The 72,089-nt window shown below is 43.1% G+C and overlaps 2 long non-coding RNA genes across 2 annotated transcripts; one reads left to right on the top strand and one right to left on the bottom strand.

Annotated features, from left to right (window-relative positions):
• Positions 1-32,262: 32,262 nt before the first annotated feature.
• On the bottom strand, positions 32,263-65,872 carry LOC133511935 (uncharacterized). The gene is made up of 3 exons (XR_009798078.1): positions 65,755-65,872; positions 65,104-65,172; positions 32,263-33,075 (listed from the first exon to the last, which is right to left on the bottom strand). It is a non-coding gene; the product is annotated as an uncharacterized LOC133511935 (long non-coding RNA).
• LOC133511936 (uncharacterized) lies at positions 54,345-64,420 on the top strand. The gene is made up of 4 exons (XR_009798079.1): positions 54,345-54,567; positions 54,687-54,869; positions 63,548-63,606; positions 63,712-64,420. It is a non-coding gene; the product is annotated as an uncharacterized LOC133511936 (long non-coding RNA).
• Positions 65,873-72,089: the final 6,217 nt, after the last annotated feature.

Raw genomic sequence — 72,089 nt, 5'->3', positions numbered from 1 at the left:
AGGCAGTGGCTCTGAAGAAACAATTGAATTGGAGGTAGCAGAAATGAAGATGCTGAGGTTCTCGCTTGGTGTGAACAGGCTGGATAGGATTAGAGATGAGGTCATTAGAGGGACAGCCTAGAAAAGGTTAGAGAGTACAGATTTCGATGGTTTGGACATGTTCAGAGGCAAGAGAATGAGTATATTGGTAGAAGGGTGCTGAGGATGGAGCTGCCAGGCAAAAGAGTGAGAGGAAGACCAGAAAAAAGGTTGATGGATGTTATGAGGGAGGACATGAGGACAGTGGGTGTTAGAGAGGAAGATGTACCAGATAGACTTAAATGGAAAAAGACGACACGCTATAATGACCCCTAACAGGACAAGCCAAAGAAAAAGAAAAAGAATGCGCTGTTCATTGAGCGTCTTGTAACTTTGCTTAATAAAACTATAGACTGTCGCTTGAGTTTTAAACAGAGGCTGTCTAGTATTGGTTTTTGGTATCTGCAAGGAATTTCGTCTATTATCAAATGTATGAGTTGAGATTTCTCAAGGTTTCTTTTTCTTCTAAGAAAAAGATCTCATGTGAGTCACTGCTGCCACATTAAAATTCAAGTCGCCAATAATGAGTACTTCATCAGAGATGCACTTGTCAGTAAAATGCACTAAACTGACAAAAAAAATCTGATGCACTCAATCTGCAATAAAACAGCGATATAACAGAGGTTTACTTTATAACAGGGTAAATGTATTTAGTGTATTGTAATGTTTGATTTTGTAGGGGTTTTTTTTGTTCAGAGGTTTTAAGGAAAACTGTGTCCCTGTGACAGATAATGTTGTTGGTTTTTCCTCCAACTGTTGAACTCTTGCAGTTGGCCACAGCTTATAGGAACTTCCTGAGCTTTTAAAACATTTTTGTGAACACCAGGGAACAATTGAGTGGGAGGTTTAGCAGCATAGACAGGACAATGTTTAAACATTCTTTAAACCTTTCAATTCATATATTGTCAAGTAGTTGTAATTTGTGGCCTATTTACACTGACCTGTTCAGACAATGAAAAATGCAAAACATACTACAATCAAAAACCTATGGACCAAAAATAATCTTAATTACACAGTGACATATCTTACAAACCATAGGCACACACCTACACAAAGACACACATATTTTGATATCTGGACTAAGGCTTGGCATGGTTTCGGCATGTTGTTCTGTGGTCATCAATGTGAGGGTTTAAAGGAATTTCATGGTGCTGACTTTTCCATGAACGATCCATCAGAGCCTCTGGACTAACCGCTACCTCCTTAATCATTTGCGAAGAGCCTACAATCTCTGTGGAAATCAGGGCTGAGAAAGACATTGATTATTATTCATCTTCTTTTCCATGCCTCTTGTAGTCTACATACAAACCAAATTCCAATAAAGTCAGGATGTTCTGTTAAAATAAAAACAATGGTTTACAAATCCTGTTCAACCTATATTTAAGTGAATACACTACAAAGACATATTTAATGTTCAAACTTAGTTTTTAGCAAAAAAATCATTAACTTTGAACTTATGTTTGCAATCATAAGTGCTCACATACACACACTCACAAGAGTGGGAACCGAATCCACACTATGTGCAACAAGTCAAGCAACCGTAGCACGACACCAGGTGTGCCCAAACGTTTTGTCCCAAGGTCTACTTTTCAAGCTGCCAACCTCCCGCGGTCTATGTCCAGTGAGTGGAGGGGGGATTATTTCTCCTGTACACTTTTTATTGCTCAGTAGTGCCCAGCTGTTGCTTACACGGTAATATGAATGCCAAGCAGAGATCAGAATTCAATCGTTTTAAGTCATACGTTTCCAAAAAGCCTGTAATGAGCCAATCTTCTAATAAAATGTAATTAGTATTTAAAAGACTGAAATATGTCCTCTCATGGGTTCACTGTGTTGTTTAACAGTAGTTTTTGTTAGCTGTTTTAGTACATTTTAGTCTTTTTACTTCGTCCGACTCACCCATGCGTTATTTTTTTTAATTGGAGTCCATCTCACCAGCTTTCTCACAGTTATGTGCACGCGTGTAGTGACACATCAGAAAATCCCAGGAATGTCAGAAAATGCCAGTCAAACCAACTGTTAATAAACGCGACACAATCATCGTATTGGGCACAACTGAATCAAGATGGATGATTCACTGATGTTTATCTATTTGTTTGTTTGTTTATTGTCACACAATCGACCGACAACACCTTCTAATGCAATGCCACAATTGTGTTCCTCTAGTTATCTGTGAAAATAGAAATCACAATGTCGGTGATTTGTTCGAGAAATTAAGATTTTTTTTGAGCTCTCATTAAAAATAGTTAATATGTTATATTAAGGAACCTTAAAATTGCCATCAACAAATACATTCATCTAGTATGTTTTTGGTAGGAGTGAAAAACGGTGTTGCAAAGTCTGGGAAGTTTATGTTTCTACATAATTGTACTTCCATTAATAGTATTGCATCACTTTGATCAAGATATTTTTAGTATAAGAGGTGGATCTGGGCTTATGAAGTCACTTATGAGATTGAGAAATACCAACACGTCGGAAGATGGATAAATTTAACCACGTGACACTCACACATAATGTGCATTCATAATGAAAAACAGAATATGTCACAGTCGGTAGTAGAGATTGTGTTACGATCCTGAAAAATGATGATGCAGCTTAATGTATGAATGGGGATAGCCATTGAAAACAAATGCCACTGACATTCAATTGGAGCTGTTCATTGAATCAAAATCTTTCATGTCTTGTGTCTTATTTGTACAGCTGAAAATATACATACAGTAATCCCTCGTTTTTCACTGTAAATTGGGTCCAAATCCACTCACGAAAAGTAAAAAACCGCAAAGTAGCGGGGGAAGTATATTCTTGTGGGGACCAGAACGTTTAAAATATGTAAAAAGTATTTGTACTTTACATATTTGAGACAAAAATGGGTAATTAAATGTTACCTAACCTTATAAATGTAATATACAGTAATGAATATTTTTTTCAGGAAAAGACCAGTCTTTTTTTTTTTTTTTTTTTTTTAGAATTTGAGGTAGCGACACAGCAAATGCCACCTTACGGGGGCACAAGCCAGTGCAATCTATAGGCTGGTCCCAAGCCCGGATAAATGCAAAGGGTTGCATCAGTAAGGGCATCCGGCGTAAAACTGTGCCAAATAAATATGTCATGAGCAAGGCTGGACCACTGCCTAGATGGGCGTGGCCTGGCCACTGCTCTGGGCGGTGCCACCTCTGGCACTCATCACAGCTGTTGCATATTCAGCACTCTAATTGACCATGTATTTCAGTTTGGAGTATTGTCACTGGCAGTTGCCAGTTCGTTGCCTTGTGTCAGTGTGTTACGTTCAGTGCCAGTTGGATTCTCCACCACTAAGAGTAAGTGTATTGTTGAGCTATCCTCGTCACAGTGATTCTGTGCCCTTTGGTTAATCCCGTCCTGTTGTGATCATTAGTTTGCCCCATAGTAATCGGACGTTGCTTTATGTCTTTTGAATCCTGCCTAGCCTAGCGTATGTGTACCTCTGCCTTGCTTTGGACTTTGGAATCGACCTGTTTCTGAAATAAAGCCACATCATATATTATGCCTCTGCCTGAGAGTCCTGCATCTGGGTCCAGCCCCGTGCCTCGTGCTCCTGACAAAATATGAGGGTTCATCTAAAGAATATCATACCAGATCGGTCATGGCCTGGGTTAACAACACCCTCCCCCGACACCTCTATCCTGCACGGCATCGGTGGAAATTCAGCTACTGTGGGTCGAAGACAAAGAAGAGGAGGAAACCAGATTCATTGGCAGAAGAAGAAGAGGAATGTGGAGAGCCTACAAGTGAGTGTTGGGAAATTGACTGTTGAGACTATGAAAGGAAAAGATCAGGAAATGGTTGACATGATGATGAGGAAAAAGGTTGACATGCTGTACATCCAAGAGAGCAGGTGGAAAGGTAGAAAGTCGAGAAGTTTAGGAGCAGGGTTTACATTATTTTACCATGGAATAGATGGGAAGAGAAATGGAGTAGAGGTTATTTTAAAGGAAGAGCTGTCTCAGAATGTCTTGGAGGTGAAAAGGGTATCAGATCGAGTGATGAAGCATAAACTTGAAATTGAGGGTGTTATGTAAAATGTGAAGGCTAAACAAGAGGCACATGATGACATGTATACCAGTTTGGACACTAAAGAAGGAGAAAAGGATCTTGACAGATTGGCCAGACAGAGGGATAGAGATGGGAAGGATGTGCAGCAGGGGAGGGTGATTAAGGATAAAGATAGAAATGTGTTGAATCATGCCAGAAGTGTGCTAAATAGATGGAAAGAATACGTTGAGAAGTTGATGAATGAAGAAAATGAGAGAGAAGGAAGATGGGGCAAGTGTGAAGGACCAGGAAGTGGCAATGATTAGTAAGGGAGAAGTTACAAAGGCACTACAAAGGATGAAAAATGGAAAGGTAGTTGGTCCTGATGACATACCGGTGGAGGTATGGAAATAATTTGGAGAGGTGGCTGTGGAGTTTTTGACCAACTTATTCAACAGAATACTAGCGGGCGAAAAGATGCCTGAAGAATGGAGGAAAAGTGTGCTAGTTCCCATTTTTAAGAACAAAGGCAATGTTCAGAGCTGTGGAAATTATCGAGGAAAAAAGTTGATGAGCCACACAATGAAGTTATGGGAAAGAGTAGTGGAGGCTGGACTCAGGACAGAAGTAAGTACCTGCGAGCAAGTGTGGTTTCATGCCGAGAAAGAGTTGCATTATTTGCCTAGAGGACACTAGTGGAAAAATACAGAGACGGTCAGAAGGAGCTACATTGTGTCTTTGTGGATCTAGAGAGAGCCTATGACAAAGTTTCAAGAGAGGGACTTTGGGACCGTATGCGTAAGTCTGGTGTAGCGGAGAAATATGGTAGAATAGTACAGGCCATGTATGACAGCAGCAGAAAAATGGTGATGTGTGCCATAGGTGTGACAGAAGAATTTAAGGTGGAGGTGGGACTTCAAGAGGGATCAGCTCTGAGCTCCTTCCTTTTTCCCGTGGTAGGAGATAGGCTCACAGTTGAGGTTAGATTGGAATCCCCTTGGACTGTGAGACTATGACTATCGTGAGATGCTGTGAAAGCAGGGAGTTTGTGGAGCAACCATTAGCCAGATGGAGGCATGCACTTGAAAGAAGAGGAATGAAGAATAGCCAAAGTAAAACAGAATATGTGCGTGAGTGAGCGGGGTGGAGGGAGAAGAGTGAGGCTCCAGGGAGAAGAGATAGCAAGGGTGGACGACTTCAAATACTTGGGGTCAACAATCCAGAGCAATGGTGAGTATGGAAAGGAAATGAAGAAATGGGTCCAATCAGGTTGGAACAGCTGGCAGAAGGTTTCTGGTGTGTTATGTGACATAAGAGTGTCTGCAAGGATGAAGGGCAACGTTTTTAAAACAGTGGTGTGGCCAGTTATGATGTACAGATTAGAGACGGTGGCACTGAAGAGACAATAGGAAGTAGAACTGGAGATGGCAGAAATGAAGATGTTGAGGTTGGAGTGAACAGGTTGGATAGGATTAGAAATTAGCTCATTAGAGGGACAGCCAAAGTCAGATGTTTTGGAGACAAGGTTCGAGAGAGCAGACTTCAATGGTTTGGACATGTCCAGAGGTGGGAGAGTTAGTATATTGGTTCAAGGGTGCTCGGGATGGAGGTGCCAGGTAAAAGAGTAAGAGGAAGACCAAAGAGAAAGTTGATGGATGTTGTGAGGGAAGACATGAGGGCAGCTGGTGTTAGAGAGGACTATGCAGGAGATAGGATTAGATGGAAAAAGATGACACGCAGCGGCGACCCCCAATGGGACAAGCCGAAAGGAAAAGAAGAAGCAGCACAGCTTAGAGGCCGAACAGTTCTGAGGACCAAGGTTCTCTTTGGAGTTTGCATGTTCTGTATGTTGCCTGCGTAGATTTTCTCTGGTCACTCTGGTTTCCTCATATATCCCAAAAACATGCATTAATTGGAGACGCTAAATTGCCCAAAGGTGTGATTGTGAGTGCAACTGTTGTCTGTCCCTATGTGGCCTGCGATTGGCTGGTAACCAGTTCAGGGTGTATCCTGCCACTTGCCAAATGACAGCTGGGAACTACACAAAGTAGAAATAAAATAAAACCCTACAAACAAAAATAAATCCACAACTGGAAACAATACATGGGAGCTGATTTGTCAACACAAGGTAGGAAATTCATCAAAATAGGTGGAAAGAGTATCACGGGCAAGAGACAAGGGGTAGGAAAGCACAAAAACGCGTGGCAAGAAGTTAAGTTCCAAAAATCATAAAACAAGATCAGATAACTACAAGGCTTGGAAAAAACTTGGAACATGAAAAAATAGAAAGACTTGACTATGTTGGCACAGGAAGGTTGGGACATGGCGATGAGGCAAATCACTCACAAGAAGTTTCTTGTCAAGACTTCGAGGCAGTGACATGGTTTTTGAGGATGGTTTAATTCCAGGCAGAGCTCATACACGGGTAAGCAAGGAAAAAACACTAAATTGAGTGGCAAGAAGGCAAGGTCCAAAAATCATGAAAAAACGTCAGATAACTACAATGCAAAAACATGGAACATGAAAAAAACAAGACTTAACTTCACTATGGTGCCACAGGAATGCTGAGATATGGCAACGAGGCATATCGCTCACAAGAAGCTCGTAAACTTACACGAGACTCACACAACATTTGGCATCTGGCATTGTCTTAGCTGCTTATCTTCACAAGGCTCGCAGGAGTGCTGAAACCGATGCCAGCTATCAACAGGCAGGAGTCAGGGTTCCCCCTGAACTGGTTGACACCAAATCGCAGGGCACATGGAAACAGATAACCGTTCGCCCTCACAATCGCGCCTATGGGCAATTTAGAATGTCCAATTCATCTTGCATGTTTTCGATTCGATAATACTTTTCCAATTTAGAGATGTTTCTCGGTGAAATCTGCAGATAACTCTGGTATTAAAAGAAACACTGAACCCTCATCTCCTAACTTTCAATGTGTGCTCCCATTCCTATTAGTTTCGACAAAGTCTTCCTTTAAGTGCTTGCCCATATATAGGTATTAAAGAGATTGTAATGTGTAATTTCTAATGCAAATTCTTATCTAGATGAAAATACATGTTCAACTGTACCATGAAATACATATCCTGGTAGATGTTTTTTTCCCAAAAATGTGTTTTTGAATTAAAGTTAGCGAACTTTGACCTAATTTTCATCACCTGAAAAAACGACTCATTTCTGGGGAAAAGCCTCTGATGTACTCAAGGTGGACCAGTGATGCAACTTACATGAGCACGGAGACTCGATAGTGTCGAGAATTCCTCAGTGATTGTAAGTGTAGAGATTTGTGAGTTTGGACCCTACGCGTGTTCGCTGATCGAGGAAGAGATGACCAATAATTAGACAAAGTTAACAGCAAATGGATTTATTACAAAGGAATGTGCAATACAGACGTCCGGGTCTTATCTAGGTATCTGCCGCACACGAGGCATGTGTCTTCTGGCAGGATAAGACAAGAGCTGCCCGGGTTCACAAGGTTTTTATATGTGTGGGTCCATGGTAAAAGTGACTGCCCCTCACCGCAGTCTTGTCCTGGGCCGGGATGGTAACTTTCCGCTCCTTATTTGGTGTTGTTCGTCTCCACGGCAACGCCTGGAAGTGGGGGATGCCACCAGCCGGTTTTCTGCATACAAAGATCAACAGCCACCGCGCTCCACAACACATCCGTGTCTGATTAGCAAATTGACAACACTATTTGTTGATTAAATGTATATTCAAGCAAATAATGGAAGTGCAATAAAAGTAAAATAGTTTTCATAAGCTGAAACCAATCCATAACAATGGTGAACATGTGTGGTTAAGTTTTGTAGCAATTCGAATAATTCTGGTCACAGTGTGCCTTATTTTCTCAAAGACCCAAGCCTCAGAAGACAGTGGGTAAGCTTTGTGCAAACAAAGAAGGCGAACTTTTCCAAACCCGGTCAACACTGTCACATGAAGTGAACATTTCACCTGAACCTGGACACGCTTTGACAAGCTTAACCCCCCACACACAAAGGACCAAAACTGCAAAGAGCTTTTGTTAAAAGACAAATTGTGGAGGTATGTTGATAATCTTTTATTTCCTGAAAATGTTGAACACTGTTTACTTGATTGAATGATAGAAGCCCACGTCATACTTAGCGAAAAATATTTTATTACTGCAGATATTTTGACCATTTGCAACGAGAAAAAATGTGAAAAATAATGTGTATGAATGGCGGCACAGGGGAGCAGCTGGAAAGCGTTTCTCTCACAGTACGGAGAACCTGTGTTCATACCCAGCCCTCCATATGTGAAGATTATATGTTCTCTCCGAGCCTGAGTGAGGATCCTCCAACGTCCCCAAAACATTAATTGGAGACTCTCAATTGCCCCGATACAATGAAGAAAATAAGTATTTGAACACCCTGCTATACTGCAAGTTCTACCACTTAGAAATCATGGAGGGGTCTGGAATTTTCATCGTAGGTCCATGTCCACTGTGAGAGAGATAATCTAAAAAGGAAAATCCAGAAATCACAATGTATGATTTTTTTAAAATAATTTATTTGTGTGATACAGCTGCAAATAAGTATTTGAACACCCGTCTATCATATGGAATTCTGACCCTCAAACACATAGAGTATTAGTCCACCTTTAAAAGTCCACCTCCACTCCATGTATTATTCTGAATCAGATGCACCTGTGTGAGGTCATTAGCTGCATAAAGATACCAATCCACCCCATACAATCAGTAAGACTCAAACTTGTAACACGGTCAAGACCAACGAGCTGTCCAAAGACACCAGAGACAAAATTTTATAACTTCACACAGCTGGAAAGGCCTACGGAGAAATTGCCAAGCAGCTTGGTGAAAAAAGGTCCACTGTTGGAGCAATCATTATAAAACGGAAGAAGCTAAACATGACGGTCAATCTCAATTGGAGTGGAGCCCCATGCAAGATATCACTTCATGGGGTCTCAATGATTCTTAGGAAGGTGAGGAATCAGCTCAGGACTACACAACAGGATTTGGTCAATGACCTGAAAAGAGCACGGACCACCGTTTCCAAGGTGACTGTTGGTAATACACTAAGACGTCATGTTTTGAAATCATGAATGGCACGGAAGGTTCCCCTGCTTAAACCAGCACATGTCAAGGCCCGTCTTAAGTTTGCCAATGACCATTTAGATGATAGAGAGGAGTCATGGGAGAAAGTTTTATGGTCAGATGAGATCAAAATGGAACTTTTTGGTCATAATTCCACGAACAGTGTTTGCGGAAAGACGAATGACGAGTTCCATCACAAGTATACCATCCCTACTGTGAAGCATGGGGGTGGTAGCATCATGGTTTGGAGGTGTTTTTCTGCACATGGGACAGGACGACTGCACTGTATTGATTGAGGATGATCGTGTCCATGTATTGTGGGATTTTGGGGAACAACCTCTTTCCCTCAGTCAGAGCATTGAAGATGGGTCGTGGCTGGGTCTTTCAACATGACAATGACCCGAAGCACACAGCCAGGAAACCCTAGGAGTGGCTCCGTAAGAAGCATATCAAGGTTTTGGCCTTGCCAGTCTCCGGAACTAAACCTAATAGAAAATCTTTGGAGGGAGTTGAAACTCCGTGTTTCTCAGCAACAGCCCAGAAACCTGTCTGATCTAGAGAAGATCTGTGTGGAGGAGTGGTCCAAAATCCCTCCTGCAGTGAGTGCAAACCTGGTGAACAACTACAGGAAACATTTGACCTTTGTAATTGCAAACAAAGGCTACTGTAGCAAATATTACCATGGGTTTTCTCAGGTGTTCAAATACTTATTTGCAGCTCTATCACACAAATAAATCATTAAAAAAATCATACATTCTGATTTCTGGATTTTTCTTTTTTGGTTATCTCTCTCACAGTGGACTTGCACCTACGATGAAAATTTCAGAGCCCTCCATGATTTCTAAATGGGAGAACTTGCAAAATAGCACAGTTTTCAAATACTTATTTTCTTCACTGTAACACCTGATCTTTTCCTGTCATAGTCCCAACACTCAGTTGTAAGCTCTGCGCATTCCTCTTCTTCTTCTGCTGACGAATCTGCTTTCCTCCTCTTCTTTGGCTTCGACCCACAGTCGCTGAATTTCCACCGACACTCTGCAGGGTAACGGTGCCGGGGGCGGGCGTTGCTAACCCGGGCCACAACCGATCCGGTATGGTATTCTTTAGATGAACGCTTTTATATGTTTGACACAGTTTTACACCGGATGCCCTTCCTGACGCAAGCCTCTGCATTTATCCAGGCTTGAGACAGGCCTAAAAGATTGCACTGGCTTATGCCCCCATTGGGCTGCTTTTCATAATATCCCTTTAAGGTAAAAATAAATAAATATATAAAATCAAGGCGTTCTTGAATCGCATTAGACTTCTGTCGTTATAAAGTTTAGATGCACATCTACCTGATTGGATTTACCCCCTTTTTCATTATACTTAACTCATCTGCAGTCTTGACGGTATGATCAACATATGTGATAGACTGTTGATTTGATGTCAGTTTGGAAAGACAAGTTTATCCAGGATGCACATGAATCTATCTTACAATTTAATGCAATTTATTAGCTTGTGACCCAGCAGTAAATGTGTTTATTGCGATAAGTGAGACAAGAAGTGGTGATGTTAAGTCCATTAAGTACAAAATCCTCAGAGAGGAAGGGCATTATTATTGAAAGGCTGACACAGGAAACAAGTGAATGGCTGGCAAAATAGATCAGGACCATGGCTGTCATCTTTTCAACACGTCTTGACATGCAAAATAGTCTGTATCCGTATGGATCACACCGCTATGAAACGCTGGTTACACAATAACAGGTCGCCTATGTGTGACGTCAGAGGTAAGCCATCACGAAAGGCAGCGTTTGTTAGGTATGGGAAACTAGGTCAAAGTTTGCGGACTTCAATACATAAATACTTATATTTCTCGGTAAAACATCCAACAAGATATGCATTTTATGGTACAGTTGAACATATATTTTTCTCTACCTCAGATAACTTGCACTCAAAAGTTGTGGTTACATACACAAAAAAAAAAGTAGCCTCACCAGCCAAGCCAAAATCAATTTGAAACTACAAACTGTGTTTCCAGTCACGTTTTATATTTACGGTGCAATGACCTTTGCCTAACCTTCTAATTAATTATTTATTAATTTTTCAATCATTTCTATGCACGTTTCATGTAGTAACTTCAACTAATATGAAAAAAGAATGTTACAACAATGTGGGGATCATTTTCGGGGAGATGATCAGGCTGCTGTGATTATGTCAAAACCCGACATTACAGCTGCTATTTTCTTTTAATCCAAGATTTGTTTTGCCACGATAAAACGTGAGTATGAGGAAACATTCACAATCCAGTGAATGTTTTTTGTTAAATCTGATGTTTTTATGGTGTGATGTCTGTGAGGTGACACGCATTTGCACATAACGTGCTGTCAAGTGGTGTAGTGTTTATGATACGAAAATACGACCCCTCGTGTAGGTCTCAGTTCCGATGCATTATTGGCAGTTTAAAATTTATGTTAAAAAGGGGGCCAACATAACCTGGCATTTCGCAAATCAAAATAACATTGGCAATCCTAATTTCAGTTCTGCATGATTACATGTCAGTGAGGAAAAAAACACATTTGTCCCTGTAAATTGTCTTTGGAATGATCAGGTTTCAAATGTGTGTTGGAAATACACTGCACTTACAATGTATTGTGTTGTGTCTACAGTAGCACAGTGCCAAAGAACTTCAAGCCTCAAATTTACTCATTCATACACCAAAGGGCAGTTGCTGCCTTACAAAGGTGCTGCCAGACCCACTGGGAGGAAATAAGGGTTCAGTGTCTGGGCCAACGACACTTCGACATGCGGACATTCAGACCAGCTAGCCCTCAGACACTAGATGACACGGTCAACCCCATGATCCAGAGCCACCCCTATAACAATTCACAACAATACGACTGTTACACACAAGATGGCGTCTACCAGTGTGGCAGCTTCCGGTACATGTTCCCTGGTACCGTTTATGTTTGTATGTTTTTCAGTTGTCACTGGACTCAAGTACACAAAAAATTACCTGCTAACCATGAGAGTCTTCTCCGGACTTTTTTTTGACAACTCTCGCCAATTCGCTGAATCCTTTTCCAGAGTTACTCTTCGGCGCTCTCTACAAACCTTTCCTTCAAAGGCGAAGTGCAAAAACTGCCACTGCATAAGAGGGGGACACCGACTGGCGCTTCCGTCGATTCATCTCACAAATCTACACCCCCTAGCCAACAAAGTGGATGAACTTCAGCGTCTGATCAAGACCTGCAAAGACTTTGAATGTTCTGCCGCCCTGTACTTCTTGGCTGACTTGGCTTTGTGGAGGCGTTCCTGACAGTGCCGTTACGCTATCTGGCTTTCATCTTTATCGGGTGGACTGCATCGTAAAGCTAACACAGAAATCGAAAGGCGGTTAAATATGCGTTAATATCAATGAGAAATGGTGCAATTACACCATTACACAGCTCAGCACACACTGCAGCCCGCTTTTGGAGTCATTGTTCTTGAACTGTAAGCCGTTTTACTAGCTGCGGAAATTCACCTCTTTCATTCTCACAAGTGTTTACATTCCACTTAGCTAGCATGACCGCAGCACTGCTAACGCTCACTGAGCAACAAAGTGAGATTGAGAAAAAAACATCCAGATTCACCGCTCATTATCCGAGGAGATTTTAACACAGCTAAACTTAATCACGAACTTCCTAAAGATAAGGAGCACGTGAAATGTCCAACGAGGGCAAATAACACTCAAGACCACTGTTACACTAACATTAAAAAGGCATATCGTGCAATCCCTCATGGACCCATTGGCTCCTCTGATCACTGCTCACTGTGCTTAAAGTGGGACTGTCATCCCTATAAACATTCTAAAATAGATATTGTAATGAAAAATACATATAACAGTATTCACTTCAATGTCTATACGAAAAAATAAATGTGAGTGGATCGTGCGCCATCCATGCGCAAAGTTGCGCAATTGAGTGTCCCTCGACATCCAAGTGGTCACCAAATTGGTTGCGTCCTCTGTCCTTGACGTCATCATCACTTCCGCCGTTGAAAACTCGCAGTGCCTGCTACTATGGAAGCTGAACAACAGAGATATTCAGATTTTTCCGATGCCCCTTCTGACACAGAGGTTCTTTTCAAAAAAAACGAGTAAAGTTACCGGGGCAAGATTACACTATTTTTTTAGAGCCCTCAGGGTAGTATTGCACTATTGTTTCGAGCCATATTCAGATGATATGCGATGACGGTCAAACCGCATCCCCATCCGATCCACTTCCGCGGCGGAGATGAGCCATCGCGGCTCATCGCAGCCGGCCGGTGTGGCTTATGACAGAGCCGAGCGGTGCTGATTTAGGGGGGTGTAGAAATAATTGTGATCATAATTATCATACATTTGCTTCCAATAAAGAAATGCTTTGCTCTGCCTTAGATAACGTGGCAGCCTCCTAGCAGGAGATAGCAAGAACAAAAACATCTAATCATCAGAACTGTTAAAACTGCTGCCTTTTAAAGAAATGATGACCACACATGTATTCAGCAATCTTCCACACATGCACACGCACATGAACAAACATGTACACCTTATTTCAAACTTGTCTCCATTTTGTAACATCCATGTAAATACGGGGCGCCTTAAAACTAAATAAATAGAGGTGCTGAGGAGAGGATAATCAGAGAGTGCAGTGGTGAATTGTACAAGACAGTTCCTCTCCTCTCTCCTCGCGAGACTTGAACTGGTGTCTTTGCTTCCTTTTTTGTCCTGTTTAATGAATGTCTGATTGGTGAACCTGACAGGGGGTGTTCACATACGCCGCAGTACTGAGCAACACAGTGGAGCCGGGGCGCTTTATGCGCGCACGCGACTAAGTAACGCATTCTTGGCTTTGTTCTTCAGAGCCGCCCCCATCGCAAAGCCCGACGCGCAGCTTTCGCAGAAGCTGTGACCGCCGAACGCGGCACTTCAGCCGGTGTGGCTGATTTTCAGCGCCGTGGTGGCATATAATGGAGCCAAGGCGTGCTGCTTTTAGAGGGTTGTTCACAGCCACCGCAGTACGCGATGAACACTATCGAGACGAGGCTGAGTGAGACAATTTTAGCTGGGCGACGCGCACATCGAAATATTTCATACGCGGATCTTTTGTTACGTTATAAGAGAGACCGATTAGGTGGTCCACCCCAAACTATTATTTTTTTTAGTAGCCATATACACACCTACCTGTTATTTGGAACCCACAAAGCTCTCACCCTCTGCACCCGTGCAATCCATTTTTTACAACGAACAGGGTCTCTTTCAAACTTATGAAGGGTAATTCCATTCTCCCGAGTGTTCAAGCAATGTCCAGCAATGCAATGAGCCGGCATTTTGGCTAACACGAAGGAAAAATGAGCTTCCTTCCCGGAGGTAAAACTAATGGAAACAAACGAGTCCTTTACGTCACTTCCTGCTTCTTCTCGAAAACAAATCCCTTGAGAGGATTTTTATGGCGGGAGTTACAAAAAGCTGTATACGTCAAAATCATGTTTTGTGGTGAAAAAACACATGGGACCATATCGGCTCTGGGTTTTTTGATTAATAAGATACCAAAAATCATCCATTTCATGACAGTCACACTTTATGTCAGCACTTAATGCACCTTTTTGCTAATATTATACAGTTTTTATTCAGAATTTGAATCTGAAATCCGTTATGAAGGAAACTATTTTATTTTTCTATTATCGGCAACAAACGATTGCACATTGCTTGATCCACTGGAATAAGACGACAGCACAGCGGAATTCGGCAACTAGAAGCGATACGTCACTAAAGGTGAGGACAACATGGCGACCATTGGAGTACATTGTGAGAACGACGATTAATTTTCCGACATTTTGAGCGATGAACACTATTCTGAAGGGTCCCAAGAAGACGGTGAAGAATACGAGCTTCATAAACGCATTAAAGGTTATTAATTTGAGCCAGTTAGACAGCACACACGTTCGAATTGAGACGAAATGGCTGGACATGAAGTAGCAGTCAGACACGGGGTGCGCCATATGGCTTGTTTCGGAAACAACAACTGGTAAGCATTTGTGAAGTTCTTGTTTGGTTTAGTTAGTCATAAACTAGTGAGTTTCTTTCGGCTTGTCCCGTTAGGGGTCGCCACAGCGTAACATCTCAGATGAATGCTCATATTAGTTTGACAGAGTTTTTACGCCGGATGCCCTTCCTGACGCAACCCCTGGTTTACCAAACCAACACTCTAACCACTGAGCTACGGGGCCTCCAGTTTTCCAGTTCAAGTTTTCGGTCTTGTTTTAAAAATATGCAAACACCGTATATTTAGCAAATAGTGACGTGACTGGCCAGCCGTTCATTGTCCAGCGCGATGGATCTGCCTGTGCTTGTATGAGAAACTATCAGCAGTACGATGTGAGTCACTATTTTGCGTGTACAAGTGTCGTTTATTATCGCACCAAAACAAACAGAAGATGATAACGTAGTCCACAGTCTAAGTTGGTATATTTTCAATGAACGAAATACGTTTAAAAGGTGTCAGGTTAATTTGAGCGCAATAGCTGGTGTAGATTATTGGTTGTCTCACCTCTCCTAGGTGTTATGGGTTGATCCCTTATCTATGTTATCTCAGGGTTCGCAAAGTCCCTAAAAACCCCAGAATTTCCGAAGGTGCATTTAGGGGCTCCTAAAAGTCCTTAAAAATCAGTGAAAACCGGTCAAGCCCCTAAAAAGGCCTAAATTTAAAAAAAAAAAAAAATCAAAGGGAGGACCTCTACCGCCAATATTCTCCCTAAAAAAATATATCTTTTATTTAAAAAAAAATAGCGATCCGTCTGGGGTCCAAAACAGCCAGAAATTGTCAACGGAAGTCACCGTGTTGACAACTAGTCGCCATCTTGTCGATAGTCCATTGTTTGTTTCCGTGAGTAGGCATTTCACTTCGTCTTCGTTATGACGTAGTGTAGTTCTTTCATCGATCCAACTTGTATCACGGGGAAGTGCATTTTTCAAGAAGCTTGGGTTGAAAGTAAGAAGTTTGGGAACTGGGTTCGTCGAGATCCAAAAGATCGGCACGTTTTACTGCCATCTGTGCAAGCAGAGGTACCAGCTTGAAAAGATGGGCGTCAAAGCGCTGGAGTCGCACCGGAAAAAGAGGAGACACGCTGATTTGGCGAATACTCTCTCATCTTCCGTTGTTATAAATCTGTTTCTAAAATATCAAGATAGGGAAGCATCAACTTCAGGCAGTGGTACTAGCAGTGCATGCGCACCTACAGTTGTCCAGCCATCGACTTCAACCAGCCAGAAGTCAGGCTTTATGAACGTAGTTCGATACACGAAGATGGACTCGTTAAAGGCAGAGATCGTGTGGACTTTAAAAGTGATCTGCAGCCATTACAGTTACAAATCTTGTGAAAATAATTCGAAAGTGTTTGCAGTCATGTTCCCAGAGAGTGAAGGAAGACTTCGTACCTGCCCACTTTTCATCTCTACTGCCTCAAAGCCAAAAAAAGCCAGAAAAGAGACATATCTACGCTTATTGAGAAGGCTGACAGGCTGTGTGAGGAGACTTAAGAAAAGAGGAATCATAGGTTTATCACCGAGGCCAATGCACTCAAGAGGCAGAGCAAAGGACAAGAGAGCCACTTTGGCACCTCTGCAGCAACAAATAGAGGAGGCACTGGGTAGGCTCAAGGAGCTGGAGTAGGGGTGCTGAAACAGACATCAGTAGAAGACATTTGTGTATATAGTTGCAATTGTAGTTAGAATCTGTTTTTCTGTATACTGTTATGTGAAGACGTTGACAATGGTCATATCAATGAGAACTACCACAAGGGGCGACAGGTGATCACTGTCACAGGTACTGAGGTACTGGAACATTTGATGAACCAAGAACGCCTTCCTCTTGATTTCCCACGATGGCCCTAAATTTTTCGTGTTGGCCCTAAATTTTTCGTGTCAGCCCCTAAGAATGTCCCTAAAAAGCCCTTAAATTTTTTTTGGTCAGACTGAGTATGAACCCTGTATCTATTGGGGGTTGTTCTATGTTTTTACCTGGGCAGTCCATGATACCCTCTACCTGGTTACATGTCCTCGGACTCCAATAAATGTTCATTTCTGCAGAAACTTGTGTGATCTCTTATGCACATGCATGAAGCCAGTAGCATTTACATGTTGTCAGAAGACAGCAGATACGAACTATTGCCTGTGAGTAACTTTTTTTTTCCTGGGCCGCTTGTTTTCATTGATTTGTGGACCCGATGCTATGCTAACTAGCTAGCCGAGCGGAGGACATCGATTTTTGCCGAGTCATGGCGGAGGGTTTTTGCAGGCCGGACCTCGTCGTTTTTGACGAAAATGTTGCCGAAAGCTGGCGTGTTTTGAACGGGAGTACGACATTTTTATTGCTGCAGCGCACCTGGAGACGCCTGCAAAGACAACAGCGTACATTCTCCTTAACCTGGCCGGCTCTGAAGCCATCCACCACGAACGCTCATTCGTGTATGCGGCTGAAGTGTGGGAGCCCGGGAATAATGGAGCGATTATCACCCCGGCAGAGTCCAGAGAGGATCCAGAGTGCTTGAAGAGGAAATTCAGGGAAATGTGAAAACCTCAAAGCAACAGGACAATGGACAGGCACAGATTTCATTCATGGAATCAAAGACAAGGTGAGAGCATTGAATCCAACATAAGTGACTTGAAAATTAAAGCTAAAACTTGACACTTTGGAGATTTGAATGACAAAACTTATATCTGATCGCATTGTGTGTGGCATTATCAATGACTCTTTGAGAAAATCTCTGCTGAGAGATATTGAACTGACCCTGGCAAGAGCCATCTCAGTCTGTCGCATCTATGAAATGACTGAGGAAAACAGTAAAACACTATCCACCCACGTAGATGCAGTAAAGCCATCTTACCTCAGAAAGCAGCAGTCTAGGCCCCAGACACCCAGTCAGACCATAACCAAATGCAACAATTGCAGGGTGAGCCACACTGCTAAAACTGAGAAACGGCACAGGAAAGGCCTTAAACAGGCAGTGCATGAAGTGTCAGCGGAACAGACATTAGCACAGTAAGATGACACGTTCTATTTGGATGGTGGTGAACACACACAGTTCTGGGGACTCGGGTTCAATCAAACATTATTTGGACACTCTCAATTGCCCCTACGTGTGATTGTGAGTGCAGCTATTTGTCTCTATTTGCCCTGCGATTGTCTGGCAACCAATTCAGGGTGTACCTTGCCTCCTGCCCGTTGACAGCTGGGATAGGCTCCAGCACTCACGCGGCCCTTGTGAGGATAAACAGCTAAGAAAATGGATGGATGTATACAAACCTTTTATTTGTTTCTTTATTTATTTGTGCAGGGTTTTTAATTTTAATAAAATACTATGTAGTATTATAACGAGCAGTATTACATAGTAGTTACTCACAGAATAGGAGACCTGTTTTCATCTTATCAAAAATAATTTGTGCACTATGAAATGGATTTAAATAAACCCGTGCTTTATCTATATATGTTTTATTATTTTATCTGCAGGAAGCATCTTCTCCACAAGAGGTTGACATCAAACCAGCAGATGCTGAATCTCCATGTGTGGTACATTCCAAAAGTTGCCAGATTGAAGAAGTGCTTGTTCATGAGAAAGGAACACAGATATATTTCCTGGCTCAGAGAGCCCATGTGCGCTTCAAAATTCCATCTCAGAGCTCAGAGAGCACTGGGGGGAGGATTTGTTCATCCTGACAAAGCCCAAGCTTTAGAGCAAGATATTTCAAGATTTGTCGATAGCAGATAGGATATTGTAATATGTATTTCAACCTCAGGTGTTCTCAAAGTACTCATATTGAAATAGCAAATAATAATTAATGTCCAAATGTTATGAAACATTTATACAAAAAGTAAGTTTAATAAAAATGCTGATTTTAGTTCTGTGGTGTATGTTTACTTCATATACAAACATACATTAACATTTACACAAAGACAAAACAAAACAAAAAAAAAATCAAAATGTAGACCAATTAAATCCAGTGTACTCTTGGCCATCTGAATTAGGAAAGGTATCACAAATATTAGACACACAGAAGGATGGAAGTGGTACGTGGTTATTTTTCAGAATGGGACTTTGTTTGAACCAGAATTGATTGGACAAATGCTGCTTTCACCAGGAAGAATAATAATAGAAATATTTTTTTATTTTGAAAAATCTGAATCTAAATGGCAAAAAGCTGTGCTGATTAGGAGAAATATTAATATTGATAATTTTTAAAATAGCTCTTACTCGTGTTGTGGAAAATCCATTTGCTGCTGATACTGTTGCTTGAATTGGAGATAAGCAACCAAAAGTACCCATAGATTCAGATAGCTGGCAATCAATCGTGGGTGCTCCATCATGCACTGCAGCAGATGGTCTGGATAATCTGCCATTTTCTGGAGAATATGTTCACTCTCATAGCAAGAACAAATTTGATCTGTTGTTTCCATGGGTATGCAGCATTTTCATGCACACTAGTGGATATAATAAAAAACATTTAAAAATCAGTTCACATTTACAAACTTCTCCAGCTCAAAGACCAATATCAGTCCAATACACAGAACCATACACCCCCTTTCTACTTCTATTTTAACCATCGAGTGCTCAAACAAAACCGCAAGATACCGTTTCGCAGCTTTGGGTTCTTTTTGGTTATGGCATCAGTTTCCATCCCTCCATCCATTTTTTTAGCCGCTTATTCTCACGAGGGTCGCATGAGTGCTGGAGCCTATCGCAGCTTCAACGGGCAGGAGGCATGGTACACCCTGAACGAGTTGCCAGCCAATTGCAGGGCACATTGAGACAAACAGCCGTACTCACAATCATACCTATATGCAATTTAAAATTAATTAATGTTGTATGTTTTGGGGATGTGGGAGGAAACCGGAGTGCCCCGAAAAAAACCACACCAGGCACGGGGAGAACACGCAAACTCTACACAGGCAGGTCTGGGATTGAACCTGAGACCTCAGAACTGTGAGGCCAACGCTTTCCAGCTGACCCACCATGCCGCCAGTGTGGGTTCAGTTACCATTTATTGAGAGTTTGAATGTGGGTACAAATGTTTGTCGATGTCCTGCAACTGGTCTGCCTTTTGCCTGAAGTCAGCTGGGATCGGGTCCAGCAAGATGTGCTGAGAATGGATGGATGTATTTTATAAGAGTAGTCATTTTTTTTATTTGAAATGTCCATTACACACAGTGATTTAGCAGTGACTATATAGTAGCATTATTTTATATGAAATACCTACAGTATTGAACTTTTAGATGCACAAGTGGGTCAAAATTGACCTAGTCATTTTCTTGCAATATCTTTGTAAATAAAAAGAAATAGTCTTAAGTTAACATCCCAAGTACGCCTCAAAAAAAATATTTACATCTTGCCGTTTGGATTTTTGATTTACCTTTTGTACATTTTACAATATTTAGTTTTGTAGTACCATAGCAAAGGAAAGCAAATTTATCTATATAGACAATTTAATACATAAGGTAACTCAACGTACTTTACATTATTAAAATCCAAACAAAGAAATCAAACAAAAAAAATACAATTAAAACAGTGTACAGTGCAGCCACCTCTCCATTTTCTGAGCTGCTTATCCTCATGAGGATCGCAGGACTGCTGGAGCTTATCAAAGCTTTCATCAGGCAGGAAGCAGGGTACACCCTGAACTGGATCCCAGCCAATCGGAGGGCACAAGGAGACAGAGAACAGTCACATTCACAATCACACCTAGGAACAATTTAGAGTCTCCAATTAATGCATGTTTTGGGGATGTGGGAGAAAATAAGAGTGTCTGGAGAAAACCCACACAGGTACGGAAAGAACATGCGAACGCCACACAAACTGGGGCGGGATTTGAACCCTGGTCCGCAGAACTGTGAGGCCAATGGTCCACAACTGCGCCAGAGTGCTGCTAGCATGTAGTGCAAGAAATTAAATATCAAGATGGAAATATTGTAAAAAGCATGAGAAAATTAAAGCTCTGAAGAATTTGATCCAAGGAATGACATATATTGACATATATGTTGCCCCAAACTTTCCCAAGTGGGCCTAAAATGACCCTCATTCATGTCCTATGGAATCTTATGAGAAACTTTAATTTGCATCAACTGTGAATGTCAAGAATATGTATTTAGTTGATCACACAGAATGTTTCAGAATGGTGCATTTCAAGTTCGATATTGTACTCACCAATTTACTTGGTGTGCAGGTGTTTTCCAGTATTAAGAATCAACTAATTAGCCAGCTAACGTTCTCGCTTGGAGTGAACAGGTTGGATAAGATTAGAAATGAGCTCATTCGAGGGACAGCTAAAGTTGGATGTTTTGGAAACAAGGTTAGAGAGAGCAGACTTCGATGGTTTGGACATGTTTACAGACGAGAGAGTGAGTATATTGGTAGAAGGGAGCTGAGGATGGAGCTGCCAGGCAAAAGAGCGAAAGGAAGACCAAAGAAAAGGTTGATGGATGTTGTGAGGGAGGACATAAGGACAGTGGATGTTAAAGAAGAAGATGCACGAGATAGCCTTAGATGGAAAAAGATGACACGCGTAGATGGAAAAAGATGACACACTATGGCGACCCCTAACGGGACAAGGCGAAAAGAAGAAGAAAATTAGCCAACTGTGTCTCATTGTCTCTTATTCATGACTATGGTCAAAAAGAGTTTGTCTATGTATATATGCCTATTTAACAAGTTGTTGCAAGAAGTGTGACAAAGCTTCTGCATGTGCTGGACAGATGTATGTATGTTTATGTGTCCACCTCTCTAGCTCTAGCTAGATATGTATCAACAGGTTGGCTTGGCACTCAAATAATTTTTTCCCGATTGCCTATCTTTTCTTATCAAAAGCACCACGGCTGATAGGTATACAACAGAAATGGTCCGATCTATGCTATTTAAAGCCCAAGTGTTATCCCTATAAACATTCTAAAATAAACTGAAATAAAAAACACATATAACATTATTTACTTCAATGTCTATACGAAAAAATAAATATGAGCGGAGAGCGCATCATCCATGCGCACAGTTGCGGAAGTGTCATTTGACATCCAAGTGGTCGCCATATTGGCTGCATCTCCTGTGCGGTCACCCTGGACATTTGCCATTGAAAACATGTTCTGGCCCCTACTGTGGGAGACGAACACACCCCTTCTGACACAGAAGCTCTTTTTGAAGAAGAGAACATCTCACAACCGAGTGAAGTTACCGGGGCAATATTACCCTATTGTTTCAAGCCATATTTAGATGGTATGCGGATCATGGCCAAACCACCTCCCCGCCCGATCCACCTCCGCGCAGCGGTGATAAAAACAAAGCTGACCGCGAGCGACGACGTTGCCACGGCCAAGCCGCCTCTCCGTCCGAGTGTTTGAGCAATATCCAGCAGTACAACAAGCCGGCATTTTGGCTAACACGAAGGAACAACGAGCTACCTTCCAGCAGGTAAAACTAGTATAAACAGACGAGACCGGTTGAGTGCGCTACTGCCCTGTACGTCACTTCCTCTTTCTTCTCAAAAACAAATCCCTCGAGAGGATTTTCATGGCGTGAGTTACAAAAAGTCATATACGTCAAAATCATGTTTTGTGGTGAAAAAAATGTCTGGTCCGTGCCAGCTGTTGTTTTTTCCATTAATAAAATCCTGCATTTCATGACAGTGGACCTTTAAAGTGTCAATAAGGTGATTTGACCGAATCAGAAATATCGGACGATGAGGACCAGGACTATAGTGCGGGTTGAGGTGTTGGCCATCCCCCTGAAAATCAAATTCAACACAATCACATGGTGCATGTTGAAAAAGTTAAAAAAAATACTTCAAATATGAAAAAGGTCTCTTTAAATGGTTATGACAAATGATTACTGAAATTGATTAATAGAAATAACTATTCTGAGGCAAAATCGCATGAACACATTGATTCCTATATGGGTCTATTTTTTTCTTTTTTTTGTGGGGCGGCATGGTGGAACAACTGGTTAGAATATCTGCCTCACAGTTCTGATGACCAGTGTTAAAATCCTGGCCCCATCTGTGTCAAGTTTGGATGTTCTCCCCATCAAAACTACAAATAATCCTGTATTAATCACTTGGATATTAATAGCAGTAGGAAAATGTGAGCTGGGAGCATTTTATAAAAGTGCAAAGTTGGGTAAGTCTAACGCGACACAATGCGCATCCCAGTGGCAGCACATTTGTCTGTGATGTCATGTGCAGGCATCACATCGAAAACACACTGTGCCGAATGAAATGGCAGATGAACGAGAGCGATTTTCGGATTTTTTTTTTTTTTTTTGATGACCCTTCTGAGACTGAAGCTCTTTTTGATGAAGAAAATATCTCAGAAGTGAGTGAAGCAAAGTGAAATGACCAGGGACAATTTACCTTTTTGTTTTGACCCATATGTAGACAATATGCGGATCACTTCTTCACTGACAACAGACTCCCCTACAGACACAGATGAGTGGGGAGACGAGGAGGACGAGGGACCCGATTAAATATTCTAAATGACAGGCCCATAATTGACCCCTCCGTAGAAATTGCGTCATGTGCGTCGCTGACCAATCAGAGGCCAGAGATCTGCATAAACCACGCCCCTTGTTGGCGTCCGCTATTACCTCAGACAACGTTGCATGGTCCAGTATAGCTTTTGTTAGCATTTTATCGCGTATTTGGGTTCTTTAACAATAGATATGGTTAAGAGGTGTAGTCACTGACTTTGTAATAGTGACGACAGGTATCCTGAAAGGCTAGTTGGTGGAGTTCGATTTGTACCCTTTCCAAAACCGAAGACCCAGTACGAAAAATGTCTTCGATGGATCAAACTTTGTGGAAGACGGCATGATCAACTGAATCCATCTAAAATCAACCGGAACAGAAGACCCAGTATGAAAAATGTCTTCGATGGATCAAACTTTGTGGAAGATCGTATGAACAACTGAATCCATCTAAAATCAACCGGAACAGATATGTTTGCACGAATGTAAGCCCATGTCTCATCTAAATGAATTAGCAGTTCTTCGCTTGCATAACATAGCTACGCATGAATGATTGACACACTTGATCTGTGTTGAGCAATATTTTGCGATGATCTTACTGCACAAACGTGTCTCTGTTTGGCAGCTACCCAGCTAAGCTAAACTGGACTATGTTTGCACGAAGGTATGCCCTATATTTGATTTTCAATACATGTCTCATCTAAATGAATTAGCAGTTCTTCGCTTGCATAACATAGCTACGTGTGAATGATTGACACACTTGATCTGTGTTGAGCGATATTTTGCGATGATCTGACTGCACAAACGTGTCTCTGTTCGGCGGCTACTGAGATAAGCTAAAGCGGACTAGCGAGTCCTAAAAGCCTTCGATGTGCACTGAGACACCAAGACTGAAGGAACGATGTTTGAGGACACTATAAAGTAGTCGGTCGGGACTTACGTAGGTTCGGCACTAATTCAAGAATTATTATTATTATTATTATTATTACAACCACAAAAATTGAACAGAGCCACTGACCCACAACAACTAAGCATTTTTTTATACTGATGCAACTATTTCCCCCAAGTATTTGGCCTTATTTTAGTACCTGTTAAAATTGTTTCGTGAAAAATAGCAGAACATTTTCAGAACATTTACATGGTCCACCACATGTATTGAACCAGACGGCCAAGTCCTTTTTATTATTATTATTATTATCTGAGTTTGTCATCAAGTAAGTATCAGACAAGAACTCAACATTTTAACTGTTATGTCAATTAGTGCAGTGTCGGGGATCAGGCAGGCAGTCGACGGGAGCAGCAGTAACAAGAACGTCAGGAAGCAGGTCAGTGGGCTGGCAGGAGTTGGTACACAGGAGATCAGGAACGGGATTACGAGAGTGCGGGAATGAGGCATGAATCAACAATCTGGCAACTGGTAATTACGAGAGACAAGGTGTAGGTGTGTGCCTCCGCCAATTGCTGCAGGTGCGTGCCGCCTCGGGAAACAGTAAGGCCAGGACAGGGACCGGCAGGGCCAGGACAGTACCCTTCCCTTAACGGCCGGCCCTGGACGGCCCAGGCGCCTTGGGTTGAGAGGCATGAAAGTCTCTGATGAGGGAGGGATCAACCACGAACCGGGATGGGATCCATGATCATTCTTCGGGACCATAGCCCTCCCAGTCCACCAGGTACTGGACACTCCTTCCCCGACGGCGAGAGGACAGGAGCCGGCACACAGTGTAGACTGGACCCCCATCAACCATTCGGGGGGGAGGAGGTAGCTTGGCAGGCGGGACCAGCGGAGATGACCAAGCTGGCTTAAGCAGACTGACATGAAAGGTAGGGTGGACCCGCATCGATCTCGAGAGTTTCAATGATACTGCAACTGAGTTGATCACCTTAATGACGGGAAAAGGACCGACGAACCTGGGGGTCATCTTGCGAGATTCCATTCATAGCGGGAGACCTCTCGCGGACAGCCAGACGCCCTGTCCAACTTTAGACGTCGGTGCCCTCAACCTCTTGCAGTCCGCTGCGGCCTTGTAAATGCGCCCCATATGTAGGAGCATTTGTCTGGCTCACTCCCAGGTCTGCTTACAGCACCTTACCATGGCCAATGCCGACAGCACTGGTGAGTCAGTGTCTAGAGACGGCAAGAGAGAGGGAGGGTAGCCATGCAACAGATGGAAAGGCAACACACCTGAAAAGCCAAGGGAAGGGAGTTGTAGGAGTATTCCACCCACCATGGACGTTGAGGAACGGGCAGCAGACAAAGCTCTCCCGTGGGCCGTTGCCTGGAGGGTTTGTTGGCAGCGCAACCTGGGCACGTATTGACATATTCTTGTACGTCTTTTTTAATGTTCGGCCACCAAAAGCGCTGTTCAACCACCGACCGCGTCTTCGCCATGCCCAGGTGACACACGGTGCGGTTCGTTTGTCTATAATTTAATAATTGCTTGTGCTTACATGGTTTTCTCTGAGATTCACATCAGGAGAAACTTTTTTTAACAGGTCATTTAATGTGTGGGGTTTGCATGTTCTCCCCATGTCTGCGTCGGTTTTCTCCGGGCACTCCGGTTTCCTCCCACACCCCAAAAACATGCAACATTAATTGAACTCTCTAAATTGCCCCTAGGTGTGAATGTGAGTGCGGCTGTTTGTCTCCATGTGCCCTGCAATTGGCTGGCAACAATACAGAGTGAACCCTGACTCCTGCCAGTTGACAGCTGGGATAGGCTCCAGCACTCCTTTGACCCTTGTGAGGATAAGGGGCTAAGAAAATGGATGGATGGTATTCCTGCTGGACATTTTTCATTCTTGGTAGAACTGGTAATTTGTCTGTGGGAGAGAGCACACTTTTTTTTTTTTCAATTACTAGCCTGTGGTCTTGGTCCTTTGTAGGAGTCCATTTTTCTTGTTGTGTTGGTGTGTGACATTTACAATAAATCAGGTTGAGCAAAGGTATGTGTGTGAGGAGGCAATGATATTCATGTGAATGAAATACCTCTTTGGCTCCTTTATGTGTATGATGTGTCTCTGTGCCATAACATAGTAAAAAATGTGATTCTTCATCTCTTGACAAGTTGGCCACCCATGAGTACTACCTACTTACAGGCCTACAGCCAGTCAGTGGTGAACACAGGTACACTTTGCAAAGTACGTACAGAACTCAACTTGACAGCAAATTCCCAGTATCAGTTCTTTTTTTGTACTGTTTTTATAAATCAATAATTTCAATACATTGTGCATCTTGGGTAATTTTTTTGTGTGTATGTACTGTTCAGAACAATTTCAGATCAATATTTGGCAGAGTGGAAGGAAGTAAGACATAAAACCAAAGGAAATCTTCAAGTCGATCTGGAAGTGTGAGTGGTTAAAGCTCCATTCTCAGGAAGTTTTCACATAATTTTAAGCAGTTTGAAGTGGACCTCTGGAATGTAAATCTAAACTCTGTCTTATTTCTGGGCTGATGATATGTCTGTATGTGCAGGTTGGAACAATTACTTCAATATAACTCTAAGTAGGTTTTCTTACCCACTAAGTAATCTTTACTGTGCACGCGCACACATACACAACTCAGCACAGGTGGACAAACTCTAAGAAACAAGTGTGTCTGCACTCACAAATACAGCCCGAAGAACAAAAGACACTTTAATATCTAATCTTGCAGTCGCAGAGCCTGACCGACTCCACTCTGATTTTGCCACGTTAGTCAGCAAAAGAATATAACCATGTATGAAAGGTTTACTGTATGTCAAGTTTGGGATGTAGTTTTTAAATGAATTAATATTAATAATAATAATAATAATCAGGCTGGTAAAGTGTTGGCCTCACAGTTCTGAAGACCCAAGTTCGATTCCCAGGTCCGATTTTGTGCAGTTTGCATGTTCTCCCCGTGCCTGCGTGGGTTTTATCCGGTCACTCCGGTTTCTTCCCACATCCCACAAACACGCAACATTAATTGGACACTAAATTGCCCCTAGGTGTGATTGTGAGTATGGCTGTTTGTCTCAATAGTTGGCTGCCAACCAGTTCAGAGCGCACCCCGCCTCCTGCCTGTTGAAAGCTGGCATAGGCTTCAGTACTCCCTGCGACCCTAGTCAGGATATGCAGCAAAGAGATGGATGGATGGATAATAATAATAATAGTGTTATTATCATGGGGTTAATGCAACCCTATGAGGGGGCAAAATACACTGCAAACTGAAGACCAGTCCCAAGCTCAGATAAATGTGGAGGGTTGCAACAGGAAGGGCATCCTTCTCAAAATACCAAGAATATTTTCCTAGGGGTGCAAATGGACTTTTGACGTTTGTATTCTTTGTTGTCAAGTTTGTTGTTGTTGTCGGATTATTTATATGTATATAGTTGTATATGTATATGTATATAGTTGTCATGGTTGGCTTCCTGCTGAATTTGGACCAAATGTAGTTAGTACTCAATGAATGCAGCCCTATGGGGGCACAAACCAGTGCAATCTGTAGGCCGGTCCCAAGCCCGGATAAATGCAGAGGGTTGCGTCAGGAAGGGCATCCGGCGTAAAAACTGTGCCAAACAAATATGAGCGATCATCTAAAGAATCCCATACCGGATCGGTCGTGGCCCGGGTTAACAACGCCCGCCCCTGGCACTGCTAACCTGCAGGGCGTCGGTGGAAATTCAGCTACTGTAGGTCGAAGACAAAGAAGAGGAGGAAAGCGACTTAGTCGGCAGAAGAAGAAGAGGCATGCACGGAGCCTACAACTGAGTGTAGGGACTTTGAATGTTGGGACTATGACAGGAAAAGCTCAGGAGTTGGTTGACATGATGATTAGGAGAAAGGTTGATATTCTGTGCATCCAAGAGAGCAGGTGGAAAGGTAGTAAGGCTAGAAGTTTAGGAGCAGGGTTTAAAATATTCTACCACGGAGTAGATGGGAAGAGAAATGGAGTAGGGGTTATTTTAAAGGAAGAGCTGGTTAAGAATCTCTTGGAGGTGAAAAGAGTATCAGATTGAGTGATGAGACTAAAATTTGAAATTGAGGCTGTTATGTATAATGTGGTTAGCGGCTATGGCCCACAGGTAGGATGTGACCGAGAGTTGAAAGAGATATTCTGGAAGGAACTAGATGAAGTAGTTCTGAGCATCCCAGACAGTGAGAGAGTTCTGATTGGTGCAGATTGTAATGGACATATTGGTAAAGGAAACAGGGGCGATGAAGAAGTGATGGGTAAGTACGGCATCCAGGAAAGGAACTTTGAGGGACAGATGATGGTGGACTTTGCAAAATGGATGGAGATGGCTGTAGTGAACACTTATTTCCAGAAGAGGGAGGAACATATAGTGACCTACAAGAGGGGAGCTAGAAGCACGCAGGTGGATTATATTTTGTGCAGACGATGTAATCTGAAGGAGGTTACTGACTGTAAAGTAGTGGTAGGGGAGAGTGGAGCTCGACAGTATAGGATGGTAGTGTGTAGGATTACTCTGGTGGTGGGTAGGAAGATTAAGAAGACAAAGGTAGAGCAGAGAACCATGTGGTGGAAGCTGAGAAAGGAAGAATGTTGTGCGGCCTTTCGGAAAGAGGAAAGACAGGCTCTCGATGGACAGCAGAAGCTCCCGGAAGACTGGACAACGACAGCAAAGGTAATCAGAGAGACAGGCAGGAGAGTACTTGGTGTGTCTTTTGGTAGGAAAGGGGAGAAGGAGACTTGGTGGTGGAACCCCAAAATACAGGAAGTCATCCAAGGAAAGAGAATAGCAAAGAAGAAATGGGACATGGAGAGGACTGAGGAGAGCCAGAAGGAATACATTGAGATGCGACGTAGGGCAAAACTAGAGGTGGCGAAGGCTAAACAAGAGGCATACGATGACATGTACACCAGGTTGGATACAAAAGAGGGAGAAAAGGATCTCTATAGGTTGGTCAGGCAGAGGGTTAGAGATGGGAAGGATGTGGAGCAAGTAAAGGTGATTAAGGATAGCGATGGAAATATGTTGACTGATGCCAGTAGTGTGCTAAGTAGATGGAAAGAGTACTTTGAGAAGTTCATGAACGGAGAAGATGGGAGAGAAGGTAGAGTAGAAGAGGCAAGCGTAAATGACCGTAGGAAGTAAAGCCACTACTGAACCATTTAAGCCAGTAATGTGGTATTCGTGGTCCAGATGAGATGTGTACACCCAGGAATTTGGCACTGCTCAATTGCTCTACTGGACCAACGGTAATGGTTAGGGGTGGATGCTTGGTCTGCGCTCTTCTGAAGTACACTATGATCACCTTTGTCTTCTCTACATTCAGGAGAGAGATTGTTGTCTTTGCACCACATTGCGAGGCGCTCAACTCACTCCTGTAGTTGTCTCATCATTGTTGTTCATGAGACCCACCTTGATAATGTTGTCTACAAACTTGATGAAAAGGTTGGAGTTGGATGTGGGTGCGCAGTTGTGGGTCAGCAGAGTGAAGAGGACGGCACATCCTTGGGGGGCCCTGAGTTCCTATTGTTAGAGATGTCGCTGCCAACCTGACCTGACGTCCTTGAGTGCTTCACACCCGGATCTTCTTCTTCGCTGGCATTGTCACCTTAACCAGGGGTCTATATGCAGACATTAGCATGACAGTAGTGTGGTCTGAGTTCTCCCGAGTGGGAAAGCGGGAGGGCTTGGTACACACCTTTGTGATTTGTGCAAACATTGTTTAGGATGTTGTCCCATCTTGTGGAAAAATTTATGTATTTTCGAAAATAATGTGCACATTTTTCCAAAAATATTTTATTTTAAACAAAAAACACAATCACATTGTACAGTTGTATACAGGTACATAGAGAGGTTAAAAAAAGGTATATATGTACATTTTGATTTGATATTCAATGTCTTATCTTCTTTTCCTTTCGGCTTGTCCCGTTAGGGGTCGCCACAGCGTGTCATCTTTTTCCATCTTAGCCTATCTCCTGCATCTTCCTCTCTAACTCCAACTGCCCTCATGTCTTCCCTCACCACATCCATAAACCTTCTCTTTGGTCTTCCTCTCGCCCTTTTGCCTGGCAGCCCCATCCTCAGCACCCTACCACCAATATACTCATTCTCTCGCCTCTGAACATGTCCAAACCAACGAAGTCTGCTCTCTCAAAGTTTTGTCAGCAAAACATCCAAATTTGGCTGTCCCTCTAATGAGCTCATTTCTAATCCTATCCAACCTGGTCACTCCGAGCGAGAACCTCAACATCTTCATTTCTGCCACCTCCAGTTCTGCTTCCTGTTGTTTCTTCAGTGCCACCGTCTCTAATCCGTACATCATGGCCGGCCTCACCATTGTTTTGTAAACTTTACCCTTCATCCTAGCAGAGACTCTTCTGTCACATAACACACCAGACACCTTTCGTCAGCTGTTCCAACCTGCTTGGACCATTTTCTTCACTTCCTTACCACACTCACCTTTGCTCTGGATTGTTGACCCTAAATATTTGAAGTCGTCCACCCTCGCTATCTCTTCTCCCTGTAGCCTCACTCTTCCCCCTCCACTTTTCTCATTCACGCACATATATTCTGTTTTACTTCGGCTAATCTTCATTCCTCTCCTTCCCAGTGCATGTCTCCATCTTTCTAATTGTTCCTCTGCATGCTCCCTGCTTTCACTGCATATCACAATATCATCTGCAAACAGGAAGGGGCTCAGAGATGATCCCTGATGCAGTCCCACCTCCACCTTAAATTCCTCTGTCACACCTAAGGCACACCTCACCATTGTTCTGCTGCCATCATACATGTCCTGTACTATTTTAACATACTTCTCTGCCACACCAGACTTACGCATGCACGCTCTTGGTACTCTGTCATGTGCTTTCTCTAGATCCACAAAGACATAATGTAGCTCCTTCAGACCTTCTCTGTACTTTTCCACGAGCATCCTCAGGGCAAATAATGCATCTGTGGTACTCTTTCTAGGCATGAAACCATACTGTTGCTCACAGATACTTACTTCTCTCCTGAGTCTAGCCTCCACTACTCTTTCCCATAACTTCATTGTGTGGCTCATCAACTTTATTCCTCTATAGTTCCCACAGCTCTGAACATCCCCTTTGTTTTTAAAAATGGGAACTAGAACACTTTTCCTCCATTCTTTAGGCTTTAGGTGGCTATAAAAACAACGTGAGCTCAAACTATGTAATATGAGTGTCATGGGCACTTTAAAAAAAAACAAAAAAAAAACGGAAGAGCGCACACAATTGAAATGGTCGCTTTTTTAAAAATGTGCCCATTCACCCCAGTTCTACATAGTTTGAGCTCATGTTGTTTTGATAGCCACCTGACGCCATAGGAAAGCTATGGCGTCAGGTGGGCGAAATGCTGCGCTGCGGAACCAAAACTCTTGGGATTTAAAAACTTTCCCCACAAACACCATGGATGGCACAGACGATGACATGCTGTGGGAGCAAAATAGGATCACAGTTCATGAATTCAGGAGGCACCAGAACTGGACCAAGTCACCAAAGGTCGCTACGATGGATATTTTTCAGATTACAGATGAGCCAGATGCTTCTTTTAATGTCTTGGCCAAGGATGTGTAATGTCGAGGATAAACTGCACTATGCACAAATGTTTTATGGACAAATATTTAATGCAAAAAACGTTTAGGTTTGGACATGTCCAGAGGCGAGAGCATGAATATAATGAAAGAAGGGTGCTGAGGATGGAGCTTCCAGGCAAAAGAGCGAGAGGAAGACCAAAGAGAAGGTTGATGGATGTTGTGAGGGAAGACGTGAGGGCTCTTAGTGTTAGAGAAGAAGATATAGGAGAAAAAGATGGAAAAAGATGACACACAGTGGCAACCCCTTACGGGAAAAGCCGACAGGAAAAGAAGAACTGTTAAATATTTATTTAAGACTGTAATATGTGTTATCAACAGTATTAATAAAATGTTGTGCCATCATTGAGCATTTATTTTAGTTGGTTGAGGGATTCTGTTCTGACAATTACAGGGACCAGGACAAGCGTGTCCTTGGGCCTGTCCCGAGATTATATTATGGCTACATCAGCACATGCACAATGATGATGATTAATGATTGTTGTACAGACAGTTTTTTTAAAAACAAATACAAATCTAACAAAATATGAATACAAATAATTCCCAATATTTTTAGCATATGGGTAGCAGCAACTTTGGGGTCTGCATTGTACATTTTAGAAGGCTTTTCCTGATTTTTTTCATGTCAACATTGGGGGTGCACATTATACTTCAGGACATATTATACTCAAGAAATTACGGTAACATGTCTATGAAGTTGTGGAAACACAGTTTTGGGGTTGGCATGGCTATATCCTCAGCCAGGATGAGGAAGGCATCAGGGTCAAATGTCTGCTATCCACGCTTGCCTCTCTCTTGCTTCCTTCTGTTCCACCATGGCCTGTCCACTGTGGGCTGGATGCTGAGTGGGCATCAAGGATTGCGCTGGCCTTTGGAGGAGAGCACAGTCATATAGCGCTTCCACAATTGCTATTTATAACCAAAAATAACATTTGTGAATGCTGAGCAAAAAGTCTTTGGAGTAGGAGTGTAACGGGGTGTGAGTGCATCACAGAGACAGACAAACACAGTTCTTTTACAAAAAAAAAACAAAAAAACACACCATTATGTAGGGAGAAAGAAGAGCCACTGCAAGTGCATGTGCCATCACCGTGCCTTGTCTTGGAGGTAAAAAGAGTGTCAGATCAAGTGATAAAGCTGAAATTTGAACTTAAGGGTGTTCTATATAATGTGTTTCGTGGCTTTTCCTTATAAATAGGTTGTGACCTACAGGTGAATGAGAAATACTGGAATGAGCTCGATCAAGTAGTGCTCAGCATGTCAGACAAAAAGAGACTGGTGGAGGTTTTAATGGACATGTTGGTAAAGGGAACAGGGATGATGAAGAAATGATGGGTAAGTTTGGCATCCAGGTAAGGAACCTTAAGGGACAGATGGTGGTAAACTTTGCAAAATAGATGCAGAGCTGTAGTGAACACTTCCTTCCAGAAGGGGCAGGAACATAGGATGACCTACAAGAGTGGAGGCAGAAAAACACAAGTGGATTACATCTTGTGTAGATGATGTAATGTAAAGGATGTTACTGACTGTAAGTTAGTGGTAGGGGAGAGTGTGTCTGGACTGGGTAGGATGGTAGTGTGTAGGATGTCTCTGGTAGCGGGGAGGAAGATGAAGAAGACAAAAGCAGAGTAGCGAACCCTGTGGTGGAAAGTGAGAAACGAAGAGTGTTGTGTACTCGTTGTTACATTTATGAACCATTCATTCAGAAGAACCTGATCCATGCAAGCCACTATTGTGCAGCTTTTCAGGAAAAGGTGAGACAGGCTCTTGGTAAAAAGGAGGAGTTTCCAAAACACTGGCCCACACACAGTCAAGGAGATCAGAGAAACAAGTACTTGGTGCATCTTCTGGATGGAGACATGATGGTGGAATGTCAGGGCCCTGGCCAGGCCACTGACCTCTGTGCAACTGCCTCTGGTAGCAGCTCCTCACCTGTGCCTGATTGACGCTAATTAGGCCACGCATATAAGCCTTGTGTTTTTCATTGTCAGTTGACAGTTGGTTGTGTGATTTGAATTTCTGGAAAAATCTTACTCCCATGGAGGATCGTTTGTATTTTTGATTGTCATCACTGCATGTTGAACACAGTGACCGTGTTTGTGGAAGAACTGAATGTTATAATACTCCCACAAATTAGTAATCGGTTAATCTTCTTCTTTCTTCTTCTTCTTTTCCTTTCGGCTTGGTTCGGTGTCGGCACAGCGTGCCATCTTTTTCTATCTTAGCATATCTCCTGCATCTTCTTCTCTAACCCCAACTGCCCTCATGTCTTCCCTCACCACATCCATAAACCTTCTCTTTGGTCTTCCTCTCACTCTTTTGCCTGGCAGCTCCATCCTCAGCACCCTTCTACCATTACACTCACTCTCTCGCCTCTGAACATGTCCAAACCATCGAAGTCTGCTCTCTCGAATCCTGTCTCCAAAACATCCAACTTTGGCTGTCCCTCCAATGAGCTCATTTCTAATCCTATCCAACCTGTTCACACTAAGCGAGAGCCTCAGCATCTTCATTTCTGCCACCTCCAGTTCTGCTTCCTGTTGTTTCTTCAGTGCCACTGTCTCTAATCCAAACATCATGGCTGGCCTCAACACTGTTTTATAAACTTTGGCCTTCATCCTAGTGGAGACTCTTCTGTCACATAGAACACCAGACACCTTTCGCCAACTGTTCCATCCCGCTTGGACCTGTTTCTTCACGTCCTTAGCATGCTCACCATTGGTCTGTATTGTTGACCACAAGTATTTGAAGTCATCCATTCTCACTGTCTCTTCTCCCTGGAGCTTTATTCTTCCTCCTCCTCCCCTCTTATTCACGCAGATATATTCTGTTTTACTTCGACGAATTCCTCTCCTTTCCAGTGCATACCTCCATCTTTGTAATTGTTCCTCCGCCTCCTCCCTGCTTTGACTGCAGATAGCAATATCATCTGTGAACATCATGGTCCAAGGGGATTCCAATTTAACCTAATCTGTCAGCCAATCCATTACTACTGAAAACAGGAAGGGGCTCAGTGCGGATCCCTGATGCGATCTCCCACCACCTTTAATACTTTTGACACACCTACGGCACATCTCACCGCTGTTCTATTGCCCTCATACATGTCCTGTACTATTCTAACATATTTCTCCGCCACACCAGACTTGTGCATGCAGCAACACAGTTCCTCTCTTGATTCTCTGTCATAGGCTTTCTGTAGGTCTACAAAGACACAATGTAGCTCCTTCTGACCTTCTCTTTACTTTTCCACGAGCATCCTCAAGGCAAATAATGAATCTGTGGTACTCTTTCTAGGCATGAAACCATACTGTTGCTCGCATATACTTACTTCTGTCCTGAGTCTAGCCTCAACTACTCTTTCCGATAACCTCCTGGTTATTCACGCTTGCCTCTTCTACTCTACCGTCTTTCCCATTTTGTTCGTTCAGTAACTTCTCAAAGTACACTTTCCATCTACTAAGCACACTACTGGCATCAGTCAACATATTTCCATCGCTATCCTTAATCACCTTTACTTGCTGCACATCCTTCGCATCTCTATCCCTCCGTCTGGCCAACCTGTAGAGATCCTTTTCACTTCTTTCGTATCCAACCCGGTGTATATGTCGTCATATGCCTATTGTTTAGCTTTTGCCACCTCTACCTTCGCCCTACGTTCCACTTCTTCTTTGCTAATCTCTTTCTTTGTATGACTTCCTGGATTTTGGGGTTCCATCACCAATTCTTCCCTTCTTCTTCCCTTTCCTACCAGAAGACACACCCAGTTCTCTTCCCATCTTCTCCATGGTAAAATTATTTAAACCCTGCACCTAAACTACTAGCGTTACTCCCTTTCTACTTGTTCTCTTGGATCCACAATATATCAACCTTTCTTCTAATCATCATGCCAACTAAATCCTGAGCTTTTCCTGTCATAGTCCCAACATTCAAAGTCCGTCCACACAGCTATAGGGTCTGTGCATTCCTCTTCTTCTTCTGCTGACTAACCTTCAACCTACATTATCTGAATTTCTACGTACGTCTTGCAGTTCCTGCGGCGGGCGTAGGAAGCTCGGGCCATGACCTAACCGTTATGGAACGCTCATATATATTTGGCACAGTTTTACACCGGATGCCCTTCCTGATGCAACCCTGTGCATTTATCCGTGCTTGGGACCGGCCGACAGGTTGCACAATAGTGTGCTGCCCTAAGGGCAGCAGATATTCAAAAAAGAAGAAGCAATCAAATAAAACTCAGCACATTAGATACACAATTCACATACTACCTAATCTATGTCAAAGGTCAATTGTCATCCCTATAAACATTCTAAAATAGATATTGTAATGAAAAATACAATTAAAAAAAATACAGCTAACATTATTCACTTCAATGTCTATAAGAATACGAATGTGACCGGTGATGTAAGGATCACGGCCAAACCGCATGCAGCCAAACCACCTCCCCACCCGATCCACCTCCGCATGGCAGTGATAAAAACAACACCGCCTCCGAGTGACGACGACGCAGTGGCCAAACCCCCTCCTGTCCGATCCACCTCTGCGGGGCGGTGATAAAAACAATGCCGCCCGCAAGGGACAAAGACGCGAAATCACCTCTCCATCCGATCCGGTGATTTTAGCCCACTGAAGTCGTCACCAAGTGCGTCCCACGTCGAGTATTCACAACATTCGGTCCAAATCCAGCAGTGTTTATTGAATTACGATTGGGCTGGCCAGAGCCTCCTGTTTAGGCTGCTACCAGTTTGGAGACCGGAAGCCATTTGGGGACCAGAATCTCTTGAGAATTTTTAATCAACTCAGCAGTTTGTTGAATTTAAATGGACTTTTTGACAAATTTCAGTCATGTTACCGGGCTTATCACAGTACAGGATCTGCTCTTATCAACCTGCTAAATTATGTCAAGGATGTGTCTGTCATCAACACAGTCCGCACCTGCTCCGATGAATAGATGCGATCCCCTGCTTCTCCTCTCGTTAATAATGGTCTGCATATATTGCCACACATGCAGCCTGGTCCTCGCCAGATTGTCATACTTCCGTGTCACGTTACCGCAACTCCATGTCCTTGTCTTTGACGCTTTATGTACTGAACCCTGCCATGTTGATGACTCTGCCTCTACGCCTGTTGATTCTGACAAAGCTGCTTGTTTGGACTGCCTGCCTGTGTACCGACCTTGGACCGAATAAATCCGCTTTCCTGAACTGTACCTGTTCCCGTGAGTCGTGCATTTTGGGTTCAGTCTCGTGTTCTGGTCATGACAGAATGATCTGGCCACGACATGGACCCAACTGACTCAGATCTTGTGTGCCACGGTCTCCAGATTCAAGGATGTCGGCTTGCCGAAAATCACGAACATTTCCTGATGGCTGCTCGCCAGGTGGAGCAGCACGGCAACCTGCTATGGTAGGTACTTCCCGGGCTTAGTTCCCTGCCTGAATCCTTCCCCAGAGGGGATGTCACCAGGCCGGCGCCAGTAGCTGCCGCAGCATCCTCCCGTCTCCACAAGTCAGTTCCCCCGCCCGACCCCGGCGCACATGAGGGTGTCTGCTCTCCGCTCTCCCATCCAGAGTCTTTCTTAGGGGACTCTGGTAATATCAAGCCATTCATCATGCAGTGCGGGCTCCACTTCAAGCTACAGGCAGCTGCCTTTCCCTCTGACAGAGCCAAGATCGATTTCGTCATTTCCCACCTGATGGGACACGGAGAAGCATGGGCGACTGCTAAGTGGAGCCGCGACGTGGACGTGTCGGATGTGGGCGTACTTTGTGACATCCATGGCACAAGTGTTCCAGTATGCATCCTCTCAACGCAAAGCGGTGAACTCTTTGATCTTGCTGAGGCAAGGCAAGCGCAGGGTTTCCGACTACCCCAATGACTCCCGCATTCTTGCAGCCGAAAGCCAGTGGAACAACAGTGCGCTCCTAGATGCATTCTTTCAAGAACTGTCCCCCGCAGTTAAGGACCAGTTGATCCCGCTGGACTTGCTGACAGACTTGGATTCACTCATCGCTCTCACTTTAAAAATTGACAAGAGACTCATGGATCAGGAACAGGACAACGCTTGGTGGAGGAATACGCTTTCACGTATCAGGGACACCAACGCTCCACAAGGTCCGTCTGGAGATATGGAGAAGCCCGGGCAGCTGGGCCGCCTCCGCCTGTCACCTGAAGAATGTCTATGGCAGCGGATGTGGGGACTCTGTTTCTATTGCGGGCACACTGTGACCAGCTGCGCGGGCAAACCAGCTGGTACCTCACCCCTGTGTACGGTGAGTCTCAACCTCATCCCGGACATCCCGGAATAAGCACTTCCATTAGTAACTCCCTGTGTTCAGGAGGACAGCCAGTCAGAGCGACGGCTTTCATAAACTAAGAGGTTCAGATGCCAATCTTTTAACTTCACATATGCTCAAAAGCATGGGTCTCAGGCCTTTTGAGGTACAGCACTCCCGTAACGCGTACGCGACAAATGGCAGTTTTTTTAGGCAAAATAATCCACCATACTCAGATTATGAATGTTAACATTCCTGGACTCTCATTCGGAACACATCAGCTTCAATGTTTTTGACACCAAGAACCATAATACTATTTTAGGGGAGTCCATGGCTGAGATTACATAACCCCCATATCGACTGGTCAACCGCACAAATCAGGTGATGGGGAGCCAAGTGTGCACTAATGTACCTCTCATCCCAGAGGGGGGAGAGGGAAGAGGCTGATCAAACCTCGCAAGATGAGCCATACTTGTCGTCAGTCAACTCCTGTTACCATGACCTGAAGGAAGTATTTTCCAAAGGCCAGGCCAAGTCACTTCCTCCTCACAGGCCATATGACTGCACCATTGACCTGCTGCCAGGCTCCTCACCCCGGCGCGGGAGGCTATATTCTCTTTCAGGTCCGGAATATCAAGCCATGAAAGAATATGTGGAATAGCCGTTGGCCGCAGGACTTATCCGGCCCTCGTCGTCACCATCCGGGAGGCTTCTTTTTTGTGGATTAGAAAGATAAGACCCTGCGACCCTGCGTCGACTATCGAGGACTGAACGACATTACGATAAAGAACAGGTACCCTCTCCTCCTCATTGCCACAGCATATGAACTCCTGAAGGGGGCCAAGGTTTTTACCAAGCTGGAGTTGAGGAGTGCGTACCACCTAGTGCGGAAAAGAGAGGGGGATGAGTGGAAAACTGCTTTCAACATGCCCACGGGGCATTATGAATATTTAGTGATGCCCTATCGACTCACAAACGCACCGGCCGTATTACAGGATTTTGTCAATGATGTTTAATGTGAAATGCTTAATATTTGTGTATTTGTGTACTTAGATGACATCCTGATTTTTTCCCCAGATGAAAAATCCAATGTCAGGCACGTTTGGTTACGTCATGACCTGTATGTCAAGTTGGAAAAGTGTGAGTTCCATTCATCTTGGATTGTAGACACTTGTTCGAGGGGGATCAAGTTCCGTTTTTGGTATTAACCAACCACAAAAACCTGGAATACCTTAGGTCAACCAAAAGGCTTAATGTCAGATAAGATAGGTGGGCACTCTTCTTCACGTGGTTTCGCTACGTGATGTCCATCAGCCGGGAACCAAGAATGGGAAACGCGATGCGCTGCATGATAGGGAGATAACCAAATCCTACCCTGTGTGTATCCTCACCGAAGCTTGTTTTGTCTCACTTTTCACCTGAGAAATTGAATCACAGGTTAAATATGCGCTAAGGGACTCTCACAATCCTGAAGGTTGCACTGATGACAAGCTGTGTCCCTCTGCAAAGGGGTAGAGAAATTGACTGTGCCCAATCCAATCGCAGTGTGCCACCTCGGTATGGCCAAAATGCAGTCGGTACTGGAACAACGCTTTTGGTGGCTGAATGTAAAGAAAGACGTCAGGGAGTACATCAACGCATGTCCTGCTTGTGCAACAAATAAACCCTCCCAAAAACGCCCCTCAGGGGAGTTACAGCCTCTGTCCATTCGTCGATGACCATGGTTACATATCCCTCTGGACTTCGTGACCGGGTTATCGCCTACGCAGGATCACACCACTGTTCTCTCAGTGGTAGACTGTTTCTCCAAAATGGATTACTTCATTCCACTGCCAAAAGTCCCCTCCACGAAACAGACGGCTGAGCTTATGATGACTAACATATTCAGGTTGCATGGTCTTCCCGCTGACGTGGTTTCCAACAGGGGGCCATAACCCGGAAACCAATGGCCAAACCGAGCGCATTAATACAGACCTGGAGGCAGGACACCGGTGTTTCGCTTCTCACGACCTGCGCTCATGGAGTCAACAGCTGATCTGGGTGGAATACCCCCACAACTCACTTTCCTCGGCGTCCAGTGGGTTGTCTCCTTTTCACGTTGTACACGGTTATCAACCCTCTGTTTTTCCATTCACAGATTCAAACTCGTACGTGCCGTCCGCATTGACCGTTGTACGGCGCTGCAAGCGAACCTGGGAGCAAGCCCGACAGATGCTACTATGCATACTGGACACTTTGTAATAATCCATTGCCAGCTAGAACCAGTTGAGACAGAAACCATTTATCTAAGTGGAAAGCCCCGATCTCACGCCACAGGTGTGATACCACTCATGATCCGCCCTTCTGACAAGATAAAGGATGTGTGCTTTCTCTGTACCTTCGCACTTGTGATCTGCTCTCTACAGCCATTGTCCGTGCAGAAACAACAGACACTCCCAGATCGATGGAAGGCAATTTATTTAAATCAGGATGCTTGTGAAAGAAATGTAATCTATCACTGCGGTCATGCAAACCAAACTGCCTGCTGTGAAAACTAAGCCCCTTTATATATTGCATTTATGAAAGGGGGAACTGGTATATGTTTTTTTTTATTATGGTATGGGTGTAGAAGTGTTAACTATGTTGACGGAAATATTTTAGCCTTATTACTTCCAGACCTGTTCAATCAAAAACTCACTTCAGCATAGCCTGTCTGACAAATTGATTTCTGTCAAAAATCAAAATAACAAAATGCCACTATACACATAATAAAGTAATTTATATCTGTCAGTCTAGAAAGGGTTACAAAACCCATTTTTGAAGCTTTTGGACTGTATCAAACCACTGTGACACCCATTACCCACAAATAGATAGATTACCCATGGAACAGAAGTGAACTTTCTGCGCACAAACTTGGGCAGAAGAAAGGAAAGTCTCATCATCAAAGATTCAAATGCCCACTGTGCACAGCCACCGTGAGAAATGTTTTATTTTTTACAATCATCATAGCATCTTATGTGCATCTTCAAACAACCCCCCCCCAAAAGAAACAGTTATTAGGGATTTAAACATTCCTTGATTAAACATCAAAATTAAAGACAGCCTAGATGTTTCTTTAACCAGCAAAGCATGACATACCCTATTTTTCAGACTATAAGTCAAACTTTTTTTTCATAGCTTGGCCGGGGCTGCGACTGAGAAAGACTGAACAAAAATGCCATTGAAGAGAAAATCATATTCTGCAGATTATTTTAAATAACATTGTTATGATGTTGCAAACCAATGATGATAAAAATACTTAATGGGACATCTGGTGCTTCATACGTCGTTAGATTAAGCTTCATGCAGGCGTTGAGACTTCAGTCTGCTTATCGTGAACATAATTCAATTTGATTTGCCATCATGATGGTGCAATGGTGAACAGTTCTTGCCGACAAAGGCATGTCTTTTATTCGTTTGATTATCTTGTTTTTATGCGAAGTTGGAAAAATGTTTATTGACAACATTGAGGACAAACTGACATATTCCCTATCTGTGAATGTAGACACACAACAGAACCCTTCCTCTCCACAAAGGCTGTCCATTCTTGTTGAAAACTCCGGTACTCGTATTTTTTCTTTGAGTGACCTTTGTCAAAAGCATTACAATATTTATGTCGTTGTTCCAACATGAACGGCGTTCGACCCGACTACGGCAACCCCACTGGGACAAACTCTTGCTGCATCATTTGCGTTGGCTCCCGCCCCAAACTATGGCAACCCCACTCAGACAAAGGTTCTCTGCGTCATTTACGTTGCCAGCATGACAGAAATCACAAGTACAGTATGTCGTTATGATGGCTCCGCAATCCATATGCAACCACCAAAAGAGCCAGGTATGGCTCGCGAGTCATAGGTTCCCGATCCCTGCTGTGGGAGCAGTGGATGACTGATGGAGAGCACAGCTTCTGGATGAATCCGCCATGCAACTTTTTGGGAAGTCATTGAATGCCTCGACAAAGTATGGGCTTCCGTGACAAACAAAACCATCCTGTCGAGATTCAGAAAGGCTGGAATAGGTTAGTTGTAACTGCAACTGATCTGTGACGTAGAATATGAAGTGGCGCGTTGTCTACCTCTGGAATTGGCAGACTTATTTAGAAGTGACACTGAGGATGATGATTTCATTGGATTTTAGTTACCGGGTACTAATGGTTTTGGTCAACTTTTTGTATGTTATTTATGCTATACTTATCGGAATAACTATTGTTAACATACCAGGCACATTCTCAGTTGTGTCATGTAACGTAAGCATATTCTTCAGCCTGTTGTAGCCTCTGTTCAATTTTAATTTTTAATTGTTCGTCATTTAAATTTTAAATGGCGTCTGTTCTCGGTGTTGGATTTTATCAAATAGATTTCGCCCAAAAATGCAACTTATACTCCAGTGCAACTTATATATGTTATTTTTCTTTTTTTTATGCATTTTGTGGCTAGGGCGCCTTGTACTCTGGAGCGACGTATAGTCCGCAAAATACGGTAACTCATTTAAAAAAATGCAATCGGGATGAGCACGGACGTATGCGGGTTGAGTGTATTAAACAATTCTGACCAATACTTGTGCCCATATTTATCAGAACAGTCAAGGGGATAAATGATAAAAGTCAAATTAGTAACAATATGAACACAGCTTCAAGATTTAAGTTATTATTAAACTCAGGTTAAGACCCCACCTTCCTGGCTAATTATCGTCCCTTATCACTGATTAAGGGAGATATCAAGATTATCTCGAAGGCCCTGACTGCGAGACTTGAAAAGGTACTCCTATGGATAATCTACCATGAACAGACGGGCTTCATTAAAAGTAGAAGTTCCACTAATAATGTCAGATGTCTGTTAAATTTAATTAGCATGTCAACATAAAAATCTGAATGCAATCATGTCACTTGACGCAGATAATGCTTTCGATGAAGTTAACTAGGCATTCCTTTTTGCAGTACTTCTTTGGAGATTCATTTTATATATTGGATAGCAACATTATACAATGTGCCAAAAGCGACAGTCATCACAAATAGCATTACTTCACAAAGTTTTACATTACAAAGAGGAATCAGCCAATGAAGTCCACTCTCACCAATGCTAATTTTAAAGGTATCTGCTCAGGAGCACAGAACACAAAATCTATTTTATAATCTTTTTTATAGGAACCCAAGTATTCTCTTCAGGAAGTTTTCAATCTCATTCAAACATTTTCACAAATATTAAGAGTATCAGGCAGCATGGTGGAAAAGATGTACAGCATCTGCCACACAGTTCTGAGGACCAGGGTTCAAATCCCAGCCCCGCCTGTATGGAGTTTGCATGCGTGGGTCTTCTCCGCGCACTCCGTTTTCCTCCCACATCTCATCGACATGAGTTAATTGGAGACTCTAAATTGCCCCGAGGTGTGATTGTGAGTGCGACTGTTGTCTGTCTCCATCTGCCCTATGATTGGCTGGCAACCAGTTCAGGGTGTACCCCGCCTCCTGCCCGTTGACAGCTGGGATAGACTCCACCACTCCAGCGCCCCTTGTGAGGATAAGTGGCTCATAAAATGGTTGGATGGATATTATTATTGTGGCGGCACAGTGGGACAGCAGTAAAGCGCTGGCCTCACAATTCTGAGGACCCGTGTTCAATCCCGGACGCACCTGTGTGGCGTTTCAAATGTTCTGCCTGCTGAGGTCTTGTCCGGGAACTTTGGTTTCCTCCCAAAAACATGCAACATTAATTGGACGCTCTAAACTGCCCCTAGGTGTGATTGTGAGTGCAACTGTTGTCTGTCTGTATGTTCTTCTTGTTCTTCTTTTCCTTTTGGCTTGTCCCATTAGGGGTCACCACAGCATGTCATTTTGTTGTCTTTCTCTATGTGCCCTGGAATTTCGTTGGCAGCGTGCCAGATTTATGTTAGTCACAAAATAGGGCCCCATATGTGCAGAAGCATAGACATCCAAGGTATTTCTTTCTATCTCTCTGTTAACCAAGAAATATGTACCGTCTATGTGTTATCCGACTCATTTCACACCCTCGACCACTCTTTTAGGAAAGCATCAGACTTTTAAGTCTCTGCTTGCCATTTGATGTGCAGGATAAATTAATTCCTCTCTCAATCTGCTGTAATGGCCTCCTAAAAACAGCACATGGAATCAACTCAAGTAACTATTGGCAGACATCTGGAAATGCTTTGCTTCTGTGCTGGAGGTCACTGTCTGGACCAATAGCGATCTTACCTCAACCCTTGCATTTTGACAAGCTTTCATATATCTGCCGGGCCTAAGATGTGTACTGTATGGAGAAACCCCCGCTGCTCTATCCCATTTGCCGTCACAGCAGCACAACCCAATCCTCCCCCTATTGCTCCTTTTTTCTCCAACTGTGAATTTCATTCCAACCTCATTCTTGGCTCTCATCCCTTTCTCTCTCTTACCACTTGATGAATACTAACCAGCCTATAAATTATAGTAATTTGCTGTGTATAATGCACCCCCCCTTGCCAAAAAATATCAAACGTCAATAGTGCGCGTTATACATACAGTAGGTAAAGAGAAAACGAAAAATAAACCTCACAGGTATGCCGCCATCTAGAGCTTATGAAAAAGCTGTACAATTCCATTCCAATGTGCCACAGCCAGTTAAAGGTATCCACTTTCATTCTAGTATACCACTTCCACCGAGACGTTATGAAGAAAAAGTGTAGCCTACACTTTCATTCCATATTGACAGGGCTATGTATGGCGCTCTCCAGGTCAGGGTTGAGCCCTAACCCTTTCCCAAGTGGAGGAGTTCAAATACCTTGGTGTCTTGTTCATGAGTGAGGGAAGAATGGAACCGGAGATTGACAGGCGGACCGATGCAGCGTCTGCAGTGATGTGGACTTTGTATTGGTTCCTTGTGTTGAAGAAGAAGCTAAGCCAAAAGGCAAAGCTCTGTATTTACCGGTCGGTCTATGTTCCTACCCTCACCTATTGTCATGTTCAAGATAAGAAGATTCCAGATATATGTCGCCAAAACAAATCTCCACTGCAGGATGTCCGGACCTTCAGTTAGAGATAGAGTGAGAAGCTCTGTGATCCTGAAAGGGCTCAGAGTAGAGCCGCTGTTCCTCCGCGAGAGGAACCAGATGAGCTGCCTGGAGCAATTGATTTGAGTGCCTCCTGGACGCCTCCATGGTATGGTGGTCTGAGCATGTCCCAGAGGGAGGACACCCCGGGGACACTCCAGGACATGATGGGAAGACGATGTCTCTCGGCTTGCTTGGGAATGCCTTGGGATCGCCTTGGAAGAGCTGGAAGAAGTGGTTATGGAAAGGGAAGTCTGGGGTTCCCTGCTAAAGTTACTGCTCATGCATCCGGATGGATGGATGGAACATGGAACTGTGAGGTGTCTGTGCTAACCAGCCGGGCACTGTGCCACACCACAAAAAAAACAATTACCACAGTAAAGTTTATTGGGTAGCTTTTACTACCATATATATAATATCTATCCATCCATCCATCTATTTTCTTGGCCACTTATCCTCACAAGAGTGCTGGAGACAATCCTAGCTTACATTGGTCAGTAGGCAGGGTACACTCTAAACTGGCTGCAAGCCAATTACAGGGCACATGGAGACACACAACGCTTGCATTCACAATCACACCTAGGGGCAATTTATAGTCTCCAATTAAGTTATGTTTTTGGGATGTGGGAGGAAACCGGAGTGGTCCAAGAAAACCCACAAAGGCAGGACCGGGATTTGAATCTGGTCCTCAGAACTGTAAGGCCAATGCTCTACAGCTGTGCCACCGTGGGACATTTTGACACAGAGATTTTTTTTACATTTTTTATTTCATTATTAGCTACTTAAAGGTCAACTGACATGTAAAAGCATAATTTTTAGTACGTCTTTAATTTTTGAAAAACTCAGCTGGAATGGACCCATCCATTTTTTCACCACACGTCAGGATTTTGTCATGTATGGATTTTTGGATCTCAAGCCATGAAAACCCTCTTGAGGCATTTGTGTTGGAGAAGAACAAAGAAGTGACGTTTTTTTGTAGTAGTAGCGTCAAATGTTTATATTGGTTTATACCTATTGTACCGGTGAAAAAATACTTGTTTTTTTGATCAAATTAGCCAAAATGTCGGCTAGTTGTATTGCTGGATTTTGCTTGAAGACTCGGGAGGATAGACTGACTCTTCACACTTTTCCAAAACACTCGGTCCGTCGTGAAAAATGGATTGCACAGGTGCAAAGGACGATAGCTTTGTGGGTTCTAAATGACAGGTGGGTGTGTATAGAGCAGATTAAAAAAAATAACAGTTGTGGGGGACTAATTTCTCTCACAGTTTATAGCATATGTTTTGTGTTCATTTAGAATAAATCCCCTTGGTCAAACTGGCAAAAATAACAAAGCACTTGTATTGCGTTTAAGACAATTTAATCACACACAATACAATACAACACAAAACAATAACAACATAGAAGTACAAAGACAGTTTAGAAGCGTGTAACACGAGCTAACTAACTAACTCGACGTATAGTGACCATTGTAACAAACAGAAAAAAAACCCAGCTAATTTCTCGCCGGTAAAACAGGTATAAACACGCAAACCCGCCAGTGTGGGCGTCTGCAAAAATACATCACTCGCCTGGTTCTTCTCCAACACAAATGCCTCGAGAGGATTTTCATGGCGGGAGATGCAAAAATCCATATACGACAATATCCTGACGTGTGGGGGGGAAAAAAGGATGCGTTCATTCTGGCTGACTTTTTGTAATTAAAAACCATACTAAAAATATTGTTTTTCACGCGTCAGTGGACCTTTAATTTCAGTGTTGACTGGTTGATTGTTGAAGTGGTACTAAACCGGACCAACACTGATTTTCCTAGTGAAAATAACGAAAATGTAGTCAAAGCTTTGCCCTGATCAGGTCCTTGCATTACAAATCCTGCTGGTGGTACATTAGCTCCTTAAATCGTGTTTATGAGCGTAGATGAATAAGTTAATCCGCAGGGTATTTACAACCTTTTCGTGACAGGGTCTCTCTGCTTCAATGGTACTTAAGTTCACTGTGGACTGGCTGATTGTTAAAATGGAACTCAATTACACAACCTCCCAACCCCCCCCCCCCCCCCCCGACACACACACACACACTTCCTGATTATTTATGGTCCGAGTGAACAGGCACAGTCCGTCCAATTAAAGTTGAGTATTGACTGTGCAAGCCTCTGTTCAGCATTTCTGTCTGAGAGGAAACATGTCGGGGGCGGTAAGGGAGATCAGATTCAGAGGGGCTCTGAAATGTTTGCTTTCCATAATCTTAAAGACTGACTTCAGAGGACAAAACTAAAGTTACCGATTTTGAGATCTGATTAATTCTTGATAGAGTGGTACCTTGATATACCAGTGATGCAATGCAAAATTTTGTTTTTACCATATTTGAGCCTTCTTTGGGTGGATATTTTGCTTTTACTCGTGAGCTGGAATTTGAGATATGCATGGTGTGTGGCGGCAGTGAAAAAACATACATTAATTGGACACTCTAAATTGCCCCTAGGTGTGATTGTGAGTGCGACTGTTGTCTGTCTCCATCTGTCCTATGATTGGCTGGCAACCAGTTCAGGGTGTAGCCTGCCTCCTGCCCGATGACATCTGGGATAGGCTCCAGCACTCCTGCGACCCTTGTGAGGATAAGCAGCTCAGAAAAAGGATGGATGAATGGATACATAGGCCTAGGTACACCCTTTGCATTGTAAATCAAGAACCAATGTCCATCTGGTCCATCAAAAATGGGCCGGTGTCACGGGCAAGGGTAGACCCCAAATGCAAAAGTCCAAGTGAAGAACATGATTTAGAATGGGAGACTTAATCCAAGCTGGGGTCATTACACATGAAGGCAGTCCAAAAAGGAGACAGTACAAAAACACGAAGCAAAAGGCAAGGTCCAAAAAAAGAGAAACGAAACTATGAGGTACTAGAATGTTGAGACGTGGCACCGAGACACATACACTTAACACAAGGAACCCGTGTACTGACACAATGAACTGTCCACTCATGAGAAGACAGCTGTGGCTTAAATGCATGACATATTGAACATTAACAAGGGACAGGTGAGGAGGCTGCTGCCAGTAGCAGAGCTGTGCGAGGCAGTGGCATGACCACATTCCTAACAGTACCCACCTACCCCCAAGGTGAGGATCGCAGACATGAGAAAACAAACAAAAAACAAAATACGAACCCAGGGTGGGTGGAAGGGGGCCAAAATTGCAATAAACAATGATCTCAGTTTTGTTGTGGATAAGATGAAGAAAATTTTGGCTTATCCAGTTACAGTGAAGAAAATAAGTATTTGAACACAATATTCCAGGTTCTCACACTTAGAAATCATGGAGTGGTCTGAAATTTTCATTGTAGGTGCATGTCCGCTGTGAGAGAGAGAATCTGAAAAGAAAAATCCAGAAAATCACAATTTGTGATTTTTTTCTAACGATTTATTTGTGTGATACAGCTGCAAATAAGTATTTAAACACCTGTCTATCAGCTACAATGCTGACCCTCAAAGACCTGTTAGTCCCCCTTTAAAAGTCCACCTCCACTCCATGTATTATCCTGAGTCAGCTGCACCTGCATGAGGTTGTTAGCTGCATAAAGACACCTGTCCACCCCATACAATCTGTAAGAGTCAAACTTGTAACATGGCCAAGACCAAAGAGCTGTCCAAAGACACCAGGACAAAATTGGACAACTCCACACAGCTGGAAAGGGCTACGGAGAAATTGCCAAGCAGCTTGGTGAAAAAAGGTCCACGATTGGAGCAATCAGTAGAAAATAGAAGAAGCTAAACATGACGCTCAATCTCAATCGGAGTGGAGCCCCATGCAAGATATCACCTTGTAGGGTCGTAATCATCCTTAGAAGTGTGAGGAATCAGCCGGGGACTACACGACAGGTCAATGACCTGAAAATAACTGGGACCACTGTTTCCAAGGTTACTGTTGGTAATACATTAAGACGTCATGGTTTGAAATTATACATGGCATGGAGGGTTCCCTGTTTAAACGAGCACATGTCAAGGCCCATCTTAATTTTGCCACTGACCATTTGGATGATACAGAGAAGTCATGAGAGAATGGTTTTTGGTCAGATGAGACCAAAATTGAACTTTTTGGTTATAATTCCACTAGCCATGTTTGGAGGAAGACGAATGATGAGTTTCATCCCAAGAACACCATCCCTGCTGTGAAGCATGGGGGGGTGGTCGCATCATGCTTTGGAGGTTGTTTTCTGCACATGTGACAGGACGACCGCACTGTAGTAAGGAGAGGATGACCGCAGCCACGTTTTGTGAGATTTTGGGAAACAACCTCATTCCCTCAGTCAGAGCATTGAAGATGGGTCATGGCTGGGTCTTTCAACATGACAATGACCCGAACCACACAGCCAGGAAAACCAAGGAGTGGCTCTGTAAGAAGCATATCAAGGTTCTGGCATGGCCTAGCTGGTTTCCAGACTAAACCCAATAGAAAATCTTTGGAGGGAGCTGAAACTCCGTGTTTCTCAGCGACAGCCCAAAAATCTGTCTGATCTCGAGAAGATCTGTGTAGAGTGGGCCAAAATCCCTCCTGCAGTGTGTGCAAACCTGGTGAACAACTACAGGAAATGTTTGACCTCTGTAATTGCAAACAAAGAAATATTAACATTGTTTTTCTCAGTTGTTCAAATACTTATTTGGACCAGTATCACACAAATCATTAAAAAAAAAAAAAAAAAAAAATCATACATTGTGATTTCTGGATTTTACTTTTTAGATTATCTCTCTCTAAGTGGACTTACACCTACGATGAAATTTTTAGACCCCTCCTTGATTTCTAAGTGTGAGAACTTGGAATATAGCAAGGTGTTCAAATACTTATTTTCTTCACTGTATTTATCTGCTTGAGACAGTGGCAAAACAGCAACAATTGAACTACAGTCATCTGGAGACACGGCCACATTAATTGGGTGTCATCTGCATTGCTATGATCGACAAAACTAAAGTTCTGGAAATTTGGACCCAACAATAGAATATACAGGCTGAACAGGAGAGGTCCAAGAACTGACACTTTGTGGACCCCAGATGCCAGGGGTGCTCAATGGCGTCGATTGCGAGGCAGTCTTGGTTGATCACAATACGGCATGCCAAAATAAATAAATAAATAAACGTCAGCCAATGTTCCCCCTAAACTGCGCGCGTGCGCAATTGTGCATCGCTGATGCAGTCTCTTCACAGATATTTCTGCGTCGCAGAAAAAAAAAAATCCAATGCAAATAAAAGTATAACATACAGCTTTTCAGTTTGTGGCATTTTGCAATGTGATTCAATGAGTGTGGGATGATTGGTTGTTACATCAATGGCACAATTCACATATGTACTGTAAAAAATGAAAAGAAGCCACTGGTTTCTTTCAGGCATTACATGGAACTTTCTCTAACAGTGACCGTTGCTCCGCCACACTTTCTTTTTGCTAATTTACCTTACACCCGCCCCCCATCCCCACTCATAAAGACGTACACTCATAATTACAAATGTTAAAAGAAATGCTGTTGTTTTAAGATGCAATGACTGTCAAACTATGTGAATAATCGAAGAAAAAGTTTTCAAACTGAATGAGTTTCTCTTTTAGAGTGAGAAATGGTCTGGTCGAGAAGTAGAAAGTGAGATGATGTGTAATTTTAAAATCCCACCTTGGCACAGCCTGATCCAGGGTGAAAGCACAGACAAGCTGTGAACAAAAAGCTAATTCTGTATTTTAAATATACATATACATTTATATGTAGTATAATATGTCACATAACATTAATAACATAACATTGGGAGCATCATCACCAAATCCCCCCGCACCCTCATTCGTCGGTAGCTTGTGAGAGACCGGCTGCTTGAAAAGTAGATCTTGGGGTAAAAAAGTCTGGGCACCCCTGCCATACGCTATTGCCATTTGTTGAGATTGAGCAACTTCAAATGATGACAAAGTAGCTCCTTTCCTCCAGGTAAGACGTGAAACATTTACTCAAACATTTACTCCAATCCAACCTGTGCAGCAGTATATTGTGATCTACGTTATCAAAAACTGCATTGAGCTCCAACAACACCGAAAGAGAAACCTTTCCTGAGTAGGTATTCATTCTTATATCATTTGGCACTTGGATAAGAGCAGATCCTATATTGTGGTAGGTTCGAGAACCTGATTGAAATTTGTCAAAAAGTCCATTCAAATTCCAGAAATTGAGAGTGGATTAAAAATTACAAAATTGAGATGGTCTCTTGACTGCTCACATGGAATCGTTCAGTGCTCTGTTTTGAAGAAGAGGCTTAAAAGCAGCTACTTTAAGAGCTTTAGAAAACTCGTCAGACTGAAGTGAGTAATTTATTATTTGTTACAAAACAGATAGTGATTTCACAAAAGTTTTGAAAAAGTAAGATGGTATTTAGAAAAAAAAAAAAAAAAAAAAAAAAAAAAAAAAGAGTATTAAACAACTGCAGCTCATTCAGAATGCTGCAGCTCGCTTTCTGACCAAAACAAAGCGGTCTGAGCATATAACTCCAATCCTAAAGTCCTTGCACTGGCTTTCAGTCAGTTCTAGAATAGATTTTAAAGTTATGTTACTTGTCTATAAATCACTAAATGGTTTAGGTCTGAATACATGGAAGAAATGCTTACGGAATACAAACCAAGTAGAGCTCTGGGATCGACTGACTCAGGTCAAATAGTGGAGCGCAAAGTCCAAAGTAAACATGGTGAAGGAGCATTTAGCTATTATGCTGGACATAAATGCAACAAGTTGCCAACAGAGGTGAGGTCAGCCCCAAGTGTGAATGTGTGAACTCTTCTTTTTTCTCATGCTTTTTAGAATATATCCATTTTTTTATCATATCACTTGCACTGTATGCGGTTTTGTCTTTTTTTAAATATTTTGTTTGTCATTTTTATTGTTTTCATGCCATTTTAAATGTTTTATCTCTTTGTTTTCAAATGCCTTTAATCATGTAAAGCACATTGAATTACCTCGTGTATGAAATGCGCTATACAAATAAATTTACTTTGCTTTCCTTTGGTTTGCTTTGCTGTGCTTTAGTCAATCTCGTTGATGGTTTTAGCTGTTGAAGTTTTCTCTGTCGGGTAACCCTCAACTGGTTGCCAGCTAATTGCAGGGCACATGGAGACAGACAGTCCATCTATCCGTCCGTCCATCCATCCATCCATCCATCCATCCATTTTGTACTGCTTTTACGGGTCGGGTCATGGGGGAAGTAGCTTCAGCAGGGATACCCAGACTTCCCTTTCCCCAGCCACTTCTTCCAGCTTTTCTGGAGGGTCCAAAGCCAGCCAAGAGACATAGTCTCTCCAGCGTGTTCTGGGTCGTCCCCGGGGTCTCTTTCCGGTGGGACATGCCCAGAATATCTCCCCAGGGAGGCGTCCGGGAGGCATCTGAATCAGACGCCCCATCCACCCCATCTGGCTCCTCTCATTGCGAAGGAGCAGCAGCTCAACATGGAAGCCCCTCCTGGATGACCGAGCATCTCACCCTATCTCTAAAATAGAGCCCAGACACCCTGCGGAGGAAACTCATTTCGGCCGCTCGTATCCGGGATCTTGTTCTTTCAGTCACGACCCACAGCTCGTGCCCATAGGTGAGTGTAGGAATGTAGATCGACTGGTAAATTGAAGGCTTTGCCTTTCAACTTAACTCCCTCTTTACCACAACAGTTGCACTCACAATCACATCAAGTCGCAATTTTGAGTCTCCAATTATTGCTGCATGGTTTTGGGGAGTGGGAGGAAACAGGAGTGCCTAGAGAAAACCCACAATAGCACAGAAAGAACATGCAAACTCCACACAGGCGGGGGCGGGATTAAATCTGGGTCCTCAGAACTGTGAGGCCAACGCTTTACAGCTAATCCACCATGCCAGTTTTATTATGTTTTATTTGTTTTTCAACAAATCTTTCAACAAACTGTACAATAGTTGTTATATTGCATATCTGCTTGCAGTTATTTTACCTTGAGTTCTAATTGCAAAACAAGTTACACATCTATTCTGTGGTAGATATGTGATGACAGATGGGGAAATTATGTAATGGACTCATGTTAATGCAATTATATATTTATCTGCCTTCATTTTGAGCTCACTGTTCTACTTTATTTTAGCACTGTTGGATGCTTCCAGATCTACCCTTGTCACCTTTTCATCATTATCGATTGTTGCTTTTTCTTTAATGTTGTCTTTATTTTTTGCTCATCTTAATCCATGCAACTGGGACAACAATATAGTTATTTCCTCTTCTTTTTCACAAATACAATGAGTAGCACGTTTTGCCAAATCAAGTATTAAAGCTCATTAGAGGGACAGCCAAAGTTGGATGCTTTGGAGACAAGGTGAGAGAGAGCAGACTTCAATGGTTTGGACATGTTCAGAGGCTAGAGAGTGAGTATATTGGGAGAAGGGTGCTGAGGATGGAGTTTCTAGGCAAAAGAGCGAGAGGAAGACCAAAGAAAAGGTGGATGGATGTTGTGAGGGAAGACATGAGGACAGTGGGTGTTAGAGAGGAGGATGTACGAGATAGGCTTAGATGGAAAAAGATGACACGCTGTGGCGACCACTAACGGGACAAGCCGAAAGAAAAATAAAAAGAAGAAAGGTCTAACCCAGAGGAAATTTGTGTCTATCATACAAATGTAACTAAAGTATCATAAAACATATTTTAAAAATTCTCAACAGAAATGAAACAAATTAGCATCAAAGTCAGTCTCAAGATTTTGTTCGAAATGTCACTTAGATTCGGCAAATTCCGGTACTCTCCGGAATGTAATGTCACGTCACGACAACATTTAGCCAGAAAGTGAAAAAGCTAGCAACGATAATAAGGAAGTGTGTTGCATATGGCTGTTTTGCGTCAAACGTACATGAATGGCTGAAACATGAACGGATAGGCAGGTTATGGACCAGGTTTGTGAAGACAAAAGTGAGCACATTGGACTTACAAATCAAAGCGGACAGTAATATGTTCCAAGCATTTCACAGAGGACTGCTTTGAAAACCCAGTACAGCAGTCACTGGGCTTCGGTACCAAGTAAGTACGTACGTGTTCAATTGTTTTATATTGACAAATATCCACCTCGTTTTAAATGTAAGTACAATACCCATACAGTTATATATGTAAGCTAATATCCATATCTGTGTGATGTTTAGGGGGTGACGAAATTTGGACACTGTATAAAGTTAGTGCGCTGTTGACGCTGAGGTCTTCCTGAAATTCGACTATGATGGTGTCGCCAAATCCTGTCCTTGTGTTGCATTCGACGCTCAGACAGTCCCACCGGTTCGAAGATATATGGGTGAATTACAGCTGCATGGGATGTTTTTCCGAACATGGTAAGAATAGGAAAATTCCTCCTCTTCAGTTCCTATCTCTTCCACAGAGCATTCTGTAGATTATTGGTTGTTTGTCACTGTCCCAAGGAGGGGCATACGCCTCTCCTAGGTGTTATGGGTTGGGTCCCTTATCTATGTTCTATTTACCTGCGGGAGTCTATGTGTAGTGTAGCTGCTCACTATGTTCCATGTCCTTGGAGTTCGATAAACACTCATTGCTTCAGAAACCTGTGTGATCTCTTATGCACGCACAAGAAGCCAGTAGCATTCACACATTCCATTAAAATTTCTTCATCACTGCTGTCTGTCTTCTTTAGATCCCACTCGTGTGTATGATTGTCTGTGTAGGAAGCCATTTCTGTACTGGGCTTGTCTGTGCGTGACGTCACACAGAAGCAGCTTCAACAGAGCCTCAGTTTGAAACAGACAGGGGAGGCATCCGGATTATAAAGAAAATGTGCACTTTGGCGCTAATTTAATTTTATTTCTGCTGTGTTGAAAATTTAAAAAAAATTATGAAATTTGAGCTACATTTGCATGATAGACAAATAAAATACATTTCCTGTGGATTAGACCTTTGAAATACATCAACATTAAGAGCTTCTCCTTTGTCATTGATATGCGTCCACAGTCCTGCTGCTAAAATATCCAAAGTATTCCAAAAGAGAAAACACAGTCATATATAAAGCAAAAGGAGTTGCATGCATCTTTTCCTTTCTATTGACATAGAATTTAACATATCCTTCACTATTCATCTTTATTTTCGTAAAAATGTTAATTATTTCCTGACAAATCAATTAATATATTGACACAGTTCTCAGTAAGAAGCAGTTGTATGAGTCATTTTTGGAGATGATAAAGAATATATGCCGAGTTGTATTGTGATATTGTCTGGTTACATTTGTTGCTGCAATGTATTTTTGCTTAGAGACCCATTGCTTGACGGTACAATAACGTGACTGGTTAGAGCAGACATGTCCAAAGTCCGGCCCCCGGGCCAATTGCGGCCCGTGGACAAATTTTTACCGGCCCGCGGCCTCTATCATGAAATCAATAATATGCGGCCCACCAGCACTGTTGACCACAGTATAAAATACATCTGTACAAAAAGCTATTTTTCATATTTTTCATTTCACCAGAAGATGGCAGTAGCCCTGTGGCCGCACTCTGGCCGCCGTGACCCTTGACCTTGCGTGATCGTTTCAGCCCAGCCCATTTCTAACATGGCGTCTGTAAACAAAAAAAGGAAAGTTGACCGCGAGGGCCGCCGCTTCCAGGACAAGTGGAAATTTGAGTATTTTTTCACTGAAATACGAAACAACTGTGTCTGCCTAATTTGCCAAGAGACTGTGGCTGTTTTCAAGGAATTCAACATCAAGAGGCACTACCAGACGAAACATGCTAGCTACGACAAGCTAACTGGGAACAAACGCGGTGAAAAAGTGAAGCAACTGGAAGCTGTTTTAACGGCACAGCAAAGCTTTTTCACAAGAGTCCGTGAGTCAAATGAAAATGCCACAAAGGCAAGCTACGAAGTGGCAACGCTGATTGCAAAGCACTGCAAACCTTTCACTGAGGGTGAATTTATTAAAGACTGTGTAATGAAAATGGTTGAGAAAATTTGTCCCGCGAAGAAGCAAGAGTTTGCCAATATTTGCCTGGCTCGTAATACTGTGGTACGGAGAATTGAAGACGTTTCATTAGATATTAAGAGACAGTTAGAGGCAAAAGGAACTGAGTTTGACTTTTTCTCGTTAGCGTCCGATGAAAGCACGGATGCGTCCGACACCGCTCAGTTACTGATGTTTTTAAGAGGAGTGGACAATGACATGAACGTGAGTGAAGAGCTTCTGGACCTCCAGAGTCTGAAGGGCCAAACAAGAGGAACGGATTTATTTGTTTCTGTTTGTTCCACCGTAGATGACATGAAACTACAGTGGAATAAAGTCACCGGGATTATTACGGGTGGCGCACCTGCCATGGCTGGCGAGCGGAGTGGATTATCAAGCCTTGTCTGTAACAAAGTCAGCGAAGAAGGAGGCAGCGCTATTAAACTCCACTGTATTATTCATCAAGAAGTTCTCTGTGCCAAATATATGAAATATGATAATGTTATGAAACCGGTGATAAAGACTATTAATTATATTCGCTCCAAAGCGCTGTGCCACCGCCAGTTTCAACAGTTTCTTCTCGACATCCAGGCTGAATACGGAGATGTTTTGTATCACACCGACGTAAGGTGGCTCAGTCGGGGGTCTGCGCTGCAGCGCTTCTTCTCTCTCAGGGAGGAAATTGGACAATTCTTGACTGAAAAGGGACAACCCATGCCACAATTAAATGATCCTGTTTGGCTGGCTGATTTGGGATTTTTAGTTGACATAACGCGACATCTGAATGCGCTGAACACAAGCCTTCAAGGGCAAAATGCAGTGGTAAGCCAACTGTATTCACACATCAAAGCCTTTCGGACCAAGCTGCTACTTTTCCAAAGACACCTGTCACAGGCGCAGCCCAATACCGCACATTTCCCGTCGCTGCAGGAAATTGTGACCAGTTTCCCACAGATCAATATCAGTGCGCAAATGACAAAGTATGCAGCAGACATCTCATCTCTGGTTGAGGAGTTTCAGCAGCGCTTTCGGGACTTTGCAGCTATTGAAAAGGAGATCACGCTTTTTTCCTCTCCTTTCTCCGTGGACCCTGATGACGCTCCAGACCACCTGCAACTGGAGCTCATTGAGCTGCAGTGTGACGCCGAGCATCGCAGTCGGCACCAACAGCTCCCTCTTGTCAACTTCTACCGCCAGCTGGATGAAGGCAGGTTCCAAGCAATTCGGACATTTGCTAAGAAAATGCTGAGCTTGTTTGGCTCCACATACATGTGCGAGAAGACATTCTCCGTTATGAACATTATCAAGAGCCGCATGAGGACGAGACTGAGTGACTCTCACCTGCGTGACGTCTTGCGCATCAAAACCACTGCTCTTGAGCCAGACATGGACTACATAGTGCAGTCAAGATCCCAGTATCACCCTTCACATTAGTGCAGGCAAGACCTTTGTTAAGTCCTCTGAGTTGAATAAATTATTAAATCTCAGTTAATTAATTTTTTTGTGATGGTCAAAATCACAGTTTGAATATGCAGTGATCATTGTTTTGTTTTCAGCACTTTTCCTACAGTGAGGATATAATAGTGAATAATATGTAATGTTTCACATGAACTTAGATATCCTTTATAGTTTTCTTAATTTTTTGTGGTTTGTGATTTCGGTAAAAACCTAAATGTAAAAAAAAATGTAAAAGTAAAAGTATGCCATTTGTAATTAAATTTAAAAAAATCCCAAAAAGTTAATTTGTATTTAATGTTAATGGTTCAAAGAATGTCAGGCTAAATAGTCGGCCCCCACACATTTTCACCTTACCAAATCTGGCCCTCTTTGCAAAAAGTTTGGACACCCCTGGGTTACAGCATTAAGATCATAGTTCTGAGCACTGGGGTTCAAATCCCAGCCCTGCCTCTGTGAAGTTTGCATTTTGTCCTTGTGCCTGCTAGGTTTTCTTTGGGCACTCCGGTTTCCTTCCAAATCCCAAAAGCATTAATTCATTGGAGACTCTAAATTGCCCTTCAGTATGATTTTTAGTGTGGTTGTTTGTCCCCGTGTGCCCAGCGATTGGCTGGCAAACAGTTCAGGGTGTATCGCGCCTTCTGCTTGAAGATAGCTGGAAAAGGCTCCATCAGTCCTGCGACCCTTGTAAAGTTAAGTGGTTCAGAAAATTGATGGATACCCATTGCTTAAAGGGTTATATCACTGAGACCCCGATGCTGTTTTTTGGGCTGTTGATGGCATTTTGTATCGTTTTCAGCATTAGGCTTAAACAGACTTCCCTAAGGCAAACCCAGAGGCAATTCTTGCATCAGAGGTTTAGGAGTGCTGGGATTTGTTATAAAGCACATGCCCCCCACCCAACCCCCAATATGGGCCAGAAACACCTGTCAATATGCTATTCAGTTGCACCTTTGCTTTATTACATGACACAAATACCTTCTTGTTATGCATTTCAAACAGAGAACTGTGGTACTGCCTGACTACGTGAATCGCTACCTCCAAAAAAAAAAAAAATGTCAGCCTGATGTTAGCCTGCCATCAACTCCTGCCTAACAATATACAGTCACTGATAGCTAAATCCAGCAAAAATGAGTCCCAGTAATAATAATGGAAAAAGCAGGTTGGTTTTGTGGTTAAAGTTATCCATATCATGGTTTTGGCCATTTACGTCATATTGGTCTGGCTATATTTAGTGCTCAGAGCTTACTTGAAGAGAGTGGGAGGGATTATAGCAAACCAATTTGAGGCAAATTGGGAAAGGTGCGAGGGGGAGGGGTTGCTGTATTTTTGTCGAAATATTATGTTGCAACCAAGTACTGTGGCTTGATACTTTTAATTTTCCAACGTCAATATGTGTCAACCTGGGTTGTTTAAAAACAAATACAATACGAAAACAAATAATTAAAACAATATGATACAATAATCCCTTGTTGAACGTGGAGGTTAGTTCTCGACCACCCTGCAACAGGTGAAAGCAATGAAGATGTGACTAACAATTGTTTTGATGATTTTATATGTATTTTAAAGCTGTATGAACCTCCCTGGACTCCTGGTAATCTTAACATTTCTATTACTCTCCACCATATTCTTATAAACACTTTATGTGCTGTCCTCACGACACGTTACTATGTGAAGCTAGACAGCCAGCGAACTTATAAAGAAACTCCGTACACAAGGCGTTATTTTCTTGATTTTATGGAGGTCTCTTGTGGTAAATGAATTAACAAATTTGTAACAGAAAGATACAGAAAAATACACATTACACTGTGCACTGTGTGCCATTTTGCAAAGTACAGGTAGCTATCTTATATATGCTTTAACAATAGCTGTTTCAATGATCACTTATATCGAGCTCTCAAAAAAAAACACAATTGTGATCTCAACCTAATGTGTGTGAACATCCAATACTTACAAAGACGAAGGTTTCCCAAGGTTCAAATGTTTAGAAGACATTCAATGTAGTTATGAGTTGCCTTCCAACTTAAAGCGCCACTTTCATGAAATGCAGGATTTTTAGTATGTTATTAATAAAAAAAAAACGGCAGCCGATATGGACCCATGCGTTTTTTTTTTTTAACCACAAAACATGATTTTGACGCATACAGCTTTATGTAACTCCCGCCATGAAAATCCTCTCTTTGTTATCGAGAAGAAGTAGGAAGTGACGTACAGGACAGGACCACCCTCAAGTGGACTTGTTTGTTTCGATTAGTTGTACCTCTGGGAAGATAGCTCGTTGTTCCTTTGTGTTAGCCAAAATGCCGGCTCGTTGCATTGCTGGACATTTGTTGAACACTCGGTAGGATGGATTTACCCTTAATAAGTTTGCATGAGACCCGGTTCAGCTTTAAAAATGGATTGCACGGGTGCAGAGGACGAGAGCTTGGTGGGTTCCAAATGACAGGTACGTGTGTATACAGCTACTAAAAAAATATTAGTTTGGGACGGACCACGTAATCGGCCTCTCATAATGTAACAGATCTGCGTACGTATGACAGGCGTGCTAAATGTGTCGATGTGCGCGTCGGACTGCGTCGGGCTGCTGGGTCGCTCCGCCAGCAAAGGCTGGGCGTCGGGCCCGCAAACGGCGGCAGCTGTGAACAACGCTGCAGACAATGTCGAACTCAGCCGCGTGCGAAAACAACGCCATAAAGCGCCCTGGCTCGACGGTGTTGTTCATCGTGGACGGCAGCGGCTATGATCAACGCCCTAAAGCAGCCCAGCTCGGCTCCGTGATAAACCACTTCGGTGCCGAAAATGAGCCACACTGGCTGAGGCGCCGCGTTCGTATACAGCTACTGTACCACGTAATCTGTCTCTCATAATGTAACAAAAGATCCGCGTACGTATGACAGGCGTGCTAAATATGTCGATGTGCACGTCGGACGGTGTCGGGCTGCTGGGTCGCTCCACCAGCAAAGGCTGCACGTCGGGCTCGCGAACGGCGGAAGCTGTGAACAACGCTGCAGACAATGTCGAACTCAGCCGTGTGCGACGACAACGCCATAAAGCGCCCCGGCTCGACTGTGTTGTTCATCGTGGACGGCGGCGGCTATGAAAAACCCCCTAAAGCAGCACGGCTCACCTACGTGATAAGCCACCTTGGCGCTGACAATGAGGCACACCGGCCAGCTGAATCTCCGCTGCGGAAATGGATCGGACGGGGAAGCGGTTTGGCCGTGTTCGCGTATCATCTGAATATGGCTCGAAACAATAGTGTAATATTGCCCCGGTAACTTCACTCGGTTGTGTGATGTTTTCCTTTTTGAAAAGAGCTTCCGTGTCAGAATACAGGCTAGGCCAGCCAAAAACAACGATGGCCGCACGATTGTCGACACAGACGCCGGAAAGGGTTGACGAGACTTTGACCGCCCAAAGGTGGTGTGGATTTGCTGCCGACAAGCACATTCGTCATGAAATCCAGTTTGATTCTTTAATCCTCACCAGTGTCTATATTTCGCTGAAGATAATATGAATGCCGGAGTGTGAATGCTTGCTGAGAAAGTAAACAAACTTGAAAAAACACCCAGATTCACCCCTAATTTTTCTTGGGGATTTGAACAATTCTAAATTCACCCACTAATTCCCTAAATACAAGCAATGCATGGACTCTCCTACCAGGGAAACCAACATTCACACACACGTATGCACGCACACACACTTGTGCACACAGGGGAGGCACGGTGGCGCAGCTGTAAAGCGTTGGGCTCACAGTTCTGAGGTCCCGGGTTCAATCCTGGACACGCCTGTGTTACACATTAAAGAATGCGGTTACCCAATTCTTAGTGCAGCATATTAAAGAGTTCCGTTCTTATCGTGGAGAAACAAACCAAAACCATATTTAAGTCAGAACGGCAAGGGTAGAAACACTTCCATGCCGTACATGTAAAACATGTCTAAAGAAAAATGGTAACAGGCAGCAACAGAGCCTTTACTGCTGCGACTACTACCACTAATAATAATAATATTAGAGAAGTTGGAAAAATAGTTGGCATATCTGCCTCACAGTCTTGAGGTCCTAGGTTCACATCAAGTATTCCTTTGTGGAGTATGCATGTACCCCCCTTGCCTGCAATGGGTTTCTCTGGGTACTCCGGTTTCCTCCCACATTCAACAACATGCATGGTAAACTGTAAATTGTGCGTAGGGGTGAATGGGAGTGTGATTGATTGTTGGTCTGTAGTTGCCCTGCAGTTGTCTACACCCAGTTCAGGGGGTACCAAACCTCTTGCCCACAGTCAGCTGGAATAGAATCCAGCATCCTATGATGCTAATGAGAATAAATGGATAATAATAATAATAACTGACCATTTCAGAATATGTGTAAACATAAAGTACCAGAATACTTCCAGGTGTCAGAAAAGTTAATGACCTGAACTGAAAAGATGACAAAAACTTGTTACAGTGGTGTTACACTTTAAAGACTGGAGTCACCCAATTCTTTGTGCAGCATATTAAAGTTGTTTATTTTATTTCTGTAAACAGCACAGAATACACATTTAGCTCACAGCACATAAATAGCGTCCGCTAACAGCTCTCACACACTATACATTTCCCTGTACTGCAGCTTCTTCTGCGAATTAAATCACACAACTAATAAATGTACTGAACAAAACTCTTTGAAACAATACTTCAAATAAGTACTGTAATTCTAATTCCGGTGTTCAAGTACATATAGAAATCACATATGGCAAGTTAAACATCGTAAATAAAACAGCCAGATTAAACATAAAAATCACTCAATCAAACACTCTTGCCGATCTTTCGCTCTTATTGTGGAGCAACAGGAAGTTCCACACTCTCTTCCTGTTCCATGCTTTTTTTTTAGTGCGGGCTTTATCATGTTCAATTACCGTGTCAAAATTTAGAAATGCTATACGGGTTCAATAGCAATGCATCTCAAACTCAACAACGACCCCCCAACTCCCGTGTATCTTACATGTAAACAGCTCTCACACACTATATGCTGACCTGTACTGCAACTTCTGCGAATGAGTTGGGCAGCGTCGGCTGACGACTGCAACACAGCGCCCTCTGCTGAAGAATTGCTGTTACTATAAGAATGAACACACTTAAACGAAGCAATTTCACACAAAAGTTGAATTTGAGGGGTAAAGTATTTTAAAAAATGTTGTGTGTTGTGTATTGAGTGGGCCAAAAATAATGTTTATAACCGTACGTTATTTATGTCTTAGCCATTCCACTCTAAACACCATGTGCCACACCTTTGTGGAGTTTGCATGTTCTCCACGTGCCTGCGTGGGTTTTCTACGAGCACTCCGGTTTCCTTCTACATCCCAATTGGACACTCTAAATTGCCCCTAGGTGTGATTGTGAGTGTGGCTGTTTGTCTCAATGTGCCCTGCGATTGGCTGACAACAAATTCAGGGTTTACCCCACCTCCTGCCCCATGACAGCTGGGATAGGCTCCAGCACTCCCCGCAACCCTCGTGAGGATAAGCGGCTAAGGAATACAGTATAAATATCTTCCTCATTTATTTGGAAAGGATAATTAAAAACAAATCAAAAAATGTAACTGAAAAATGTTACTAACATCTTTTCTTAAAATAGCAACCTTCAGAGACAAACCCTGGCACTTACTCCCCTTCTTGCTCAGAGCCTTTATCCGGGTAGGTTAAATGGGGAAATGAAATACTCTTCGTCTAATGTCATTATCCTTCATCTATCAGTAGAAACTGAGTTGTGCTGTTTGCCTCTCTGCTCTCTGGTAACAGTTGCAGCTTATAGGAAAAAAAAATGAGGACCACAAAGCAGAATACCCAGCTCCTGTGGCTATCAAGGAACCACTGTTGTTTACTCAGCACAAATCATGCGGTGGCTGCGGTGCTCCAAAGAAACTGAGGGACCATCAATGATTTCTGGCAGATCTCATTTTTGAGAAAAAGGTCTGCTGTCTGACTAATCCAGATCATCTTTCTTTTTCTCATCTGTCTTTTTGACCTTATTCAACTCAAAACCTCCAAATGAAATAAAGGACATAAAGTTCACGTCTCAGTTTTTTATGGATTAATTCTACCATCCCAGGGGAAAAGTGAGAAAATGAGAAGCATTGTATTGTGTCCTGCCTTCACAAAAATAAACGTGCACTTAACCACTCATTACAGTTCATGAGGGAAGGACTTCTATTACATGAAACCTCAAAGCATCTCTTGCTGAATACGGATACTGTGATAAACGCATTCATGGTAGCACTATCTTGAAGGCAGTCACTGCCTGTGACCAGTGGTGACTCATTAATTTCGGTATAAGTGCATAGAGCAGGGCTCAACAACCTTTTTGAGGCTGAGGGCTACTTCGTGAGCACCGATCGTATGAAGGGCTACGTGACTTGTTGGAAGCAAACTTCAGACTCAGTTCATAACACCTACATAAAATATTTGTGTTTTAATTTATTGGCATCAGTACTGATCATCAGCAGGTGGGTATGGAAGGTCTTTTTCAAATTGATCTCCATTTACTGTCTGTACGAGTGTTTTTTTTTTCTTCTATACTTAAGTATTGAAAGAGCAAATGGCATCAGCTTGAACATTTTTCTATCAAAGAGGTCAGGAGAGAGGTCAGTGATTTTCAACAGAGTTCCGTTCTTATCGTGGAGAAACAAACCAAAACCATATTTAAGTCAGAACGGCAAGGGTGGAAACACTTCCATGCCTTACATGTAAAACAGTGTAATGAAAAACAGGAACAGGCAGTAACAGAGCCTCTACTGCTACTTCTACTACTACTACAACGACTAATAATAATAACATTAGAGAAGTTGGAAAAATAGTTGATCGATCTGCCTCCCAGTCCTGAGGTCCTAGGTTCACATCAAGTATTTCTTTGTGGAGTATGCCTGTTCTCCCCTTGCCTGCAAAGGGTTTCTCTGGGTACTCCGGTCTCCTCCCACATTCAACAACATGCATGGTAAACTGTTAATTGTGCGTAGGGGTGAATGGGAGTGTGATTGATTGTTGGTCTATATGTTCCCTGCGCTTGTCTACACCTAGTTCAGGGGGTACCTATTGCCCGCAGCCGGTTGGAATAGAATCCAGCATCATATGATGCTAATGAGAATAAAAGGTGTGGAAAATGAATGGATAATAATAATAATAATAATAACTTACCATTTCAGAATGTGTGTAAACATAAAGCACCAGAATACTTCCAAGTGTCAAAAAGGTGAATGAGCTGCACTGAAAAGATGACAAAAACTTGTTACAGTGGTGTTACACTTTAAAGACTGGAGTCACCCAATTATTTGTGCAGCATATTAAAGTTGTTTATTTTATTTCTGTAAACAGCACAGAATATATGTTTAGCTCACAGCACATAAATAGCATCCGCTAAAAGTTCTCACATACGATAAGTTTCAGTGTACTACAGCTTCTTCTACGAATGTGAAGTACATGGCCTACAAGCTAACAAATGTACTGAACAAAACTCTTAGAAACAATAATTCAAACAAGTGAGTTCTATTCTAATTCCGGTGTTCAACAAAATAGAGAAATCATATGTGACACGTTAAACACTGACAATAATACAGCTGGATTAAACAAAAATCACTCAAACACTCCTGCCGAGCCTTCACTCTTATTGTGAAGGAACAGGAACTTGCACACTCTTTTCCTGTCCCATAGTTCTTTTTAGCGCGGGCTTTATCATGTTCAATTAACGTGTCAAACCCTAGAAATACTATACAAGTTCGACAGCAATGCATCTCAAACCCAGCAACGACCCCCAACCACCACCACCACCACCACTCCAGTGTATCTTACCTGTAAACAGCACAGAATACACGTTCAACTCATAGCACATTAATAGCATCTGCGAACAGTTCTCACACACGATCCATTTCAATGTACTGCAACTTCTTCTGCGAATGAGCTGGGCAACGTCGGCTGGCGGCTGAAACACAGCGTCCTCCACTGGCGAATTTCTGTTTTATAAGAACGAACACCCTGAAACAAAGCAAATGTTAAAACATCTCCAGTCACACAAGAGTGGAATTTGAGGGGTAAAGTATTTTTACAAAATATTCTGTGTGTTGTGTAGTGGGTGGGCAAAAAATAATAATGTTTATAACTGTAGATGTTATTCATGTCCAAACACCATGCGCCACACTCTCCCCCACAAGTTTTAATGTCTCCCGACATTCTAATCCAATGATTCCCAAACGGTTTGCCGGGGTACATTAGTGTGCTGTGAGCATTCTTCAGGTGTGCTGTGGGAAGTTGACCAATTTTATGTAATTGATAAACATTTATTTCCAAGACATAATGTATCTTTATTCATCCATTTGTGCCAGTGAGGCACAATGACAGACAGAACAAAAAAAAAATCCTCTTCTATTAGATGGCAGGAAGTACATACAGTAATAAAACTATCCATTTTTGGTGACATTTACTTTTGTTGGTGTGCCGTGGGGTTTTTCAATTGTAAAATACGTGCCTTGGCTCTATAAAGGTTGGAAATCACTGTTCTAATCATTAACACACCAAGGTCACCATAAACATGTCTGCTCATTATACTGAGTCTCCATTACTTGGCATTTTCTTGAGATCAGTGATGGCTACCCTTGAGTCTCATAGCTTAATGTGTGGGTGTGCTCGTACCAACTGGGGTGACTGCTCTCCTGACTCACTGCATTCAGGTGTCGCAGATGTTGCTTGGACTGGTTCATGTTGGGTAACTAAGACATTAGCGACCCCTTTGCTCTGTCGTGTCACATCCTCTTCACCTTGTAGTGGCACATCCTCTTCGTAATGAAGTGGCACATCCTCGTTTGGAGATGGGGAACCCAATGGAGGCCGGAAAGGTTCGGCCTCAGGATTCAGCACTGTCTCTGTTGTTTTTTCCCACCGGACCAGAGATGCCACTGGTAGACGCCGCCGCTGTCGTCATCCTCTGAGCTGCTGCCTGACGCTGTCTGCTGCTGCTGGTCCTGGTGTGATGCCCTCTTTTTCCCTATGGATCTCAGCACCTTTCCCGGCTGCAGTGGAGGCTGTGTTGGAGGCAACTCAAGGGGCAGATGGTCACATGGCAGTAGTAGATTTCTGTGGACCACCCTTTCCCTTCGAATTCCATTTTCTGGGCTGATTTGGTAAATTGGACTATCTTCGCCTTTTCTGTCCTTCACCCTGAAAACTTGGTTCTCCCAGTAGGACTGGATATTTCCTGTCCCTCCTCTCTGGGTGAAATTTCAGAGAAGGGCACAATCACCTGGTTGAAGGTCTTGGCCAAGCACTTTCTTGTCATAGTTGACTTTTCTACCGGCTGCTCCTTTATTTGCATTTTTAGCAGTAATCTGGTAGGCCTCCTGCATTTTCTCTTTCCACTGAGTCACATAGTCCTCGTAACTTCCATGAGCGTTGTCATGTTCAATGCTAAAGAGGAGGTCAATTGGCTGGCAAGGTGAACGTCCAAAGATGAAGTAATAAGGGGTGTAGCCCATACTCTCGTTCTTTGTCCAGTTGTATGCATGGACCACCTTGGACAGTGACTCCTTCCAATCCTTCTTTTCCTCTTCCTCCAAGGTGCGGAACATGGAGTGGAGAGTCCGATTGAATTGGTCCACCTGTCCATTCCCCTGAAGGTGATGCAGCGTGGTGTGCGAGCCTTGGATGCCAGAGTGTTCTTTCAGCCTTTCCATCAGTCTGTTCTGGAACTCTCCCCCCATGTCGTGGTGCAGCTTGCTGAGGAAACTAAACTTCCGGGCAAAATCATTGAAGAGTTTGTCAGCCATAGTCTTTGCTGATTTGTTCTTTGTGGCGTAGGCCTGTGCAAAATACGTGAAGTGATCCACAACCACTAATATGTACTCGTAGCCATCTTTGCACTCATACAGATGGATAAAATCAATTGAGACTAGCTCGAATGGATAAGTGGTCAAGATTGGGGTCAGAAGCGCACGGGTCTGCCTACATGTTTTTTTCTTTTTCACACACTCATCGACTTTGGTTACGAAGTGCTCTACGTCCTGATGCATTTGTGGCCAGTAGAACCTTTCTCGAATCAGGTCAAGAGTACTTTCAACCCCCAAGTGATCTATATGTTGGTGCAGTTCTTTGAAGATCAATGGTTGACAGGACTCTGGGACGACTAGCTGTTCTCGTCGAAAGGTCCTATCGTGCATGCCGTCCTCGTCCAAGCTGATTTTGAGCCACTGTTTTAGCAGCGTTGCAACTGCTGGCTTTTCTGCTTTTATTTCCGCCCTACTTGGTCTGTGTGTTTGGCTCTTCTACCACATGACCCGTGCCAGAGCTTCATCCTCTTCCTGAGCCTCATGGATCTGTGATGGAGTGAAAGGTTGACTGATATTGCTGTTTCTGTCTCTTATCAGGTTCAAAGCACAGGTCTTGATAACTCCTACACCCTTGCACATGTTTCCTTTTTCAACCTTCACATTCTCCTTGAATACATTGACAGTCTCTCTACTGACCTCTCTTGTACAGCTGTTCATGTAGTACTTAATGCGAAGTGGCATCCTAGACAGTCCATTGTTCATCATCATCATCATCATTGTTGTTCTTCCCTGGGCAATAACGTAGTGTGAATTAGTAGTCACCCAGCTCCTCCACCCACCTGTATCCAGCAGCATTGAGCTTTGCAGTTGTTTTATTGAAAGGATCGGTGCTGGTCGGCGCTCAGGAGACAAAGACGACACTCAACAAAAGACCAACGTTCCCAAATGGTATTTAGCCTCAATAACTGGCATATTTATTTCGACCAAATGCAAGTTCTCAAAACACAGTTGACATTGCGTGAAATCAATCATATGACCCCCTTTCCTATGCCGAGAAGGTGGAGAGCTATTCACCCAGGTAGAGGTCCGCTTGTCAACCAGTTGGGCGTCCGTACGAAACCCGCAGCAGACTCTACCTGTTTGTACTCTGCATCTCTCTATTATACTTTTCAGTTGCGTGCGAGAGAAAGGAAGGGTGGCCTACCCGTCCCACCTGGCGCCGCAACAATTGTAGCAAATTTACTATTGACACCTAAGTGTGTCCTTCAGGCTCTGAGAAACATCTTATGCAGCCATAACTGTCAAGACATCCCACAACAATGTTCGTCTTTGGTATGCATGTGAACAAGATAGTGAAACACAACTTATATGCGAAAAACAAGTGAGTGTATGCATGCGAACACGATAGTGAAACGGTCAAGACATCTTGACCAGAAAAACAAGTGAGTGAAAAACAGGTGAGTGAAAAACAACTGATATAACCATGGTTGCACAATACATTCGGGTATTCGACGGTTATGGGAAGCATCACTAATTAACACTCCTTTCATTCCACTCTTGAGGCTTCACATATTAGTTGATATACCCGTCAAACGTCGATGGTAACACTATTCTATTTCCAGTGTGATTCATGATGTCATGAAAGAACATGGACCATAATTCCCGCAACGTTAGGTTTCTGTGAATATATTGATGTGATAAACATCCTTTCCATCTAGCATAAATGTATATATGAGTGGGGTGAGGCACCAACTTAACAGTGTAATTCTCGACACCAAAGTGTCCATTACTTTTCTCAAGGCGTACAATCATCTCATGCGTTGCATAATCACCCACTCCACTTCAGCTCGGATACGTCTTACGTAGATACACGTTAGCAGATTACATAGTGATAGCAATACTATTACAATCACCAACAGAATCAGAGGGGGCACCAAAGTCCTCCTAGCAGTGACTGACATCCCTGAAAAGATGTCCCACCAGTGATGGGCTGAGGACTGTTGTACTACTTTAGCAGCATGTTGTAACCGTCCTCTGGCTACTAATGTGGACACCATGAGCTTGGAGATGTGAGACGTATGTGACTGTATAATTTTCTGAACTTCAGTGGATTGTTCCAATGCGCATTTGAAACGCTCCAGTGAGAGGTTCCAGGGATTCTTTAGTACATCCCATTGTACTTGTGTCAGCCGATTAGACACAGAGTAATTCGTCAAACGATACGTCTGGTTTCCCCAATGCCATAGGTGCACATTATATAAGCAACCAACGAAAGGAACCGATGGTAGTTGTGAATTATTTTGCATTGTTGCCACACATAGAGCATGTGGTCCGATTTGCCACAACATCTCCCTTCGTGGCTCTCTAGTCCAATCACAAAGTACAGCCTCTGAGTCGGTTAAACATGGATTGCTGTGTCCCTGTTGTAATGTACACGCCATTCCTTTGTCTGTTTCGTCACACATTTTCATCTCATAAGTCGTATTTGTTCCCACATCCATCCACTCTCCATCCAGATGTAGAAGCCAAAATCCTGTGGTAGTAATCACCGGTAATACTTGATACTTACATATCGTTTTAACAGTAGACACATTGTACTGAGTCCAATACCCAGGACAATATGTACTGTTGCATTTTGTTCGCTCCGAGTGTAACTGTAACCAAAGTTTGCTACTAATATTCCAAATCCGTCTCCATTCGTGATAATTTCCTGTTGTCATTATTCTCTGGAATCGCTCTTTTTGAGCTTCCGCATGTATCATTTGCAATGCACAGGTTGTCCAATTACCTATATGTGATAGATTCTTTCACGCATCATACGTTTCATTCCATAATTTTAACTCCCACGTAAATGCCTTTTTCCAAACACCTGTGTTTTCCAATTGCCCTATCGTACCTTTTGGAAGCCATACCCCTACCTGATGTATAGCCTCTGATGCATGTTGCCCTGTGTTAGATAACATTGTTCTGGTTACTTCATTATCTGCAGCATTAGCTACACCAAACAGTGTTCCCATTCCTCCTAAGAGAGTATCATACCAAGCTCTTGTCTTCGTGTACAGTGTGGTATATCGGGGAATTTTATTTCCCAGTACACTCTCGTTTTAACCCTGGCTTGTGCTATGTGTGTACAGGTATCTAATACTGGTGCTATGTGTGTTCTTGTAGCATTAGGTTTCCCAGGTAACACCCATATTATATACAAAAATGTGTTCCGTCCCGAGATTTCAGTGCTGTTAATAAAAAAACAGGGTTTCTTTTACGGTAATTGTCCACCTCGTCCAGTTGTGCTCATGGTCGTCCTGTTGTAGTGGCACATGGGGACTACTGAAGTGACGGTTAAGTTGCATCCTTGTTCCACCACCGGGATGTCCTTTTCTCCAAGGCACCTTTTGCACCTCCACATCTGACACTTGCTGGTGATGTTTACCACGCCGCAAGCTCGGTAAGCTGGACAGGTGTAGTCTCCTTGAGTGCGGTCCTGGGTACTGCTTTTCCATCTTATGTGAAGCCGCTGGACCTGCTCCAATTTGTCACCCTCCGTCATTGCGCAGCAGAGTTGGACCATGGCACCAAGGACAAGGATACATGTGACCCAGCAGACGACACTGCCACCTCTTGGGCCCTCGGTCTTCCCTGGTCCGGCCATGGCGCCTCTCCGATGATGGTCTTCCAATCAGCATATACCACCACGGCATCTGTATTACGACAAATAGTGCATACTACAAACATGTGATTAGTTCTCTCTTGTATAACATTTTGACACCGGTACATTTACCCATTTTTCCTCTCCAGGATATAAGACGCTCACAGTAGCATCTTGCCCTTGAGCTATAATTTCTCCTGCTCGGGGAGGACCGTCTGGCTGTTTTACTCAAACTTTTGCCCCTGCCAAATCAGTGGAGCCAAATCCTCCCTCCCCTCTGGTAGTTATCACCACAGGTTTAGGTATTTCTTTTACCTTGGTTACAAGGCAAGGCTTCACTATCAATTGAGCAGTTTTGTCCCCTCTTTCCAATGTAAGGGGCTGTTCTGCTAATAATTTCCATACCGGTCCAATTTCTCCTTGATAGTCCGCATCAATTACTCCGGCTTGTTTTGTTTCGAGATAGGTTTTTCAATGTTTCCTTAAGAATTCCATTCATTCGCTCTATTAACCTAGCAGCCTGCGGATAATAGGGAATGTGATCGATCCATTCTACATGGTGAGTCTTTGCCCACTCTTTAGACTCATTTTCCCCCTATTTTAATTCGCTCAGAGACATACCATTTCCATTTGATAATACTAGCTTCCTGTGCGGTTCCTATTCTATGTGTCGTCGGGTTACCTTTAACCCATGTCAAAATTGGTATATGTGTTCTCATTAA

This window comes from Syngnathoides biaculeatus, chromosome 14 (genome assembly GCF_019802595.1).
Source record: "Syngnathoides biaculeatus isolate LvHL_M chromosome 14, ASM1980259v1, whole genome shotgun sequence".
Taxonomy (NCBI): Eukaryota; Metazoa; Chordata; class Actinopteri; order Syngnathiformes; family Syngnathidae; genus Syngnathoides; species Syngnathoides biaculeatus.
Note: the sequence above shows the minus strand (reverse complement) of the source record. Positions and strands in the feature narration are given on the sequence as shown.